We start from the raw sequence: 72,089 nt of genomic DNA, 5'->3' as shown, positions 1-72,089 counted from the left end.
GAACCAGGTGTGCCAGCGCTGCAGGCAGAGGATTAGCCTATTGAGCCATGGCACTGGCGGAAGCCAAGATATTGATAAGGATATTGAAGTTGCATTTTTTCAGGGGCTATAATAAGACCAAAGGCAGATAACTGTTCTCTCATTTCCGTCAAACATTGTATAACCAGAGGTTCCTCAGGATCAGCTATCAAAATATCATCCATATAGTGTGTAATATATAAATTGCTATATATCTCACTAATTTTTTGAAGAGCGACATCAAATTGTTGGCACAAATTAGGACTATTGGCCATTTCCTTAAGTAAAACCCTCTATTGTTAACTTTTCATAGATTTTTAAAATTTTACTGATGGAACACTAAAGGCAAATCAGGGACAATTTTCTGGATGTAAAGGTATTGTATAAAAGCAACCTTTTAGATCCATTACCATAATATAGGAGTCTCTTCTAATAGCAGTAGGCAGTGGTAGACACAGTTGCAAGGCCCCATAAGTTCCATAGTAGCATTAACTGCCCTAAGGTCCTGAAGCAACCACCATCTCCCAGATTTCTTTTTGATAACAAAAATAGGACTACTTCAAGGAGATTTAGAAGGAACTATATGCCCTATTATCAATTGTTTTTTCACCAATATCTGTGTAGCAGCTATGTTTTTCTGTGGTAAAGGCCACTGATCCACCCATATGGGATTATCCGATTTCCATTTTATTTTTTCTGCATGGGACACAGGCTGACCAGTTGCCATCAAGGGAAACCCTAGCCTCTCTGGTCATGACTTACAGTTAAAGTAACTGGAGATGTTATGCCTTGTTGTTGCTTGCCTAAGCCTTTGCCTGGCAAATGACCTTGTCGAAGCACGTTAATGGTAACAATCTCATTTAGACTACACATTAAGGTCCCCATTTGAGTTAGAATATCATGTCCCCATAGATTAACAGGTAACCCAGCTAAAATACAGGGGCAACAGGTTCCAGCATTACCTGCTTTATCCTCCCATTGCATCAATTTGGAACTTTGTTCTAATATCTGACTCTGACCAACAGCTTGTAACTGAGTCATAGTTAACACGTTTTTCCATCTTTAGGCCAATTTTTTGCAGAAATGACAGAAATATCAGCTCCCATATCTAGTAACCCCATGAACAATTTTTCATTTAATTTCAATTGAAATTCCAGTCTGTCCTTTGCTGTAGGCTGGACCCAATAAGCATCTGAGAACCAAAAACCCCCTTCCCCATGGGAATTTGCCAATATGGCTCCAAATAAGACAAGAGGAAGAAGGACCAGCTGAGCAATGTGCTGTCCTGGAGAAAGTGTGACAATAGTATCTTTAGTTTGTGCTATAATTTTAATTTCTCCCATGAACTCTTCATCTATAACTCCAGGGAAAACTTGCAATCTGGCCATAGTAGTACTACTTCTTCCTTACAAAAGCCCAAAAAATCCCTTAGGTAGTGGTACACTGATCTCCGTAGGGAGTGCCTGAGGTCCCATTTTGGGTGGTAGGACTGTGTAGATGGGGATACTGAGGTCCAGTCCTGCACTGCCCCTAGTGGCTTGCTGCAAGGTACTGACTGATTTAAGGTGTTTTGTTGAAGAAGAAACGTCATGGCCCCAAAGATTTGTCAGTCCTCTTGGGCCGGGTCCTGGGGCTGGCTGCACTTCCAGTTTCCCAAACTCTGTTCTTTTAATGAATTACCTTCTTTATTAGTTTTGGAGGGACATTTATTGGCCCAATGCCTTCCACTTTTGCACCAGGAGCAAATCTCAGGAGGAGTTTATTTTGATTTTTAGCTTTTGGACAATTTTTTTCACACATGTCCCTTCTGCCCTCATTCATAGCACCCTCATTTATTGGGCATAACCCTCCTTGCTGATTCTTGTAATGACATATCATGCAGAGTGGCAGGTCCTGAATGTCCTGTTTTTAAGTGAATCCATTTTGTTGATCCATCATCAAAGGGACTGTCACAGAACACCTTAGCCACAGTAGCCAATTGATCCATGTCTGCTCTGTACTTATGTTTTGTAAAATTTACAGTACTGTGGGCATCATTTGGCAATCTTCACACAGCACTGGAAAGGGATCCATACTGAGAATCAAACATCATCAGTAAACAACCCGGGCACATTTAACGTTCAGCTTGACTGTGTGTTGCACCGGGATGAATCAGCAGCAGCAGGGGCTTGCTCCAGCTCCCTCTTAAAGCCCCCAAGGACAAGGGTGGCTCATTGCCACGATTTTAGGCAAGCAGTGTGTCCCATCTTGGATCTTAGCCAGAGAGACAAGACACGAAGCATGCCTACCTGTTTATCAGAAACACTCCTTTATCCTCCTCCCTGTGAACTGGCCAGGCTCCCAAGGAGCAGGAGAAGGTCATCTGGCAGACAAGTTACTTGTCTACCAGAGCCAAACCTAGATACAAGCCTCTACATCCCAAAAATCTGTCCTTACATTTGGTCCTAGGGTTGCATCAAGGTGTAGGCATAATTAACATGGGCTCATTGCATCATAAGAATACAAATTTTTGTACAAGTATACATCCAGTAATCAAACACAATAATATTCAATGTGTTTTAAGGATAAATTGAAACATATCTGAGGGGGAATTAGCCTCTTGGGCACCCATGTGAGGGACATAAAATCATCACCGTTTCAATACAACAACTCAAGCTGCTGCCTACAGCCTCAGAACTGGCTAGACAATCTCATGGCATGGAGATCTGAGGCATTGTTACTTGTTAAACAGACATGTTGAGGTGCAACCTTATAGAGTATGGTTCCTCACATTGTCCCTCGTATTCAGGTCCCTGTTCAGGCGCCACTTGTGTGGGCCTGCTGCACCAGTCAAACAGAACCTAAAGGAGGGAATGGGAATGAAAAGAGGGACATGGGCCAGAGAATGGAGCCAAGACAAAAAGGCTGATCAAGGCTCATTTATTCCAGTGTCAGCAATATTTATACATAACCAGCCACAGCTCAAAGAAGCACAAAAGCTAACAACATATGCAAGCAACTTATTGGGCCTCTGCTAACACAGATAATTTTAACACAGTGTTCTTGATCATCAACCTCCTTCAGGATGGGAGTATGTGACTTTCTTATCCCAGGAATTCCACAAGCCAAGATTGACCTTGACTTGTCCAAACTGCCTACAAGTGATAATTGTGTCGCATATATGTGTTTTCATTATGTTAAGATCTATTCAATTCTGACTTGGCTTCTTTACTTTCCTGTTTTAAAATAAGAGTGTTCATATTTTACGTAGAAACACATAAGCATTTATTTTCCATGTGGAAGCATGATTTACTCCTTTATTGTACAAGATGTAGACATGAGAAATTAAATCAAAAATTAGATATAAAGAAAAATAGATAAACCATAAACAGTCATATTACTCAGAGGCAATCATTATGAAAATGTTATTTCAGAGTATGCTGTATACAAATATGTTTTTCCTGGATCTTCTGGGGTCCTGTAGTATCTCTTACATTGTGTCCTTAGTGTGTTTTACTATGCAAATTAATGATAAAACTAGTATTCAAACAGTACTTTATGCTATGTGTGTCTGTGCTGGTGCAAACTGTTGAAACCTTTACTTAGTATATACTAAGATGATCTTCTGTAAAGATAATTAAAAATGAATCTTAATGAAGAATGAGATGGGAGAGGGAGTAGGAGATGGGATGGTTTTTAGGTGGGAGGTGGTTATGGGGGGGAAACCTGAAAAATCCAAAAGTTGTATTTCATATTTATTAAATAAAAGTTCAAAAAAAATAGAAACCAGGCAAACATTGGTGGCACAGAACCACATTGACATTGTCTGTGCTGTTAAATGATGGTTGGGGTTAGGGAGTCTATTCCTGTTATTCTGCACAAGTCTGGGTTTTTTCAGGGGATCAGGGTTGGCTTTGGACCCTAAGAGTGCACCCATGGCTGATGATGGATTTGAATTTTTCCTCAAGAATTCTCTAAATTCCACCTAGGGATACCTCTGGGCCTCTTCATTAAATTTTTTAGATAACATTTATTTACTTATTTGAGAGGCAGAGAGAAAGAGAGAGATCTTGCATCCACTGGTTCACTCCCTAAATGGCCAATAAGTCTGGAGCTGGCCTGAAGCAAAGCCAGGAGCAAGGATTGTAGGGGTCCAAGCACTTGGCCATCCTGCACTGCTTTCCCAGGTGATATAGCATGGAGCTGAATCAGAAGAGGAGCAGCTGGACATGCATTGGTGCTTGTTTCTGTGGATTCATTCTAAGAGGAGAAGTGCATTGGGGGCAAGAGAGCATGGAGTCATAGCAAAGACCCTGAGAGTCAGGTGATAGTGGGCCTGTGGGGAGCAACACACAGACTCATTAATTTCAGTTGGTGCAGCAGCTTAGCTGAATGCATGTCTTGCTTGCTCACCAGTGCCATCTAGGCACAGCCTTCTCATTCTAGCAAAGGCACTCACATAGGATGCCGGTGCTGCAGGTGCAGGCTTATGTTACTATACCACAATGCCCTACTTGGGGCTCTTCATCGTGACCTCTGGGGTTGCCACATCCCCAGCGTCACTAGAAGTTTGCAGAGACCCTCATGTGGACTACCACTAGCCCCTAACTTGGACCTTCAGTCAAGTCAGGAGCCTAGGCCACACAGGCTCAGGTGAGGCATCTCAGGCAACAGCAGAGGCAGGAGCTTCACCCTGCATGGGAGCCCTCAGGACTTTCAAATCTTACCTGGTATCAGAATTAGCCAGGCAGGTGTATTGATACAGTAGGAGTGCTGGTGGATGCACTCTCTGACTTCACATTCAATAACTCTTTGTGGAGGTCAGAGGATGAGCACCTGCCCTTGGCAGTGATATGGTGCCTCTGCCCAATCCTGCTTCTTCTTGGCTCTGCAGTTCCAAGATGTAAGGCATGTAGCACCATGTGAAGTTTCTTCTCATTAGTCATTTTTTATTACAAAGGCAAGATCACTGGAACTGAAATTCCATATTCTTTGCATGCAACAACTATGTCCTGAGTTAATGTGGCAATGATACCTCTGATTATAACTTTTATCATTAATAGCTAGGTCATAGCTATTAAATTAGTGTATAGTGGATAGTATATTCTTTGCTGACTTGCCTTTCATGAATTGTCTGTTTTAAGATAGGCTTGCTTATTTGATTAAAAAGAAACACATTGGCATTGATTTTTACATTCAATGTGAAATTGACCTGTTCTCAGTTGTTGTTTAATAGTATCATAAGGCAAATAAAGCCAAGTATTTATAAAGGAGAAAGGAAAGCCAACTTCAATCCCGTTGCTCGGAGGCAGCTCCTATCTAAATAGTCTTTCAGACTTCCTGTACACACACACGTTTATTTCTGAAGGACCATCTGGTGTTCCCATGGAGATTGCTTCCATTATGCTTGGACTTTTCAGTTCACCCAGTCTTGACTTGGAGCTGTCTATTGCTCTTATTCCTAGGTCTTTTTCCTTTTTGTCAGGGTCAATACCTCCCTCAGGCACTAGAGGGTGCCTGAGGCAGAGGATGGTTTTGAACTTTCCTGCAAGACTGCAGTGAATGCACCTGAGTGGGTAGGGGATGGTTCCAAGGGCTCTTTCTTGTGGAATCTCTCAGGTCGGCTCCTCCAGAGCAACACCTGAAGTTTGCAGAGATCCACACATCAGCCATCATGAATGCGCCTTCATTGATCTTCAGCCAAAGGCAGGAACCTCAGCATGTTGAGTACAGGTTTCTCATGACAGGACAGAGGCAGGAAGCATGTCCTGTACAGGAATATGGGTCATGAGGCATGGGGAATGAGAAGAGGTCCCACCTTGCCTTGGCTCTTTTGTGCAGACTCTGAAGATAAGAGGCTTTATGAGTGTGGCCTCCAAAAGCTGAGCTGCAGAGGAGAAAAATGTGTTCCTGTCACTGCCCCATCTGCTCCTCATTGCTCTGCAATTTGATGAGCCTCCCAGGCTCTGTACCAGGTTGTGTGACCTGGAGAGGAGCCAGGATAGGTCAATGTGAGGGTTCTCCTGGGGAATTGTGAGGAAGGAGAGTCCTTATGGCTTCTTCCCCACCACTTTGGTGAAACCTAGTAATCCTGTAATGGAAAATAATTCTAATGCACCTTGTCTCTCTTGGGCTGGAAATTTACATCTTACTTGAACAGTATATTATGGATTGTTTTTATTCTGGAATAGGAAGTCTTACCTCACTGAGACTCTAGTGTATGAAGAGAAAGTTATTTTTTTTCTTTCCTTGTTTCTGCAAACCTCAAAATCACCTTGAGAACATTCTTAAACAGGGGGACTGCTGAGATACACTCTGTGATGTCTTATCTGGTAGATCTGGGTGTGGCCAGTGGGGTTCAGCCCCACATGAGGTGAGTAGGAGCCTCTGCCCAATTCTGCAAAATTACTGATTTGAAAGTCCCCTCTCTTTCTTCTCAAAGAAATCATGAGAGTTTCTAACACAAAGCATCAAGCTCTTTCAAACAGTATAATTCTGATTACTTTGTTGAATTTGCTTGAGGAGAAAACCCCAGGAATAAAGGAAGTGGATTGCAAACACTTGAACATCTTCGTATAAACCAAAAACAGACAAAGGCCAAGATTCATCCTAATAGGAAAAGATTTGTGTGTAGGTCTATATCAAACTGAGGCACGTAAATGTGGGAATACCAGATAATCAATGAGTATGGTCAAGAAAATGAAAGCACTCCACATGGGATCATCCTATGTCCAGAAGAAACCAACATGATTCTTAAGTAGAGGAAAAGATCCTCATAAGAATACAGGTACTTAACAGGTGAAAAATCACTAAGAAGGACCTTATAAAGTTGCCTCATTAGACATGTGAAACAAAAATAGACTATTTTTATGACAGCAGAATAAAACAATATTAAATTTACAATAAGTGCTTCAGACACTAAACCCCCAACTGTTAGCTTTCCCAGTGTCAAAATATCTTCTTACTACTTATATCTGTTTGAAGAGATAAAGGCTGGAATTATATATCATATTATTTTGCAAACTGTCAGACAAAGCCTGTTTGGTAGAGATCATACACAGCTTTATGGAGAAGAGGAGGAGGAGGAGATGAAGAGGACAGAGCAATTAGAGAAAAACTGGAAGAATGATAAATAAAGGAATAGGAACAATATAGATCAGAAAATACATTTTTGCTTAGAAGGAGGATTTTCAACTTATCTCCTCAAAAAGCAACATACATAATATAAAGATACTTGAAAAGAGTGATATGTTGGAAACATAAAATCCTGTGTCCCAAAATTGAAAGATTCCTCTTCCTCTTAGGCACACAGCAAGCATGAATAAGCCATCAACATGAAGTAGCCAGTACAACATGACTGAATTCATGGGGCTATTGAAATACAAGGGGCACCTGTTCTCTCCTTGAGGAAGTTTTGTGAAAGTGCCTGTAGAAATGCATGATGTTTTTTCTTCACCTGCAAGTCTATCTGCATGCAAGTCTGGAGGAAAGATTCAGAGAATAAGACCTATTTGGAGTTAGAACTTCTACCAGTAGTAATTAGTTATTTTAAGATACTTTTTAAATTTCCATAGAAAACTAGATAGCAGCCATTCAGCTTCACTAGGTGCCATGCCTTTTGATCTACAGTACTTGAAGTACCCCAGAAAGTGATTCTGACATCTTCTAAATGTTCTGCATTTCATGATTCTCCTTCTTACAGGTTCTGAATCTGAGTTAGTTTCCTGATTTAGGATGGGAGCTGATGCTCAGGTTTGATAAGAAACAGGCTTAACAGTTATAGATCCCAAGCCTTGTGCTCCACCATTCTCCTGAATTGGATATCCTGTCTCTGCTGGCTACAGAGCCTTCAGGTGAGTTATTCTTCAATCCTATGACCTTGCACGAAGTTGTATTCATGTTGACACTGTTCAGGGAATCATTTAATGATGTGCTATTTTAAATAACCATTTTGGCCCATGAATGGAACATGTGCAAAAACTTAACAAGAGTGATTTGCATTTAATTTATTATGGTTTCCTTTGAAAATCAGTTTCTCTTCTTCATGGTGCAGGCAATTTAGACAGAATATTCAGAGCCTGTTCTGATATTTGCTCAAATACAAAATCCAAGGACCTGAGAGAGTCAGCTGTTGACTCAAATAAAATTAATTAGTGTTCATATTAATTTGATTGTTGTGTTAGTCACCTAGATTTTCAATATAACAACATACCATGACTTTCTTACTTAACATCAGGAATTTATTTTTCAGAATTCTTGAGGCCAGAGATGAGGATACTGGGTGTGTGAGGTGACCCCCTCCTCTTTTGTCCTCTGTGGAGTCTGATGCTGGAATGCTCTTGGCTAAGTGCTGACTGAGACTGTCCCTTCCATGTTCTCACCTGACAGCTCCCATTGCACCCTGTGAGGCAGTCTATTTGTGTCATATTAAACAGCAAAGTTTTTGGATTAAATCTAAGAGCAGTTTGTCTCTAGGATCTTGCTAACCATAGACTTTGATATCATCAAAGCACCTGGGTGTAGAAAAGATGTGCCAAAAATAGGTTTTCTGGGGGGCAGAGCCAAGATGGTGGAATAGTGAGGGCGCACACTGATAGTCCGGGAAAAGATAGTTTAATAAAAGTGGAGTTACTGTAGCCTCAGTAAAAGGCTCAGGAAATAATTGCAGAGGAAACTCTTCTGGATCTAGTAGATGTGACACGGAGGACATACGGGGAGAGCAAAGTCGCCCACCATATGGAAGCCGAGCCACGGACGCCGAGCTGCCGCAGAAACCGAGCTGCAGAGTCTGCGCACCAGCGCTGGAAGGGGAGGTGAGACAAAAACCCCGGTAGCCCAAGACATTGGCAGGGAAAGGCAGAAAGAGCCTACAGGGAATGAGGCCTGAAGCCCCACAGGGGGAAAGATCACCAGGCTGACTGGAGGAGAGAAAAAAATGAATAAATAAGGGGAACTGGCATGGACATTAGCCTCTCTCTGCACTCACCTTACAAAGCCAAGCAAGACAAAGAGCAGGCACCATTTTACATATGTAAAGCAGCGCCCACCATAGCCAAGCAGAAAAACCTGATGCTGGTAGGGAGAAATAACAGGAGGATAAGACCTAGTGAAAGTGTGGAGCTAATGAACTGAGACTGAAAATCTGATGGGGGTGAGAGAACTCATTGAGTACACAAACTTGGTTACATGGGCAACCTGGTGAGAGACTGCAGAGAAATTTGACCACACTGAGGGCTGCATAAACTCTTTGTGTGGTCCCAGGGGTAAGCAGATGAATACCCACAGGAGCCAGTTTCATACATCAACTACCCTCAATTCCACTCAGCTGTGTGCAATTACTTCCCAACTGAGTCAAAGAGAGAGAGAGAGACAGAGAGAGAGAGAGAGCGTGCAAGTGAGAGAACAATCTGGGTGAGTCACCTTTGGCACACCCTTAACCCTGAAGAACCAAACAGAGCTCTCTGGCCACACATATCACAGCTCTAAGGATCCATCAAAAGCAGACAGTCCACTTAACCTAGAGTCACAGTATAATGAGAAAAAACACCACACTGAAGAAACCAAAGAATATCTCCAATATGCCAAATAACAAATGCAAAAACCGAGGTAATAAAAACAAGGAAGTCACTATGATGTCCCCAAATGAAAAAGACACCCCAATTCAAGATTATGAAGATGATGACATAGAAGAAATGCAAGAAGCAGATCTCAAAAAATTGATAAGAACATTAAGAAGTTCTCAAAAACAAATTCTTGAACTACAGAAATCCTTAATGGACAAGATAGAAAATCTCTCTCATGAAAATGAAATATTAAGGAGGAATCAAAATGAAATGAAACAACTAGTAGAACAGGAAACTGTGATAGTGATGAGAAATCATAATGAAGTGAAGAATTCAATAGATCAAATGACAAACACATTAGAGAGCCTTAAAAAGAGAATGGGTGAAGCAGAAGAGAGAATATCGGACTTAGAAGACAGAACACAGGAAAATATACAGTTAGACAAAAGAAAAGAAGAGGAAATTAGAAATCTAAAACATATTGTCTGGAATCTTCAGGATACTATTAAAAAAACCAAAATTTGGGTTCTAGCAGTTCCTGAAGGCATGGAGAGAGAGAAAGGATTAGAAGGCCTTTTAAGGGAGATACTAGCAGAAAATTTCCCAGGTTTGGAGGACAGAGACATACTAGTACAGGAAGCTCATAGAACCCCTAATAAACATGACCAAAAGAGATCCTCACCACGACACGTTGTAATTAAACTCTCCACAGTGAAGATAAAGAAAAGATCCTAAAATGTGTAAGAGAGAAATGTCAGATTACTCTCAGAGGATCTCCAATCAGACTCACAGCTGACTTCTCATCAGAAACTCTACAAGCTAGGAGGGAATGGCGAGATATAGCCCAGGTACTAAGAGAGAAAAATTGCCAGCCCAGAATATTATATCCTGCTAAGCTCTCATTTGTGAATGAAGGTGAGATAAAGACCTTTCACAACAAACAGAAATTGAAAGAATTTGTTGCCACACGTCCAGCCCTGCGAAAGATGTTTAAAGATGTGTTACACACAGAAACACAGAAACACGGTCATCAATATGAAAGAAGATAAAGGAAGGAAACATCACACCAAAAGATCACAGGAAGTTCAAAACATATATCAGAAAATATCTTTGGCAAATGGCAGGGTAAAGCTACTACTTATCAATAGTCACATTGAACGTTAATGGCCTGAACTGTCCCGGTAAAAGACACAGATTGGCTGATTGGGTTAAGGAACAAAACCCATCTATTTGTTACTTACAAGAAACACATCTTTCCAGTAAAGATCCATACAGACTGAAAGTGAAAGGCTGGAAAAAGTTATACCATGCCAACAGAAATGAAAAAAGAGCAGGTGCAGCCATCTTAATATCAGACAACATAAACTTTACCACAAAAACTGTTAAGAGAGACAAAGAGGGGCACTATATAATGATTAATGGATCAATTCAACAGGAAGATATAACAATTATCAATGTATATGCACCTAATTACATGGCACCGGTTTATCTAAAAGATTTATTAAGGGACTTAAAGGGAGACTTAGACCCCAATACAATAGTACTGGGGGACTTCAATACCCCACTCTCAGAAATAGACAGATCAACAGGACAGAAGATCAACAAGGAAACAGTAGATTTAAATGACACTATAGCCCAAATGGATCTAACAGATATCTACAGAACTTTTCATCCTACAGCTAAAGATTTTACATTCTTCTCAGCAGTACATGGAACCTTCTCTAGGATTGACCACATACTAGGCCATAAAGCAAGTCTCAGCAAATTCAAAAGAATTAGAATCATACCATGCAGCTTCTCAGACCATAAAGGAATGAAGTTGGAAATTAGCAACTCAGGAATCCCTAGAGATAAGCAAATGCATGGAGATTGAACAACATGCTCCTGAATGCACAATGGGTCATAGAAGAAATTAAAAGAGAAATCAAAAATTTTCTGCAAGTAAATGGGGATAACAGCACAACATACCAAAACTTATGTGATACAGGAAAAGCAGTGTTAAGAGGAAAGTTTATATCAATAGGTACCTACATCAAGAAATTGGAAAGGCACCAAATAGAGGAGCTTTCACTGCATCTCAAGGATCTAGGAAACCTACAGCAAACAAGACCCAAATCTAGTAGGAGAAGAGAAATAATTAAAATCAAAGAAATCAACAGGATTGAATCCAAAAAAAATTACAAAAAATCAGCCAAACGAGGAGCTGGTTTTTTGAAAAAATAAACAAAATTGACACCCCATTGGCCCAACTAACTAAAAAAAGAAGAGAAAAGACCCAAATCAATAAAATCAGAGATGAAAAAGCAAATGTAACAACAGACACCACAGAAATAAAAAGAATCATCAGAAATTACTACAAGGACTTGTATGCCAGCAAACAGGGAAACCTATCAGAAATGGATAGATTCTTGCACACATGCAACCTAGCTAAATTAAACCATGAAGACATAGAAAACCTAAACAGACCCATAACTGAGACAGAAATTGAAACAGTAATAAAGGCCCTCCCAACAAAGAAAAGCCCAGGACCAGATAAATTCACTGCTGAATTCACCAGACATTTAAAGAAGAACTGACTCCAATTCTTCTCAAACTATTCAGAACAATCAAAAAAGAGGGAGTCCTCCCAAATTCTTTCCATGAAGCCAGCATCACCTAAATTCCTAAGCCGGAAAAAGATGCAGCATTGAAAGAGAATTACAGACCAATATCCCTGATGAACATAGATGCAAAAATCCTCAATAAAATTCTCACCAATAGAATGCAACAACACATCAGAAAGATCATCCACCCAGACCAAGTGGGATTTATCCCTGGTATGCAGGGATGGTTTAATGTGCGCAAATCAATCAATGTGATACACCACATTAACAGACTGCAGAAGAAAAACCATATGATTATCTCAATAGATGCCGAAAAATCATTTGATAAAATACACCACCCTTTCATGATGAAAACTCTAAGCAAACTGGGTTTGGAAGGAACATTCCTCAATACAATCAAAGCAATCTATGGAAAACCCACAGCCAATATCCTATTGAATGGGGAAAAGTTGGAAGCATTTCCACTGAGATCTGGTACCTGACAGGGATGCCCATTCTCACCACTGCTATTCAATATAGTTCTGCAAGTTCTAGCCAGAACTATTAGGCAAGAAAAAGAAATTAAAGGGATACAAATTGGGAAGGAAGAACTCAAACTATCCCTCTTTGCAGATAATATGATTCTAAAGAATTTAGAATAAAGAATTTAGGGGACCCAAAGAACTCTACTAAGAGACTATTGGAACTCATAGAAGATTTTGGCAAAGTAGCAGGGTATAAAATCAATGCACAAAATTCAACAGCCTTTGTATACACATGCAATGCCATTGCTGGGGAAGAACTTCTAAGATCAATCCCATTCACAATAGCTACAAATACAATCAAATACCTTGGAATAAACTTAACCAAGGACGTTAAAGATCTCTACGATGAAAATTACAAAACCTTAAAGAAAGAAATAGAAGAGGATACCAAGAAATGGAAAAATCTTCCATGCTCATGGATTGGAAGAATCAATATCATCAAAATGTCCATTCTCCCAAAAGCAATTTATAGATTCAATCCAATACCAATCAAGATACCGAAGACCTTCTTCTCAGATCTGGAAAAAATGGTGCTGAAATTTATATGGAGACACAGGAGACCTCGAATAGCTAAAGCAATCTTGTACAACAAAAACAAAGCCGGAGGCATCACAATACCAGACTTCAGGACATACGACAGGGCAGTTGTAATCAAAACGGCATGGTACTGGTAAAGAAACAGATGGATAGACCACTGGAACAGAATTGAAACACCAGAAATCAATTCAAACATCTACAGCCAACTCATATTTGATCAAGGATCCAAAACCAATCCCTGGAGTAAGGACAGCCTATTCAATAAATGCTGCTGGGGAAATTGGATTTCCACATGCAGAATCATGAAGCTAGACCCCTACCTTTCACCTTACACAAAAATCCACTCAACATGGATTAAAGACTTAAATCTATGACCTGACACCATCAAATTATTAGAGAGCATTGGAAAAACCCTGCAAGATATAGGTATCGGAAATGACTTCTTTGTAAACACCCCAGAAGCACAGGCAGTCAAAGCCAAAATCAACTATTAGGATTGCATCAAATTGAGAAGTTTCTGTGCTGCAAAAGAAACAGTCAGGAAAGTGAAGAGACAACCGACTGAATGGGAAACACATTTGCAAACTGTGCAACAGATAAAGGGTTGATCACCAGAATCTACAAAGAAATCAAGAAATTCCACAAGTTCAAAACAAACAACCCACTTAAGAGAAGGGCCAACAGACACATGAAAAAATTTTCAAGATCACTAGAAATCAGGGAAATGCAAATCAAAACCACAATGTTTCACCTCACCCTGGTTAGAATGGCTCACATTCAGAAATCTACCAACAATAGATGCTTGTGAGGATGTGGGGAAAAAGGGACACTAACCCACTGTTGGTGGGAATGCAAATTGGTTAAGCCACTATGGAAGTCAGTCTGGAGAGTTCTCAGAAACCTCAATATAACCCTACCATTCAACCCAGCCATCTCACTCCTTGGAATTTACCCAAAGGAAATGAAATTGGCAAACAAACAAGCTGTCTGCACATTAATGTTTATTGCAGCTCAATTCACAATAGCTAAGACCTGGAACCAACCCAAATGCCCATCAATGGTAGACTGGATAAAGAATTTATGGGACATGTACTCTATAGAATACTATACAGCAGTCAAAAACAAAGAAACCCGGTCATTTGCAGCAAGATGGAGGAATTTGGAAAACATCATGCTGAGTAAATTGAGCCAGTCCCAAAGGGACAAATATCATATGTTCGCCCTGATCAATGACAACTAACTGACCACCAAGAGGGAAAATTGTTTAAATGAAATGGACACTATGAGAAACAGTGACTTGATCAGCTCTTGTCCTGACGGTTGAGGTACAATGTAATACTGTATCCATTTTAGTGTTTTTTGTTGTTGTTGTTGTTCTAGTACCGTTGGTTGAATTCTGTAATTAACACACAATTATTCTTAGGTGTTTAAATTTTAACTGAGAAGTGATCATGCTTAGGAATTTGGAAAACATTATGCTGAGTGAAATAAGCCAATCACAAAGGGACAAATACCACTTGTTCTCCTTGATAGGTGACAACTAACTGAGCACCAAAAAGGAAACCTGTTAAAGTGAAATGAACACTATGAGAAACGGTGACTTGATCAGCGCTCATCCTGACTGTTGATGAGCACTGGATATGTGATCCCACTTAGTATTTTTTTGTTTGTTCTACTTAATACTTTTGGTTGAATACTGCAATCAATACACAATTCTTCTTAAGTGCTGAAACTTAAATGAAAAGTGATCACTGTTAAATATAAGAGTGGGAATAAGAGAGGGAAGAGATGTGCAATTCGGGACATGCTCAAGCTGACTTACCTCAACTGGTAGAGTTAGAAACATACCAGGGCATTGAAATTCAATCCCATCAAGGTGGCAAGTACCAATGCCATCTCACTAGTCCCAGGGATCAATTTCTGTTCACAATTGATCATAATGATAGGACTATGAACCAAAGGGATCACATAAGCAAGACTAGTGTTTGCAAATACTAGCTGATAGAATCAAAAAGGGAGAGAATGATCCAACATGGGAAGTGAGATACACAGCAGATCCATAGAATGGCAGATATCCTAAACAGCACTCTGGCCTCAGAATCAGCCCTTAAGGCATGCGGATCCGGCTGAAAAGCCCATGAGAGTATTTCAGGCATGGAAAGCCAAGACACTCTGAAAAAAAAAAAAAAAAAACCTACATGAAATTTCTCCGTGAGTGAGATCCCAGTGGAAAGAATGGGTCATCAAAGAAGGAAGTACCTTTCTCTGAAGGGAGGAAAGAACTTCCACTTGACCATGACCTTGTCTAAAAATTATCAGAGTCAGTGAACTCAGGGGTGTTCCATAGCCTTGGCAGCTCATGACAAGAGCCTAGGTTGATTACTGATGCCATAAACAAGAGTGTCAATTTGTTAAGTCAAGAACAGGAGTCACTGTGCACTTACTCCTCATGTAGGATCTTTGTCCTTAATGTGCTGTACATTGAAATTTAATGCTGTAACTAGTACTCAAAGAGTATTTTTCACTTTATGTTTCTGTGTGGGAACAAACTTTTGAAATCTTTACTTAATGTATGCTAAACTGATCTTCTATATATAAAGAGAAACAAAAATGAATCTTGATGTGAATGGAAGGGGAGAGGGAGTAGGAAATAGGAGGGTTGCGGGTGGGAGGGACGTTATGAGGGGAAGCCATTGTAATCCATATTCTGTATTTTGGAAATTTATATTCATTAAATAAAAGTTTTTTTTTTAAAAAAAGAATATCTAAGATCAATGCCATTCACAATAGCTACAAAAAAGTAAATACCTTGGAAAAAATTTAACCAAGGGAAAAAAGATCTCTATGATGAGAATTACAAAACTCTAAAAAGAGAAATAAAAGATGGCATTTAAAAATGGAAAAAATTTCCATGTTCACAGATCAGAAAAATCATCATCACCAAAATGTCCATTCTTCTGAAAATAATTACAGATTCAATGCAATACCATTCAAAATAGCAAATACATTCTTCTCAGATGTAGAATAGATGATGTTGAAATTCGTTTGGAAACCCAAGAGGTCTAGGATAAGTAAACAATCTTAGACAACACAAATACAACCAGAGGCATCACAATACCAGATTTAAAGACATACTACAAAGCAGTTAATATCAAAACAGCATGGTATTGGTACAAAAACAGATGCATAGACCAATGGAACAGAATAGAAATGCAGAAATCAATCCAAAAATCTATAACAGCCAACTTATATTCATTCAAGTAGATAAAACCACTCCCTAGAGCAAGGACAGGGATTTCCACATGCAGAAATATGAAGCAAGGCCCCTTCCTTACACCTTACACAAAAAATCCATTCAAAATGGATTAAAGACCTAAATCTATGACCCAATACCATCAAAGTACTAGAGAGCATTGGGGAAACCCTGCAAGACATCAGCCTAGGCACAGTGTTCCTTGAAAAGACCCCAGAGGCACAGGCAATAAAAACCAAGATTAACAAGTGGGATTACATCAAATTGCAAAGCTTCTGTATGGAAAACAAACAGTAAAGTAAAGAAGCAACAAGTAGAATGGGATAAATTATTTGCAAACCACACAAGTGATAAAGGATTAATAACCAGAATATATAAAGCGATCAAACAACTCAACAATAGCCAAGGAAACAACCTAGTCAAGAAGTGGGCAAAGCATGTAGGCATTTCTCAAAAAACAAAATGCAAGTGGCCTACAGACACATGAAAAAATGCTCAGGATCACTAGCCATTAGGGAGATGCAAATGAAAACCACAATGAGGTTTCACCACACTCCAGTTAGAATGGCTCTCATACTGAAATCAACAAACAAAAATGCCAATGAGGATGTGGGGAATAAGGTACCCTAATTCACTGCTGCTGGGAATGCAAACTGGTAAAGCCACCATGGAAAACAGTTTTGAGATACCTCAGAAATCTGAATATAGCCCTACCCTAGGATCCATCCATCCCACTCCTTGGAATGTACCCAAAGGAAATGAAGTCAGCAAATAAAAGAGATATCTGCACCTGTATGTTTATTGTAGCTCAATTCACAATAGCCAAGATATGGAATCAACCTAAATGCCCATTAACCAAAGACTAGATAAACTATGGAGCCGGTGCCACAGCTCACTAGGCTAATCCTCCACCTGCGGTGCCAACACCCTGGGTTCTAGTCCCACTCAGGGCACTGGATTCTGTCCTGGTTGCTCCTCTTCCAGTCCAGTTCTCTGCTGTGGCCCAGGAGTACAGTGGAGGATGGCCTAAGTGCTTGGGCCCTGCAACCACATGGGAGACCAGGAGAAGCACCTGGCTCCTAGCTTCAGAACAGCCTGGAGCACCAGCCACACTGCTCCAGGTGCATCGGACATTGGGGGGGGTGAACCAATGGAAAAGGAAGACCTTTCTCTCTGTGTCACTCACTGTACATTCTGCCTGTCAAAAAAAGAAAGAAAGAAACTATGGGATATGTACTATATGGAAAACTATCAGCTGTTTAAAAGAATGAAATTTGGTCATTTACAACAAATGGATGAATCTGGAAAATATCATACTTAGTGAAAGAAGCCAGTCCCAAAGGGACAAATGTCATATCTTCTCTCTGATTTGTGACAACCAACAGAGCACCTAAAAGGAAACCTGTAGAAGCGAAATAAACACTATGAGAAGCAATTACTTGAACAGCCCGTGGCCTTGGTTTGACTGTCGAGGAGCACTTTATTATTTCACTTTATCTAGTTCTTCATTCTTTTTTTCTTCTCTACTTAATACCATTAGCTAAACTCCTTACTTAACCTAGAATTAATCATAAATGTATTATCAATTGAAAATAGATTCCAGTTCAAAATAAGAATGGGAATGGAAGAGGGAGGAGCTGTACAGATCAGCACACATTCACACAAACCTACCCCTAATGGTGAAGCTAAAAATGTTCCATGGACTCCAAATCCCATTTAGCTGGGTGGCTCTGTTCCCATCTTATGTGTAAAATTGATCATATTAAGTATGGACTTGATCATATACATAGGAACATCAGGCAAAGGGATCACATAAATAAGACCAAGTGCCTGATAATAACAATAGACAGAATTACAAAGAAGGGAAAGTTCCAACATGGGAAGCAGTCAACACAACAGACTCATAGAATGACAAACACCCTAAACAGCACTCTGACCTCAGAATCAGCCCCTGAGGCCTGACTGAAAACATGATGAGAGAATTTCAGGCATGGAAAGACAAGACATAGTGGCAAAAATGGTTCTGCATGAAGTATCTCTGTGAGTGAGACCCCAGTGGAAAGAAAAAGCCATCAAAGAAGGATGTACTTTATGCTGAAGGGAGCATAGAACTTCCACTTCACATATGCCCCTGAATAAAAAACTGACAGAGTTTGTGAATTCAAAAGGCTTCCATAACCTTAGCAGCTCATGTCAAGAGCCTCAGGTGATCACTGACATCATAGCTAAGAGTGTCAGTTGTTAAATCAACAACAGGAGTCACTGTGCACTTGCTCCCCATGCTGGACCTCTGTCCTTAATGTGTTGTACTACAAGAGTTTCAGGACAATGCATTATACACATTAAAATGATTTAACATGTCTAATATTTACACTGAAATATTGCAACTCTATTATAAAGCTGACATTAATAGTAAATGAATAATGAATGAATAAATACACTAATGAATGAATAAAAGCAGCAAACAGGGGCAGACGCTGTGGTACAGCAGGTTAGCGCCCTGGCCTGAAGCCCCGCCATTCCATATGGGGGCCAGTTTGAGAACTGGTGCTCCATTTCTCATCCAGCTCTCTGCTATGGCCTGGGAAAGCAGCAGAAAATGGCCCAAGTCTCTGGGACCCTGCACCAGGAAACCCTGGCTCCTTTCTTCAGGTCAGTGCAGCTCTATCCAATGCGGCTAATAGGAAGTGAACTGAACAGATGGAAGACCTCTCTTCCTCTGCCTCTCCTCTCTCTGTGTAAACTCTTTCAAATAAATGAATAAATCTTAGAAAACAGCAAACGTGTAACTCATTTTATTAAAATAAGTATATTACCATGTCCACCAGGTGACAATGAAAACACAGAAATGAAAAGCAATGAAAAGTTTCAAGGAGAGACTTTATCTGAGATCAGTTTGTGTTTGTGAACATGAAACTCAGACTAAGAAATTTATACACAGTATTATTTTTGAAGAAAGGAGGATTGGGACCAGCATGAGGGTGTAGTGGATATAACCACCACTTGTAACTATGACATCCAATGTGGGTGCCAGTTCCTATCCTGGCTGTTCCACTTGGAATGCAGCTCCCTGTTAATGATCCAGAAAAAGCAGTAGAAGATGGCATAAGATGCTGACACTCAAATGGACAACTGAAATAATCTTCGTTTGGCAAGAACCAGCACTGGGCCACAGCAGATATCTTCAGCGTCTATCACCAGATGGAAGGTTTTTCCTACTCTCCCTTTCTTTTCTATGAGTTGGTGCTTCAGAACAAATACATTTTAAGAGAAGCATAAAACATTCATAATATGGTTACATTGTGTAATTTTTTTATAACATCACAATGCAAAATTGGTTTTATAAATCTTAGTTTCTAACCATTGAAAACTGCGAGAGACTTAAGAGCTATTCTTCAGAACATCTGTTTCCTTGGAAACTATTCTATCCCTTAATCCTTTCAAAGCATTCTTCTCAGGTCTGAAGAGAATAATGTAGCACTTTGGAACAAAGATGCAGCCCAGGAGCCCTGCACTGGAGCACAAGATGGAGAAGACCTCCACAGCCACCATGACCTTCCCTTTGGTGCTGTGGTAGACAGGCAGGAAGGTCACCCAGACACTGCAAAACACCAGCATGCTGAACGTCAGGAATTTGGCTTCATTGAAGGTGTCAGGCAGATTCCTGGCTAGGAAAGCCACAGTGAAGCTCACCAGGGCCAAGGAACCCAGGTAGCCCAGGACACAGTAGAAGGCAGTGACTGAGCCCTTGTTGCACACCAGGATGATGTGGCCATGCTCAGAGTGTGCATCTGTGTCAATAAAGGGAGGAGAAGTCCCAATCCAGATGGCACAGAGAGCCAGTTGGATCAGGGAGCAGATGGGAATAATGGAGTTAGGTACCCCTGATAGCAGCCAGTGTCTCATTCTTTTCCCTGGGGCAGTGACCTTGAAGGCCAGAAGCACAGTGATAGTTTTGGCCAGGATGGTGGAAACAGCTGCGGTGAATGCCACTCCAAACATGGTCTGCTGGAGGACACAGGTGGTTGTGTTGGGATGACCAATGAACAATAAGGAGCAGAGGAAGCAGAAGGTGAGGGCAATGAGCAGGATATAGCTGAGACAACGATTGTTGGCCTTGACTATGGGAGTGTCTCGGTGCTTCACAAAGATACCAAGAAAAACAACTGCGAGGATAGAAAAGCACAGAGCTGTGCAGACCAGGGTCATCCCCAGGGGATCTTCAAACGACAGAAAGGTCACTTTTTTGTGGAAGCACTGGTCTCGCTCTGTGTTGGCATACTGAAGATCTGGACAGTTCACACATTGGTCCATATCTGGTGAGAAATGTAATAAACATCATCCCAAGTTCAGTTATTCTTGATTCACAAGTACCTTCAAGAATACCCATTGTAGCTAGTTTAGGCAAATAGTCCTTATTTGATGTGAAAGACAGCATATAAGATGACATATAAAATTATTGGCAATTATTTATGTCCATCTTCCTCATGTTAGCCAGTTAATACTTCATCTTCCTCAGTACCTTACATAATGATGAGTACATTCTCTTTTTCTGCTAACGAAGCCATAAGGGCTATTCTCTGAAACTATTCATGGTGCTTTAAAACATACCTTAACCTGTGTTATTTTAACACCACAAATTCCTTCTTCATTGTTTCTTCAGATAGGGAACTGATGATCAAGATGCCAGGGGGTTCCATGTGTGGTGAGGGCTACTCTGCCCTTATACAGGGCATATTCTGCTGCATGCTCACTTGGAACAAGAGCAAGCAGCAGCCTTTGATTGTTAAGTTTTTATTTAATGATTGCATTTTTCATACATTCACCTTTAGGAATATAGGGGTTCTTTTCACTATACCCACCCTCCCACTCCCACACCCATCACACCTCCTTCTTCCTCTTCCTCTACCATCTACTTCTTCATTATGGTTCATTTTTAGTTTGATTTCAAATACAGAGGACCAACTCCATGTTAAGCATAGATTTCAACAGTTGGTATCCACACACACAGACCACATATACAGCACAGTTTAGGAACAAAATTTGCAGTCGATTCTCATAGTACAACTCATTAGGGACAGAGGTCCTACATGGGGACTAAGTACACAGTGACCTCTGTTGTTACTTTAATGATTAACATGTTTATGTATGTATGATGTCAGTGATCACCTGAGGCTCTTGCCATGATCTGCCAAGGCTATGGGAGCCTTTTGTGACCAGAGACTCCGTCAGTATTTGGACAGGGCCATACGCAAAGTGGTTGCTCTCTCCTCACTTCAGAGAAGAGTACATCCCTTTTTGATGACCTTTTCTTTCAACAGAGGTCTCACAGAGATCCTCCATGTAGTCTATTTTTTACTGCAGAGTCATGGCTTTCCATGCCTGAAATGAGCCCTTCTTTTAATGGTGTTATTCCCTCTGTACTCTCATGGCCTATTCAACCACCCAATGGTTGCAGTCTTTGTTTTAGTGAGTATTCATTTATTCATAATTTACATGAAAGTCAGAGTTTCAGAAGGAGGAGGAGAAGCAGAATGGAGAGAGAGGGAAAGAAGGAGAGGAGGACAGGGAGAAAGAGACAGGGAGAAAGGGAAAGAGGTAAAAAGAGGACGGGAATGATCTTCCCCCAGTGATTCACACCCCAAAAGACATTAATAGCTGGACCTCATCTGTTTTGAAGCCAGTAACTGGGAGCTTCTTCTGGGCTTCCTGTATTGGTGTGAGCTCTGAAACTTGGGCCATCTTCTGCTGCTTTCCCAAGCATCAGGAGAGAGCTGCATTAGAAGTGAAGCAGCTGGGACTGAAACTGCTGACCAACTGGGATGCTAGAATCCCAGCCAGAGGCTTAACCTACTATACCACAGCACCGGCCCCAGGTTCCCACTCTTAAAATCATGGACTGGAAGATATACTTTGTGAATTTGGGTTGCACAGAAATCACCTAGTGATCTCACTAAAACATATCTCTTTAAGGTAGAATCTGGATTATGTCATGATAGGGGAAAGCACTGATTGACAAACCACCATTAGAAGGCAAATGGTCAGGTTCTAGAGAGACACAGAACAGCTGTACACTTGATACCAGCTGGATTAGCTTTCACCCTTGACTGTTTTCATCAAAGAACACACTAGGATGCTGCCTGTAATCAGAGTCAGTCTGTAGACCAGCTTGAAACTTACTCCATATTTCCACTTTCCTGTCTTTTTATCTTTGAACATGAATTTTCTCTGCAGCTCTATCTGTACCCTCCTATTTTCAAAATATTGCTCCATTGATGACTGATGTCTCAACTTGCAGATTTCTTCCAATATTTAGTTAGTCTTACCTTTGTATATTTCATACTTTTGAGACATTACAAGTGCCATCTTTTGGAGCTTTGGTTTCCAGAATTGGTAAGGAAAAGTAACTCCTTTGTACAATTTTGTACACCAGCACTACTTAATTCAATTATCAATTCACTGATTTCATTACACCATCCCAATATCACTTTAAATGATGCCACTTTTATATCTTCCTTTTTAGTAAGTTGAATGTCATTCTTTTTTGAAAATATGCATGGAGCCAAACCTCCTGTGTAATTTTCTGTAGAAGTTGCGTTCTTTCGTCAACTTTGTATCCAATCTTCAGCCATAATTTCCATGTTTTGTAGCATTCTAAAATACTCTTTAGGATTGAAAGCTAATCCTTCTTTTTGTCATGTTTCAGTGGTTTTGTTCTTTGTTTACAATTCATAGATCACTTAGATTTTATTACCTATTTTTCTTCAGTTATGCTAATTAATATTACAATTTTCATGTACTATAAACTGAATTAGATTTTATGAAACTCTTTGGGCATGATGTAGCCTATTTAAAAAATACTGTTAGTTTTACATTGTTTGAGATTTCAAATGTATGAATTTATTTCAACAACAGTGTCTTACAATTTCATTTTGCTGAAATATCTGGCAGTATTTGATCATCAACTTGAGATGTTCCCATAGAAGAAACAGAATTTTTCCATTTTTCCTGTTCTCCATAGGAGTTGAGAAAGGAGTTCATCTGAAAATTGTTTATCATAACTCAAGTATTGGGAATTATTTTAATAACTGTGAGGATATTTGGATTTTTCAAATATTGCTCAACATATTTCATAATATTTCTATCTGAGAATATCTGAATTTATTTTATATTTTTCAATGTATCAGAATTAAATGATTAATAAGCTCTAATATTAGTATTTTTACATCTAAATAGACCCCTTCAGTGCTCTCTGTGTATACACACACACACACACACACAGATAGAGTAATCTTACTGTTCACACTGTTCCATCTTGCTGAGGTTCATAAATCTTGTTTATGATCACCAACTTTAAATTCTTCCAATTTTTACTTACTTCAATTTCCTTATAATGTCCACATTTTACCTTTAAGGGCTTGTGCTGAACTTGCAGTCATTGACCTACCTTGGTATGCATACTTATTTTTTTAAAGACAGAGTTACAGAGGGAGGTAGAGACAGAGTGAGGTCTTCCATCTACTGGTTCACTCCTCAGATGGCTGCAGCAGCCAGAGCTGTGCTGATCTGAAGACAGCTTCAGAGTCTCTCATGTGTGTGTATTGGCCCAAGGACTTGGGCCATCTTCTACTGCTATCCCAGCCACAGCAGAGAACTGGATCAGAAGATGAGCAGTTGGGACTAGAACCGGCGCCCATATGGGGTGCTGGTGCTTCAGGCCAGGGCTTAAACCCACTGTGCCACAGTGCCAGGTCCACTATGCATACTTATTACCGTGTATGTCAGCTTGAGTTCTTTTGATATGAATTTTATAAATGTGTGTACATATGTAAGCATAAGAAGGTTCTTAAAGATTTATATTTTGAGCAGCAATGACTTTTGTCAAAGGCTAAGATTAGCCCCATTTATGATATTTGCTGAGTATTATCCCCAGGATGAGATACTCTATGATTTCTAAGACAGTTTTTCATATAACACACAGTTTGTTTAGAGTTGTGCTTTCTCACTCCAAGCATGGTGCACTTGAATTTGGTGAAAGTATTTTTACCTATACATGCACAAGGAACTCAGATATGAGTTTTCCTATACTGAATTAGCACATACACCACACTACTCCCATGGACTGTACTCTGGTGCCAGAACCTTACATTATCAACAATAGGTTTCAAAAAATTAGAATGATACTAAATATATGGTACAAATAACTATTCATACAACAGAAGCAAAAACTGGAAAATCTTTATGATACATGTGATAGCATAGTTCTGATTCATGCAATAAATCTTAGAAATGCCACACTGTTTTATGGGGTGAATATTCTCCAATCTTGGTTTCTATTCATTTTTTACCATAGGTATATCAGCCTGAACTCCAACATGGTCAGCATTCCAGAGACATTCAGTCTTTTGTATGCTTTCCTAAATAATACAGAATGTATTGCGGAAAGTTTTATTCTTGTGTGGATTATTATTGATTGTAAGGGTTAATTGCTACCTGAGGGGGGAAAGACTGTTCTCAGCAGTCATATTCCACAGATTTTCTTTCCATGGATCAGTTGATAATTTAAGAAACAGGTGGCAACTTCTCCAAGAGGCAGGCACCGACTTACCTGTCTGATTGGAAATCTCATTCCCAGGACAAGGTGTGCAATCAAAACAACAGGCAGGCTTTCCCTCCAGAGGGGTTTTCCTGAATCCAGGGCTGCAACTCACACTGCATACTGAGTGTGGAATCTGAGCGAAAATCAGATGAGTGTTGGTCGTAATTCAGACTATTACATAAGTTCCAAGTAGAGGGTTTTCAAGTCCTGCAAACCTGTTCACTGAAACTGTAAACATCTGTTTCTGACACAATGACAACATTCTATTTGATTTTCTTAAATAGATTCAAAAGATTTGCACGAACAAATGTGTGTACTGTCCTTCCTCAGACACTAAAAACATAAGAAAGTATTTGGATTGGAAGTGGAGTGGTTTAATGTCTCTAAGTGTCTTTCTAATAAGCCATACTGCACATACTCCCTTAGCAGTTGGGGGGTAACAATGTGTCATGTGAAACTTATGATCAGTCCTACTTACCTCTGTAATTCCTGTGGCCCACTCTATCAAATTCTCAGAGAGAGACAACTGTTCACTCTGTGAAACGTATGGGGAAAACCGTCCTACTTTAACCTTACGTCCAAAACCATATGGAAAATTCCAAAAGTTGAGAATGTCATATTCAGCTTCCAAATTTCTCTTCTGATTCAAATTTACTAGGTCACCAGCTGGATTGGTAAATTGGATATTCTTCAGAAATGGGTGCAACTGAAAAAATGCATCATATTCTCATGAAGACTGCCCAAGTAATAACACATGAAACCCAGGTTAGAGAAAACCTCTCTTTGTCTGTAATCACAAATAAACAATTGAACCTGTTTAGGGCCACCCAATGAATTGAAGTAAAAAAAAAAAAAAAAAAAAAAAAAAAACCTGATGAGAACTACATCAAGGTAAGTATGATTTCACTCATTTTTCTACAAAAACAAGGGGAATCAAAAATATCTAGCTGTGAGTTTCAGACTATTTCCTTTTTTTTTTTTTTGACAGGCAGAGTGGACAGTGAGAGAGAGAGGGACAGAGAGAAAGGTCTTCCTTTGCCGATGGTTCACCATCCAATGGCCACCGTGGCTGGCACGCTGCTGCTGGTGCACTGCGCTGATCTGAAGGCAGGAGCCAGGTACTTGTCCTGGTCTCCCATGGGGTGCAGGGCCCAAGCACTTGGGCCATCCTCCACTGCACTCCCTGGCCACAGCAGAGAGCTGGCCTGGAAGAAGGGCAATCGGGACAGAATCCGGTGCCCTGACCGGGACTAGAACCTGGTGTGCTGGCACCACAAGGTGGAAGATTAGCCTACTGAGCTGCAGCACTGGCCAGATTCAGACCATTTCCAATAGTACATTCCAAGCTGCCAATACTCATTTTCTCAGTGTACCTAGGAGAACTAGCTGTGATAAAGTTACTAGAATAAAGAACTGTGCAAATTATATGAGATTCCTTATGTTCATTGTAGATGAACATCCTCAGTGACATTTGAACCTGAAAATAATTACTGTACTGCTGAAGTTGAAAATGGAATAACACAGTCTAGGTATTTCACATGTCAAAATTAAATTGACAAAATTGGAGAGTATTTTAAGTCACAGCATTGATGCTTATCCAAATTACCTTCCCACTTTTCCTTGGAGCCCTTTTGCTAATGACAAATTACAGGCAGAGGCTCATTTTTATCTTCTGTTTTGCAGAAAGGTTCCCAAGCTACTTGGATTGAACACCTGCAGAAGCTCTTAAGGGGATCACTTCAGGAGTACCTGTCAACAATGGAAACCAAGTTACCTGCCAGGGAGAAAATGCCACCTTTGCCCCATTGTTCACTGGCTGCATTTCTACCTCTTGTAGAAGCATCTCATGTATACTATGGGCCACAGCATATACAGCATTGTATATGTTGTAACTCCCATCACTCATGGTCATATCAAAATGATGCGGAGGCAATGATTCCAAGGAGGCATTCAGTGGACAGTTCTGCAAAGTTTTACAGGATGTCCCAGTAACTGAGCAATTAAAAGCCAGCGACCAGAATCTGGAGAGGTAAGAGTCTTCTGGGTACTTGGAAGGGTTAGCTGTCCGAAGAAAGTTTTTGAAACCAGAGATCTCACTATGGTGGTCTGAAAAAATGAGGGTCCCATGGAATGAGTGGAACAGGAAAGGTACCTCAGAACTGGCAAAATCCCATTGTGAGGTGGTGACCCAGACTTTCCACATCATTAACTCCCTCCATGAATGAAAGCTGGTGCCTATGAGTGACTCAGTGACACAGAAAAGAATCACCACATTTGCTGATGATTTTAGGATCTGTATATGAAACATACTTTGGAATGAAGAAAGTGCCTCTACAGTGGCTGGGATCAATTCCACAAAGTCTACACAGATGCCATTCTTCTGCAACTCTACTTTCAAATCAGTCATAAACTTAATACCTTTTGGGAGGTCTGAGATGGCCAAACCCACCCAGGTCCACCCAAAGTGGAGCATCAAGGAGACCATGCCATGGGCCAGAGAAGTGTCTTTGGGTGCCATCTGATAGAGGGAAGGGAACTGACCACTGTCACTCAGAAGAGGTTCAAAAGGCCCAAGAGTCAGCTAAGGGAAAAGGCAAGAAATCTGTGTAAGGTTATTGTTGTAGTGTAAAATATTATTCCTGAAAAAATTTAAGCAGATAATGGAAATGTCAGATTTTAGAATATTTCATTTTTCTCATCTCCCACTACATGAGATCTTCCTAGTTCATGAATCATTAGACTCACAGGTTGAGAAAAACATTTCTCCTTTTCACTCACCCACACCGCTGCTTCAGAAGAAATGTAGCTAATCCACAAAAGCTCTGTGCGCATTCTCTTTAGATCACATACTGTGTCAAATGTATAAGGTCTCTGTCACTTTAATTTTTGGTTCTAAGTAAGGCACCTAAGATGATGTACTTTATCCCACTTTTTCACTACACACTCACCTGTGGAATTTTGTAGAGTTCCAGCAGTGTCCCCATTTGGACAGCAATGCTGCTTTCTGATATTACAGCAACAGACTTGCTCTGTTTCCTACATGTGTAATTAGGAATGTGCTTTTCCAGTCCCGCAAGCCAAATGAAGGGGTTCTCCATCACAGTCATATGACTGTGCATGACATTGTAGAGACCAAATCCCAAGGTCATGTTGGGTAAAAGATAGGGGTTTTTGTTGATCTCCTCAATAGCGAAAACCAAGGCCAGAACATACTGGTAGTTTTTGGACTGAAACCTGCATGAAATGCACAAGGATCTTTAAGGGAAAAGCCTCCAATCCAGATTATCTTCAATTCTGTGATTACTGTGAGAGATGGACTGGTCATGGCCAAAATTCATATGTTCTAATCCGTATGTGCAGATTTGCTGAGTACAGAGTGTGAACTGTTGTATTTGCAGGACACATGTCCTCACCAGAACCAAAGCTGCTACCAACTTTTACTGGTTTCCAAGCCTAAATGATTCTGAAAAATTAGATCTGCTTTTACATCATAATGTCTTGGGCATGTTATCACATGGTTGTCCATGTAGCCAAAGAGCATGATCTTATTTTTGGATGCAAACCTCATCAATTTTAATCATCGCTGGCAACAGCTACCTCTTCTAAGTTTTTATATTTGATATCTAAAGTAAATACTACAACAGGCTCTGGAATGCCCTCTCTAAAGTTCATGCACACCTAGGAGTACACTCCAGTTGTCAAAGAAAGCATGACAAGGAAACGCGTATCATCTTTAGCACTGCCTCTAAATGTTTCCTACATCCACAAACTACAATGATTCTTCATCTTACCACATCATTAAGTGCTTCTTGAAATAGCAGTCATACGATCATAAGGTTGCAGGTTGTAAAGGGAAAAGAGAGTAACTCAATTGAAGGCTATGTGTTCAAAAAGAGGGATGATGTCACAGTACTGAGAATGGTAGATAGGAGTCTGTAATTGATCCTGAAAAATCTCTTCCCCATCATACTTACCCATCAACCAGCATCACAAGTCAAGAAAATAAAATCGAATTCAGAGATTGAAAGAAGGGAAATAGTGAAAAGGGAGGAGTACTTTAGAGAAGCTGGAAACACTCCCTGGCTGAACATGAATCACTGGGCTATGAGGCACCTGATGCTTTACAATTAAGCCAGTCATGCATTTAGAACACTAAACATATGTGAAAGTAAATCATTATGAGTAGTATCAGTATTTACTCCAAACCGGCCTTCTTCACTCACGTTTTCCTACAATATTGAATATAAATAGCCTTACATGTGAAGGAAATGATGCATTTCTACTTTTCATTATGAGTGATATCAGTATTTACTGCAAACAGGCCTTCTTCACTCAACTTTTCCTACAATATTGAATATAAATAGCCTTCCATGCAAAGAAAATGATGCATTTCTACTTTCTAGGATCTGACATTTCACAAAAAATGCAAATGAGGAGCCCCTTGTATTTATTTCTGATGTCCTGTGTGTTAATTCCTTATGAATAGACCAGGCCACAAACACTGCTTGTTAAGGGTCACTGTGTGCTCCAGAGGAAGTGACCGTTTTTCAGTTCTTGGTCCTTGCTGTAACATAATATGGATATATGTACGCATATTATATATGTATTCTCTCTATATATCTATACATAGGTATACTATAACCATGCACACAGTAGCTATATATATAGTTTTTTATGTATATATAATTTGCATACATATTTGCTATCCAAATATGTCATTCATACTTTGTAGAATGAGGAAATTTGAAAATCATTATTATGAATCAAATAAAATTCAGTTTTGTATTTCATATATCTGTTTCTCTCCTCATTACTATGACACTTCCATTGTTCCGCATCCTCTCATTTCTTTCTCCAGCTGCTGCCTTGTACCAAAATGTCTAGATGGCCCTTTGACACACTGGAATTTGTAAGAGTTTATCTCTTTTATGCTGTGCTCTTTATCTCTAAAAACAGTTTATCAGTAACTGTTGTATATTCTAAAGTTAGTGAAGCTAACATTGGAAGGTATAACACCTACAGTTAAGTATTTCTTGTTTTTCCAAGTATCATCAACACAGATATTTTTCCTGGGTTTATTAAGATTTGATTACGATCACCAGTTTGCATGGCATACATCTTGGAGAAACTTGGGCTCTATTCATAGCCTCTTTTCCTACTACTGGAAAGTCACTATTTCCTCATCTCCATCATTAAGGGTACACTTAAATGATGTGCTGCATGCATAACCATGGGGAATACTACTACTAATGAATAAATATTTCATGAATTGGACCCCATGGACACATATTAAGTTAGGTAAATTTATAAAAATCAATGTGAAGTGAGTAATATTGCTACACCAAGCTAGTATCCATTAGATTTTTTTCTGCAGAGATATTTGGACAAATGCCTAAAATACTGAATCAGTTTCATCACCTTGGTGGCAACAACTATACTTCTCAAATCCATTTGCTTTAATGATACTGAAATGATCTATGTCCTAATAGCTACCTTCTACCAAAGTTCTATGCAGAGGCAACCTACTTCCTGTAGCCTTACAGTAGAAAACAATTAGAAAATTGGCACCCTCATAAACAGGTTTGAAGAAAACAATTCCGCTGTCCTACAAGATACTATATTCTGCATGCATGAAATTTATATATTCTATATATGTATATGAAATATTTATATTTAGTTATAAATAAAGGATCTTCAAGAGGGGCAAAAACAGAATAATCCCCCTTAAGAAATCTATTTTGCCGAGAAAAGGCAGAATCAGGGAAACACTATAAATGTAGTAAATTACAACCATTGAAATTCTTATGGGTATATTCATCAGTAAAATATAATTATTATATTTGTGCAAAGCTGTTGCCCTGAGATTACTTTTACATAGAAAAAAATTTTGAATCTTTTCTCCTTTACAACTGTAGAAGAAATGAAGTGTTCTCATGGCCCCAAATCTAGTACGTAGCAGAAAAGAGTGTGAGCACATGTGGAAGAGCTCATGTAATTCAGTTCATTCATTTCAGTGCATGGGTTCTGTAAGAATCTACTACTGAGGCACAATAGTCCCCTGAGCTGATGAAAGTGGACAGGGAAGGATAGGAGGATACTGACCAGACTCTGGTTCCCCCTCTGATGAGACAACATTTCCCTGAGCCATCCACGGTGCCAGGCAGAAAGAAATGTCTTCCTCATGCCCCAAATCAATTACCAGCAGTTTTTAGGAGGGACAGAAGATGGACATGGCAGGGATACAGAACATATTTGCCTATCCATTTGCAGACCCAATAACAAGTAGCTAATATGTAAATAAATGGAAAATGGTTATGGCAAGGAGAACTTACCATCTGAATCTGCGATATTTGATGAAACTTCTCTCGATTCTGGGAACATCATATGTGTAAATGTGCAAAAAAGCAGTGATCTCAATATCTCCATCCTTGTAAAAACTCTGTTCCATCTGGGAATAGCAGTCGTGACCATCCTGACATGTCACAAGGAGATACAGCTGCAGAAAGAGCAAGAGAAAAATCAAAGAAAACATCTGTGAAAAACCCTATGAGACAAGAGCAGTGGAACATGCAGGGTCATGCAGGTGGATACATAGTGTGTGTGTGTGTGTGTGTGTGTGTGTGACTGCTTGAAACAAGTCACTTTAATACTGCTCCATCTGACCTCTTTCCACCAGCTGTCCACTCGTCCATGGGGGAATCTGATACTTTTCTGCCCCGAGGCTCTGTAGTTCAGGTCTTCTGTCCTGGTGAAAAACACGAGTAGAAAAACATGTTTGTGAATCATCCTCTTCACCTAGGTGCCAGGATTTCCTCCAAGTCCATGGAGACAAAGATTCAAGGAAGAAACCCCTGATAGTTACATTTGTTGCAAGGGTTTGTAAATAAACCACTCCATGAACTTTTGAAAATTATGTACCAGGATTGCATCAGAGGGCATGAAGGGAGGCATCAGGTGAGGCTTTCAGTAAGCTTTCAGACCAGAAATCTCCAGTATCACACACTACAATGACTCAAAGTGCAACAGGGCAGCCTCCCTCAACCAGTGTTCTGGGCAGCCACAGATCACTTTGATAGCACATAGACCCCAAACCAATCCTGTTTACAAAGATACCCACTAGGACATGTGGTTTTCAATCACTGTGAAACCAGTAATCAGCCTGAATTCAGATATGTCCATTCTGCATTTCTAATCACTTCATCTTTAGTTGTAAAACATAAAAAACTTCCATGTTGCTGTTAACCATGGTAATCCCATGATGATCTGCTTTTGCACCTACAACCTTGGTTGGTGCTCACATGAGAACCTGGGACTATTTGAGTACTTATACCTTTTTTACTCTAAGCAGACAATACCAGCTGGAAGTCACCTCTTTATTCCCACCACCACAAACACCAAGGTCAGGATCATGCCTGCAGACACCTATACTTCTTGAATGCAAGTGACTTTCAGGATGCTTATGTAGGACACCATCAGGGCAGCTAGGTACCATTAAACCTTTGCCAAACCACAGACTGTACAAGACGAGAGTGAACAAAATGGATATCATGTCCTATAGGCAATAATGAGGATCAACACTGACTAATCATTTGTGCTTGTATACCTGTGTGAGGTATTGCCAATAGAATAAATCTAATAAGGGGGGTAAGAAGGGCATATATGTGAACTCTATTTTTCCACTCAAAAGTTTTTTAAACTGAAATTACTGTAAATGTGGTGGCTAATATGTTAAGTAAAACACATTTTTCATTGCTTAGCCACTTCTCTGATGCCATTAGGGAGATTTTGATTAGGGGTACACGCAAAGTGAGATGCAGTATAGGAACAAAATACACAACAGAATTCAGTGACTTGCCTAAAATTGAAAATATAATTTCTTGATGAGTTAAACTTATTACTGGTACATTGATGAAGCTTGTTGTCTATTCAGTTAAACAAGAAACATAAATCTAAATCAGAGAGCAAGCATCCACTGTTCTCTCTAATGTGTAGGAAATAAAAATAGAGTCAATCTTAATGCACTCCATTCACTGAAAATAAATTGGGAATGGAGAGGATGAATTCCATGCAATGAGGAGGCTTCAGAAAATTCATGGAAAATATGTGTTATGAAACAGTTATGGACGAATTTTTTTAAAAATTAGCACCCAGATTTATTCAATATTTTTGCTTAAGTGTTTCTTTTATATTTAACATTTTCATCTTCTATATCCTTAATGCTGCATTTGACATTTTTTATAGTATGTGATGAATGCTTCAATTATAGAACTTCAGACTTAATTCAGGGAAATATATATTCTAATTACATAAACTTATATGGAATCTGAAATCATACATTTATGTCAAGTTGAACTTTAGCAACAACATCATAAAAGTTGATAATATTTTTTCTATTTGAGACTTATAATTTATATTGAAGTCCAATATCATGTAGGTTATTGCAAAGCAATTTCCAAAAATAAAAATACGTGGACATTTGAATGGGTAGGTACAGAGTTCTCTGTGTGTACAGGGAACACACACATGAACTTACACTCATTCTACATCGAGAACACTGTCTCCAATGGACTATCCTGGACTATCTTCTCAGGCTCAATACACTTCAAATCAAAAGTAGAAATTGTCCCTTTTTCCCCACATCCTCGCCAGCATCTGTTGTTGGTAGATTTCTGTATGTGAGCCATTCTAACCGGGGTGAGGTGAAACCTCATTGTGGTTTTGATTTGCATTTCCCTGATTGATAGTGACCTTGAACATTTTTTCATGTGCCTGTTGGCCATTTGAATTTCCTCTTTTGAAAAATATCTATTGAGGTCCTTGGCCCATCTCTTAAGTGGGTTGTTGGTTTTGTTTTTGTGGAGTTTCTTGATCTCTTTGTAGATTCTGGTTATTAACCCTTTATCTGTTACATACTTTGCAAATATTTTTTCCCATTCTGTCGGTTGTCTCTTCACTCTCCTGACTGTTTCTTTTGCAGTACAGAAACTTCTCAATTTGATGCAATCCCAATAGTTGATTTTGGCTTTGACTGCCTGTGCCTCCCGGGTCTTTTCCAGAAATTATTTGCCTGTGCCAATATCTTGAAGGGTTTCTGTTGGTGGGAATGCAAACTGGTCAAGCCACTATGGAAGTCAGTCTGGAGATTCCTCAGAAACCTGAAGATAACCCCACCATTCGACCCAGCCATCCACTCCTTGGAATTTATCCAAAGGAATTTAAATTGGCACCCTAAATGTTTATCGCAGCACAATTCACAATAGCCAAGACCTGGAACCAACCTACATGCCCATCAACGGTAGACTGGATAAAGAAATTATGGGATATGTACTCTTTAGAATACTATACCGCAGTAAGAAACAACGAAATCCAGTCATTTGTCCCCAAAGGGACAAATACCATATGTTCACCCTGATCGGTGACAACTGACTGAACACCAAAAAGGAAACCTGTTGAAGTGAAGTGGACACTATGAGAAACGGTGACTTGATCAGCATAGCCCTGACTGTTAATGAACAACTTAATACATTATGCCTCTTAGTAGTTTTTTTTTGGTCTGTTCTACTTAATATGACTGGTTTAATTCTGTAATTAATACACAGTTATTCTTAAGTGTTGAAAAAAAAGTAGAAATTGCTATAAGTACATGGTAACATTAATGTCATAGCAAGCAGTAAAGGAAACTAAGAAAATTAGGAATGCAGAGGTGAGCTGGCATGTAAGAACTCACTGTATCAATTCTCAGTAACTCCAAATTAGCTATGCTGGTATGCAAAGTCTACAACATGGCATTTTTAACCATTCTGAATTATGTCCCAGACAAAAATCCCCAATTCCTCCAACTTCCAGCCATACTTAATCTGATGCAGCTCCTCTGCATATAACAGAACATGACACTTTGCTAGTGTTGCCATTTCTGGTAATCCATCAGGAATCTGTTTCTACCATCATCCATCTAACCTAGGAATAATACTGCTGATTACTGAAGAGAGACCAAGATGGCTGAATGAGAAGGACATACTGTTATAATCTAGGAGGAGATATAAAAGTAAAAGTGGAAGAAATACATTCTCCTGGGATAGTTAGAGAGAAAACCACAGTGGGAATTCTATGGAAGGAAGAAGAATGCTGTGGATCAGTGTGGAAGGTACAGACATGGAATATGTTCAAGGACACAACAGACAATCCCAGCAGCCAAGAGCCAGAGAAAGCAACAGTGTTGGAGAGGGAGGGGAGATCAGACTGCAGTGCCTGAGCCACTGGTTATGTAATTGGAGGGAGAGATTTCAAGAGTCAACCACCTGAGAGAAAATTGGAGAATATGGCTACATATCCTTCCAGATACATGTTTCCAACATACAAATTAAAAAAACAGAAGGGACAGTACAAATATCATCGAAACTGCATAGAGGAATTGAACATACATTGCTGCACAAATAGAAGAGCCAAAGGCCTTACCAAGGGTGCTAAACATTAGTAAACTTGTAATACTATTCAAAATCACACTGAGATATCACCTCACATCTGCTCGATTGGCTACAATAACTTTTGTTTTAAAGATTTTGTTTGAATGGAAGATTGAGAGAGTGAATGTGAGTGATACAGTCAGAAAGAGAGAGAGAGAAAATATCTTCCATCCCATGGTTCACTCTCCAAATGATCACAACAGCTGGAGCTGAGCTGATCCAAAGATAGGAGCCAGGGGCTTCTTCAGGTCTTCCAAATAGCTGCAAAGGACCAAAGACTTGGGCCATCTTCCACTGCTTTCCCTGGCCATGAAAGGGACTTGGATCCTTAGGGATCTTTGGTAAATGTCTCCAACCATGATTATTATCAACTCCAAACTTAGAACTACTAGAGAAGGAATGTTTTGTGCAAATATGGGGAGGTTGAAATACTGCTCTGTAGCATGATTATAGTTGGTGAGGTCTTTGGGTGGTAATAGCAAATTTTTATGGCTTACCTAGTTGCTTTCTTGCAATTTTCAATATGAGACTGCACGGAGAGTTTGTTACATCTCTCTAACAGGTGAAGACTGTAAGAAGAGGAAAGGAAAACTATCTTTAGTGGAGGCAGGAAACGTGTCCTGGACAAACACCAACCTCATGTATATTGATCCTAGTCTTACCAGCCTCAGCAATTCTGAAAAATAAATTTCTGTTCTTAGGTCAAAAAGTCATGGTATGTTATGACTAACAAAACAAGTAAATTGGGATGAACACTAGTTACTCTCATTTGTGTCAACAGACAGCTCTCCCAAGTCCTTGGATTTTGTATTTGTAGCAAATGCCAGAACAGGCTCTGGAATGTTCTATCTAAATTACATGTTCCACAAGGAAGAGAAACTGATTTTCAAAGGAAAGCAAAATGAATTAAATACAAATCAGTCTTGCTGAATTTTGCACATGTGCCATCATGGAACAAAAATGGTTATTTATATTAGCACATCATTAAATGACTCCTTGAACAGCATCATCATGAACATGACTTTTTGCAAGGTCTTGGGAAAGAATAATTCATCTGAGGGCTATGTGGCTAGCAGAGGCAGGATATCTAAGTGTGGAGAATGGTGGAGTACAAGGCTTGGCATTTATAACTGTTAAGCCTCCTCCTTTTCAAAACTGGGCATCAGCTCCCACCCCAAATCAGGAAACTAATTCAGATTCAAAGCCTGAATGAAGGAGAATCTTAAATGCAGAACATTTAGAAGATGTCAGAATCACTGGGGGGACTTCAAGTACTGTAGATCAAAAGGCACTGCACCTAGTGAAGCTGAATGGCTTCCATCTAGTTTTCTATGGAAATCTGAAAAGTATGTTCATATAAATAATGACTATTGGTAGCAGTTCTAACTGCAAATAGGTCTTATTCTCTGAATCTTAACTCCAGACATGCATGCAGTTTGACTTGCAGGTAAAGAAACACATCGTGCGTTTCTACAGCCACTGACACAAAACTTCCCCAAGGTTAGAACACAGGTGCCCTTTGTGTTTCAAGTGTCCTGAGTATTCAGTCATGATGAACAGTGTATTTCATGTTGACGGCTTATACATGCTCGTATGTTCTGACCAGAAGAGGTATCTTTCAATTGTTGGGCATAGGATTTTATATGTTTCCAACATGACAAATTGTAAACTTGACTTTTCAAGTATCTCTTTATTATCTATGTTGCTTTCTGGGTGAGATAAGTGGAAAATTGCCATTCTAAGCAAAAATATATTTTCTGATCTGTATTTAGTCTTTCTCTTCTCTTCTTTGTCATTCTTCCAGGTTACCTGTAATTGCTCTGTCCCTTTCATTTCCTCCTCCTCCTCTTCTCTATAAAGCTGTATATGATGACTGCCAAAGAGGCTTTATGGGAGTTTGCAAGTGGATACGCTATATCATTCCATCCTTTATCTCTTCAAACAGGTCATCAGTGGTAAGAAGAGATTCTGACACTGGGAAATCTAACAGTTGGGGATTTAGTGGCTAAAGCATTTATTGTAAATTTAATATTCTTTTATTCTGCTGTCATCAACAAACATCTATTTTTCCTTCACGTGTTTAATGAGGTTACTTTATAAGGTGCTTCTTGCATGACTTTTCACTTGTGAGATACCTGTGTCCTTATGACAATCTTTTCCTCCACTTAGGAACCATGAGAGGCTGGTACTGTGGCTCGATAGGCTAATCTTCTGCCTTGCAGTGCCGGCACACCAGGTTCTAGTCCTGGTCTGGGTGCCGGATTATGTCCTGGTTGCCACTCTTCCAATCCTACTCTCTGCTTTGCCCAGGAGTGCAGTGGAGGATGGCCCAAGTGCTTGGGCCCTGCACCCCCATGGGAGACCAGGAGAAGCACCTGGCTCCTGGCTTTGGATCAGCTCGATGCACTGGCTGCAGCATGCTGGCCGTGGAGACCATTGGAAGCTAAAACAATGGCAAAAGGAAGATCTTTCTCTCTGTTTATCTCTCTCTCACTGTCCACTCTGCCCATGAAAAAATTTAAAAAAAAGAACCATGAGAGTTTCTCCTGGTCATGGGATAATCCCATGTTGAGTGAATTCATTTTCCTCTCTTGTCTCAGAGTTTATCTGGGATTCCCACATTAATTTGCCCCAGATGCATAGTGAAATACACATAAATCTTTTCCTTTTAGGATGGCTCTTAGCCTTTGTCTGTTGTTTTGTCTGCAAAAACATTCAACTGTTTGCAATCCATTTCTTTCTTCCTGGGGTTTTCTCATCTAGCAAATTTAGGGAAATAATCCAAATCATACTCTTTGAAAGACCTTGATTTGTGTTAAATGAAGAAGGGAAATCTAAAAACACAAGGAAGTAGAATTGGGCAGAGTCTCCTACTTACCACAGGATTCCTGCCTCTGTCTTCTGATGAGAAAACTGTGTGCACATAGCTGAGGCTCCAGACTTTGGCTGAAGATCAATTTGGGGGCATTCATTGTGGCAGATGTGTGGATCTCTGCAAACTTCAGGTGTCGCTCTTGAGGAGCTGACCTGAGAGATTCCACAAGAAGGAGCCCATAAAACCATCCCCTACCCCTTCAGGTGCATTTACTGCAGTCTTGCAGGCAAGGTCAAATCCATACTCTGCCTCAGGCACCCTCTAGTGCCTGAGGGCGGTATTGACCCTGACTGAAAGGAAGGGAGACATGGGCATAAGAGCAGTAGACAGCTCCAAATCAAGACTGGGTCAACTGAAACATCCAAGTATAATGGAAAGGATCTCCATGGGAACATCAGATGGCTGTGCAGAAATAAACATGTATGTGTACAGGAAGTCTGAAAGACTATTTAGATAGGAGCTGCCTGTGAGCAATGGGATTGTAGTTGGTTTCCTTTTCTCTTTATAAATACTTAGATTCATTTGCATAAGGATACTATTGAACAATAAATGATAACCGGCCAATTTCACATTGAATTTAAAAATGAATGCCAATGTGTTTCCTTTTTAATGAAATAAACAAGCCTATAATAAAACAGACAAGTCATGAAAAGTAAGTCATCATAGAATATACTATTCAGATAATACATAAACATATGATCTAACTATGATTGATAGAAATTATAATCAGATATATTATTGGCACATTAACTCAGGACTTAGTTTTTGCATGCAAAAATGTAGAATTTCAGTTCCAGTGATCTTGCCTTTACAAACACACATACATACACAACAAAATTGTTTTGAAACTCAAGGACTCAGATACCAATTGACTTGGGTATTAGAAGACACACATGCTAATGGCTATTCATACACAATTGAGTATGAATCAGGAAGTATTGCTATGTTCTGAGACAGCCACATAAAGTTATGATACCTCCCACCCAAGTGCTTCTCAGGCTATAGCTGCTGAAGACACTGTTGGAGGGTTTGGGGAGAAAGAAGTAATTCTATGAGGAACTGATGACTCTGCTGGAGATGATGGGGACATTTAATTTAAGATGCCTCAGTTAGGGAAAAGGCTCTCAAAAGGTAGTTGGAATCTGCATGATCTGGTGCTTCACCACTTATCTTTGAGAATAATGGAAACTGGAGCTGGGCAGTGGTGCAGTATGTTAAGTTTCCACCTTGAGTGCACACACTTTATAACCTCTGCTGGAGAGCACTAGGGAGAAAGGTACCCTAATCCACAGTTGGTGGGGATGTCAAATGATGCAGCACTGTGGAATACAGTATGGAAATGTCTGTGAAAGAAAACAGATTTGCCATATGACCCAGTCAGCTGACTCCTAGGAATTTACCCGAACAAAATGAAATCAGCATGAAAAGGGGTCATCTGTACCCCCATGTTCATTGAAGATCAATTCAAAATAGCTAAGTATGCAATCAACCCAGATACCCATCAACTGATGACTGGATAAAGAAACCATGGTTTATACTCTAAGAATATTGATCAGCAGTAAAAAAAAAAAAAAAAAAAAAAAAAAAAAAAAAAAAAAAAAGGAATACTGTCTTTTGCAATAACATTGATACAACTGGAAACCATGATACTTAGAGAAATAAGCCAGTATCAGAAAAGACATGTACTGTATGTGTTCTCCTATCTGTCATAACAAGTGCCTAAAAAGTAATGTATTTGGAGTGAAATTGACAATTGGAGATTCCATGTTTGTTTATAGCCTTTGTCTCTATTTTTGAGGAATACTATTGGTTTCTTCCTACCATTGTAGAACACTTTACATATGGTAGGGTTAATCTCATGGGTACAAAGTAAACTAGAAAATAGTTCTTTGCAAAAATAAAGAATGGGGGCCGGCGCCGTGGCTCAATAGGCTAATCCTCCACCTTGCGGCGCTGGCACACCGGGTTCTAGTCCCGGTCAGGGTGCCAGATTCTGTCCTGGTTGCCCCCCTTCTGGGCCAGCTCTCTGCTATGGCCAGGGAGTGCAGTGGAGGATGGCCCAGGTGCTTGGGCCCTGCACCCCATGGGAGACCAGGAAAAGCACCTGGATCCTGGCTCCTGCCATCGGATCAGCGTGGTACGCCGGCTGCAGCGGCGGCCATTGGAGGGTGAACCAACGGCAAAGGAAGACCTTTCTCTCTCTGTCTCTCTCTCTCACTGTCCACGCTGCCTGTCAAAAAAAAAAAATAAAGAATGGAAATAGGAGAGGGAGGGGAAGAAGCATAACAATGTTGACAGGAGGGAGGATTAGGTGGGAAGTATCACCACATTCCTAATCTGTATATATGAAATTCATGAAATTTGTATACCTGAACTAAAATTTGAAATATAAGCCCATTGAGTAACTTACAAACAATAAAAAAAATTAAAAAAGGCAGAAGTAACAACAAAATACAAGTAATTCATGAACAATGGGAATAGGATACGATGGACATTTCTGCACAGTTAAATATATGACCAGAGGTCATTACAAAGGATCCTAATCAGCAATAAGTATGGAGAAACCATTCTATACCAGAAGGAGCCTCCACCTCACATCCACTACATGGGTACAATAAATTGAGAATTTTTTCAAGTGATGTAGATAACATAGGGAATTTGGAATCTTCGAATGTGATAGAAAGTAACAGCATATATGGTATGGAAGGCAGTTGTCATCTCCTTAGCAAATTCAACACAAAATTAATTTATAACCAAAACATTCCACACCTGAGAGTACACTCAAAAATTAGAAAATATGCAAAAATCTCTTCTAATCCGTGTTTGTATCCAAACAGCCAAAGTTGAAAATAGCACACAAATCAGTCTATAGTTAATTGGAGACACAAAACTCAAAAAATTACAGCAAGGATTTATCAGTTTGTCATCTAAAATGTAGACACTTGCAATAATGTGGATGCCCCTTGAAAGCACCATGAAAAATGAAAGGTCAACTAAATCCACAGAGTCCAATATTTAATTTATGCAAAACACTGAGTACCATGAAATCCACAGAAACATAAACATATTGATGGTTGTGCAAATTCAGTTTTTCAATCTTAGTTTTTAACCATTGAAAACTGAGATTGCCTTAAGACTTACAACTGAGAACATCTGTTTCCTTGGAAACTATCCTATCCCTTAATCCTTTCAAAGCATTCTTCTCAGGTCTGAAAAGTATAATGTAGCACTTTGGAACAAAGATGCAGCCCAGGAGCCCCATGCTGGAGGCCAAGATGGAGAAGACCTCCACAGCCACCATGACCTTCCCTTTGGTGCTGTGGTAGACAGGCAGGAAGGTCACCCAGACACTGCAGAACACCAGCATGCTGAACATCAGGAACTTGGCTTCACTGAAGGTGTCAGGCAGATTCCTGGCTAGGAAAGCCACAGTGAAGCTCAGCAGGGCCAAAGAGACCAGGTAGCCCAGGACACAGTAGAAAGCAGTCACTGAGCCCTTGTTGCATACCAGGATGATGTGGCTATGCTCAGAGTGTGCATCTGTGTCAATAAAGGGAGGAGAAGACCCAACCCAGATAGAACAGAGAGCCAGTTGGATCAGGGAGCAGATGGGAATAATGGAGTTAAGTACCCCTGATAGCAGCCACTGTCTCATACTTCTCCCTGGGGCAGTGACCTTGAAGGCCAGAAGCACAGTGATAGTTTTGGCCAGGACAGTGGAAACAGCCATGGTAAACTCTTGGGAGCCACTGTGCTGGTTTCCCTGTATAGGCCTTTGTTTAGATTAACCTTCAACTGTATTCCCATAAGGATTCACTAGAAAATTCCATTTGTACAGCTCGCTGATATGGTTAGTGCTTGGCCACCTGGCTTCAGTGCTCTTTCTTGTACCTTGATAAGCACATCTGGTAGCTGTAAAACCTTGCTGTAACTCCCTTTGTCAAATTGATACTGATTCCTGTGAAATTATTCCTTTGAACTATGTTGTAAGATGGCCCCTGCTTACCCTTGACTGTTACAATCCTTGCCTTGTACTATATAAGCTACCTCTTTCTCCAATAAAGTGAGACCTTGATCAGAATATTGTCTTGGTCTCCCTTCTTGTGTCTGGTTTGTCTCTCCATTCAGGTCTGCCCTCCTCGTGTCCTAGTTGATTACCCTGCGGGCCGGGGCAAGTGGCACACAATGTGGGGCTCAAGGAACAGGAATTGAGCTGAAGGTTGCTGGAAGAGATGGCCATTTCATTTAGGTCACAGCCTTGTCTCATAGCAGCCACCATGGACAATTCGTCTGTGATACGGGCCCGAAGAAGGCAAGTGAAGACTTGCATAGTGGCCACCGTGTCCTGACCCATCCACGACACAGGCCACAAAGGTAAGAAGAGCAACACAATTATGGGACAAACACTTACTAAGCAAGAAATGTTTGTAGAAGGGCTAAAAGCCTCACTCACGGCACGAGGAGCAAGGGTTTAAAAAGGTGAGCCATAGAACAGTTCATTAATGCTATAGGAATAGTCAGTCCTTGGTTTGCAAAAGGAGTCGTGAATGAACAACATTGGGATTTGCTTGGAAAATATTTAAATGTGCATTTAAAGAAGCAAAGCAAGCTGTGACAAAGGCTGTGAAAGCTTTATTGCAGATGCAGAGAATAGGGTTAAAGAAACAAACCGTAGAGCGATTTATCAGTGCTGTTGAAAAAATTAGTCCCTGGTTTGCAGAAGAGGGTGTTGAGGATAAGAAACACTGGGAGTAAAAAATATAGATCAGTGTACACTGGACAGCCCTCACCCTGCATTTAAATATTTCATTTGAAGTAAACGTTACCTGTTGTGAAGTTAATATTACTATGTGAAATGAGGAATTGTGGTGACAAAGTGTCCGCACTACCTATTCTGTTTTTGTATTATGTATTAACTCTACCCCTATTATCGATAGGAATGCTTGGACAGATTAGGCTTGGTTTGCTTCACAAAAAATGTAAATCAAAATATGCCACAAATAGTTAAGATTCCACAAACCTGCAAAAATATAACAATTACAGATAATAAGAGGCTAATTCCCCCTCAGATATGTTTCAATTTATCCTTAAAACACATTGAATATTATTGTGTTTGATTGCTGAATGTATACTTATATGAGAAATTTTTATTGTATTCTTACAATGTGTTAATTATTCCTATACCTTGGTGCAACTCTAGGGCCAAATGTAAGGACAGATTTTTGGGATGGAGAGGCTTTTATCTAGGCTTGGCTCTGATAAACAAGTAACTTGTCTGCCAGATGACCTTCTCCTGCTCCTTGGGAGCCTGGCCAGTTCCCAGGGAGGAGGATAAAAGAATGTTTCTGATAAACAGGTAGGCATGCTTCGTGTCTCAGCTCTCTGGCCAAGATCCAGGATGGGACGCACTGCTCACCTAAAATCGTGGCAATGAGCCACCCTTGTCTTTGGGGGCTTTAAGAGGGAGCTGGAGCAAGCCTCTGCTGCTGCTATTTCATCCCAGGAGAACACACAGTCAAGCTGAACTTTAAATGTGCCCGTAATGATTACTGATGATGTTTGATTCTCAGTATGGATCCATTTCTGGTGCTGTGTGATGACTGCCTAGTAATGCCCACAGTACTGTAAATTCTACAAAACATAAGTACAACGCAGATATGGATCTATTGGCTATTGTGGCTGAGGTGTTCTGTGACAGTCCCTTTGATGAGCGATTAACAAAATGGATTAATTTAAAAACAAGATATTCAGGACCTGCCACTCTGCTTGGTATGTCATTACAAAAATCAACAAGGAGGGCTATGCCCGATAAATGAGGGTGCTATAAATGTGGGCAGCATGTACCTTTGCGAAAAAATTGTCCAAAAGTTAAAGATCAAAATAAGACTCCTCCTGGAATTTGCCCCCAGTGCAAAAGAGGAAGGCATTGGGCCAATGAATGTCACTCCAAAACTGATTAAAAGAAAGATAATTCATTAAAAGAATAAAGTTCAAAAAACTAGAAGCGGGGCTGGCTCTTGGCCCCATTCCAAGAAAACCAACAAACTTTTGGGGCCATGACATTTGTTCCTCAACAGAACACCCTAAATCCATCAATTCCCTCCACAGAGCCACAGAGGGTAGTGCAGGACTGGACCTCAGTGCCAGGTCCTATATGGTATTGACCCCTGAGATGGGCCCACAAGCCCTCCCTACTGGGATTTTTGGTCCTTTGCCAACTGGGTTTTTTGGTCTCCTACTGGGCAGAAGTAGTACAACTATGAAAGGGTTACAGGGTTTTCCTGGAGTTATAGACACTGACTTTACTGGTGAAATAAAAATTATGGCTCAAGCCAATAATGTAACTTTAACTACAGCACAATGCATTGCTCAACTGATTCTGCTCCCCTTCTCTTCAATTGGTAAGTCTTTTTTAAATAAAAGAGGAAATAAAGGTTTTGGATCTTCTGATGCTTATTGCATACAACCCATAACTAAGGACTGACCCAAATTTTTCTTAAAATTAAATAAAAAGTTATTCAGTGGTCTTTTAGATACTGGAGCTGATGTCTCTGTTATTTCAGTAGCAAGCTGGCCCACAAATTGGAGAAAGGAAATTACCATGACTCAATTGCGAAGTATTGGTCAGAGTCAGATTAGCACAAAGTTCCAAATTGCTGCAATGGGAGGATGAAGCAGGTAATACTGGAGCCTCTCGCTCCTATATTTTGGCTGCATTACTTGTTAATCTATGGAGACATAATATTCTAACTCAAATGGGGGCCTTAATGCATAGTCCAAAAAAGATTGTTACCATTAACATGCTTCAATAAGGTCATTTGCCAGGTAAGGGTTTAGGCAAACAACAACAAAGCATCACATCTCCAGTTACTTTAACTGTCAATCATGACCAGAGAGGCTTGGGTTTCCCCTGATGGCTACTGGTCAGCCTGTGCCCCATGCAAAATAAAATAAAATAAAATAAAAATCAGAAAATCGCGTGTGGGTTGGATCGGTGGCCTTTACTGCAGGAAAAGATAAATGCTGCACAGATATTGGTGGAAGAACAATTAACAACAGAACATATAGTTCCTTCTGATTCTCATTGGAATAGTCCTATTTTTGTTATCAGAAAGAAATCTGGGAGATAGCAATTGCTTCAAGACCTTAGGGCTGTTAATGCTACTGTGGAAATTATGGGGGCTTAACAACCAGGTTTACCATTGCCTACTGCAATTCCAAAGGACTCTTATACTGCAATGATAGATTTAAAAGATTATTTTTATACTATACCTTTACATCCAGAAGATTGTCCCTGATTTGCTTTCAGTGTTCCATCAGTAAATTTTTAACTTTTATTTAATGAATATAAATTTCCAAAGTACAGCTTATAGATTACAATGGCCCTCCCCATAACTTCCCTCCCACCCACAACCCTCCCCTTTTCCCACTCCCTCTCCCCTTCCATTCACATCAGGATTCATTTTCTATTCTCTTTATATACAGAAAATCTGATTAGTATATATTAAGTAAAGATTTCAACAGTTTGCACCCACATAGAAACAAAGTGAAAAATACTATTTGAGTACTAGTTATAGCATTAAATCACAATGTACAGCACATTAAGGACAGAGGTCCTACATGTGGAGTAAGTGCACAGTGACCCCTGTTGTTGACTTTACAAATTAACACTCTTGTTTATGACATCAGTAATCTCCCTATGCTCCCGTCATGAATTTCCAAGGCTATGGAAGCCTTTTGAGTTCACTGACTCTTTTCTTATTTAGACAAGGTCATAGTCAAAGTGGAAGTTCTCTCCTCCCTTCAGAGAAATGTACCTCCTTCTTTGAAGACCTGTTCTTTCCACTGGGATCTCACTCACAGAGATCTTTCATTTAGGTTTTTATTTTGCCAGAGTGTCTTGTCTTTCCATGTATGGCATCATATTTTTAAAATATAAGTTGTAATGCAAACTGGTTAAGCCACTGTCTAAGTCAGTCTGGAGATTCCTCAGAAACCTGAAGATAACCCTACCATACAACCCAGCCACCACACTCCTTGGAATTTACCCAAAGGAAATGAAATTGGCAAACAAAAAAGCTGTCTGCACATTAATGTTTACTGCAGCTCAATTCACAATAGCTAAGACCTGGAACCAACCCAAATGCCCATCAACAGTAGACTGGATAAAGAAATTATAGGACATGTACTCTATAGAATACTATAGAGCAGTCAAAAACAATGAAACCCTGTCATTTTCAACGGATGGAGGAATCTGGAAAACATCATGCTGAGTGAACTAAGCCAGTGCCAAAGGGACAAATATCATATGTTCTCCCTGATCAGTGACAACTAACTGAGCACCAAAGGGGAAACTTGTTGAAGTGAAATGGACACTGTGAGAAACAGTGACTTGATCAGCTCTTGTCCTGACGGTTGATGTACAATGTAATACTTTATACCTTTAAGTATTTTTTTGTTCTAGTACTACTTGTTGAACTCTGTAATAAACACACAATTATTCTTAGGTGTTTAAATTTTAACTGAAAAGTGATCCCTGTTAGGAATTTGGAAAACATTATGCTGAGTGAAATAAGCAAGTCCAAAAGGGACAAATATTATATGTTCTCCCTGATCGGTGACAACTAACTGAGCACCAAAAAGGAAACTTGTTAAAGTGAAATGAACACTATGAGAAACAGTGGCTTGATCAGCCCTTGCCCTTACTGTTGATGAACAACTTAATATGTTATCCCTCATAGTAATTTTTGTTTGTTCTACTTAATACTTTTGGTTGAATACTGTAATCAATACACAGTTATTCTTAAGTGTTGAAACTTAACTGAAAAGTGATCACTGTTAAATATAAGAGTGTGAATAAGAGAGGGAAGAGATGTGCAATTTGGGACATGCTCAAGCTGCCTTGCCCCAAATGGTAGAGTTAGAAACATACCAGGGGATTCCAATTCAATCCCATCAAGGTGGCATGTACCAATGCCATCTCACTAGTCCCAGTGATCAATTTCTGTTCACAATTGATCATAATGAAAGGACTAAGAGTGAAAGGGAGCACATAAACAAGTCTAGTACCTGCTAATACTAACTGATAGAATAAATAAAGGGGAGAATGATCCAACATGGGAAGCGAGATACTCAGGAGACCCATAGAATGGCAGATGTCCTAAACAGCACTCTGGCCTCAGAATCAGCCCTAAAGGCATTCCGATCTGGCTGAAAAGCCTATGAGAGTATTTCAGGCATGGAAAGCCAAGACACTCTGGAAAAAAAAAAAAAAAAAAAAAAACCTAAATGAAAGATCTCCACGAGTGAGATCCCAGTGGAAAGAACAGGTCTTCAAAGAAGGAGGTACTTTCTCTGAAGGGAGGAGAGAACTTCCACTTTGAATATGACCTTGTCTAAACAAGATAAGAGTTGGTGAACTCAAAAGGCTTCCATAGCCTTGGAAACTCATGACTGGTGCATAGGGAGATTACTGATGCCATAAACAGGAGTGTCAATTTGTAAAGTCAACAACAGGAGTCACTGTGCACTTACTCCTCATGTAGGATCTCTGTCCTTAATGTGCTGTACATTGAAACTTAATGCTATAATGAGTACTCAAACAGTATATTTCACTTTGTGTTTCTATGGGGGTGCAAACTGTTGAAATCTTTACTTAATGTATACTAAACTGATCTTCTGTAAAAAAAAAAAAAGAAGAAGAAGAAGAAGAAGAAGAAGAAGAAGAAGAAGAAGAAGAAGAAATTATGAATTCCCAACTTGACTCTCACTGGGATTAAACATGACAATAGGTCTGATCTAATTTCATCATCATTTAAAAAATCATCTATTATTTTTAACTTTATATTTGTGTGGGAGCAAACTGTTGAAATCTTTACTTAATGTTTGCTAAACTGATCTTCTGTATATAAAGTGAATCAAAAATGAAAAACAAAGATATAACTTCTGCTATTGTTGATTTTCACTAGACTGGTGAGACATTAAAGGTTCTGCAGAAAATGTGTGATAAAAATTAAAAAAAAATTAAACACACAGAACAGTTGTTTTGCTTATGAATTCTGGATAATGAAGATTCTTAAAAAAGGTTTATTTGTTTATTTCAAATCAGAGTTACACATAGACTGGAGATGCAATGAGAGTGGAAGAGTTCTTTCATCCAATAGTTCACTCCCCAATTGGCTGCAATGCCCAGGATCTGCACTGATCTGAAGCCAGAAGCCAGGAGCTTCTTGCCAGTCTCCCACGTGGTTGCAGGGGCATCTTCTACTGCTTTCCCAGGCATAGCAGAGAGCTGGATAAGAAGTGGAGCACTGCCTTCTACTGTGTCCTGGGCTTCCTGGGCTCCTTGGCCTGCTGAGCTTCACTGTGGCTTTCCCAGCCAGGAATCTGCCTGACACGTTCAATGAAGCCAAGTTCCTGATGTTCAGCAAGCTGATGTTTTGCAGTGTCTGGGTGACCTTCCTGCCTGTCTACCACAGCACCAAGGGGAAGGTCATGGTGGCTGTGGAGGTCTTCTCCATCTTGGCCTCCAGCGTGGGGCTCCTGGGCTGCATCTTTGTCCCCAAGTGCTACATTATTCTCTTCAGACCTGAGAAGAATGCTTTGAGATGATTAAGGGATAGAATAGTTTCCAAGGAAACAGACGTTCTAAAGAGTAGCTCTTAAGGCTCTCACAGTTTTCAATGGAGAGTAAGATTTATGAAACCGATTTTGCATTCTGATGTTATAAAACAACTTGCACAATGTAACCTCCTCATGAACAATTTATACTTCTCTTAAAATGTTGTTTTTCTGGAGAACCAATTCACAGAAAAGGAAGGGATAATCAGAGAAACCTTCCATCTGGTGAGAGACTCTGAGGATATCTGCAGTGTTCCAGCACTGTTTCATGCCAATGCAAGGAGCTTAACTCAAGTGTCCATGTCAGTGTCAGGGATGGAAAGAATAGGCCATCTTCCCCTGCTTTTTCTGGGTCAGTAACCTGGAGGTGATCTGCAAATAGAGAAACCATAACAGGAAATGGCACCCACATGGGATGTTGGGGTTTCAGGTGGTGGTTATATCCACTGTACCCCCACACTGGCCCCAAGAGTCCTCTTTTCAAAATAATACTGTGTACAAATTGCTTAGCCTGGGTTTTATGCTCACAAACAGAAATCCATCTAAGATAAATGCTCTCCTTAAATTTTTCATTTCTGTATTTTCATTTTCAACTCATCAACCTTGTAATATTCATATTTTAATAAAAGAGTTACACATTTGTTGACTTTTTTCATTCATTTTTTAACTTTTATTTAATAAATATAAATTTCCAAAGTACAGCTTTTGGATTACAATGGCTTCCCCCCCATAACTTCCCTCCAACTCGCAACCCTCCCATCTCCCGCTCCCTCTCCCCTTCCATTCACATCAAGATTCATTTTCAATTCTCTTTACATACAGAAGATCACTTTAGAATACATTAAGTAAAGATTTCAACAGTTTGCTCCCACACAGAAACATAAAGTGAAAAATACTATTTGAGTACTACTTATAGCATTAAATCACAATGTACAGCACATTAAAGACAGAGATCCTACATGAGGAGTAAGTGACTCCTGTTGTTGACTTAACAATTTGACACTCTTGTTTATGGCATCAGTAATCACCCTAGGCTCTTGTCATGAGTTGCTAAAGCTATGGAAGCCTTTTGCATTCGCCAACTCCGATTTTATTTAGACAAGGCCATAGTCAATGTGGAAGCTCTCTCCTCCCTTCAGAGAAAGGTACCTCCTTTTGGATGGCTTGTTCTTTCCACTGGGATCTCACTCACAGAGATCTTTCATTTAGGTCATTTTTTAGCACAGTGTCTTGGCTTTCCATGCCTGAAATACTCTCATGAGCTTTTTAGGCAGATCCGAATGCCTTAAGGATTGATTCTGAGGCCAGAGCGCTGTTTAGGACATCATTAAGTCTATATTAATTTCAGCTTTATAATATAGTAGGAATATTTTCAGTGCACTCATTAGACATGTTAAATCATCTTAACCTGTATAATGCAATTTTCAGAAGCTCCTTAATTATATATCATTTCATAAAGGTATAATCATATCCAAGCTTTCATTATACATAGAAGTGATTCTGCAAACTTCTTTTCCGTCTGTTCATTTCTCTTTATTATCAATATGACTTTAGATTTTCTTTTGCTTGTTCCAGACATTAGAAAGTGACTTTTATATCTTGAGCAGAAAACAATTCAACAAAATTAACAATTTTAAAGTGCAGTAATGGCATTTGGGCCATTCACACCATTGTGCAACAATTATCTCTATGTATTTTAAAATATTTTAATCACTTGAAATCAAGTTCCTTATCCATTAATGGTCACTCTTAGTCCCTTCTCTTGCTGGTCACACAAGCACCAATCTGTTTCTGTTTCCATGGATTTAACGGTCCTGAATGTTTATATAAATCAAATATTGGACTCATGGATTTAGGTGACCTGTCATTTTAAATGGCATTTTCACGGGTCATCTACATTATTGCAAGGGTCTACATTTTTCATGACAAACTGATAATTGTGTCTCCAGTTAACCATATACTGACTTGTGTGTTGTTTCCATCTTTGGCTGTTTGGAGACAAACACTGATGTACAAGAGATTTTTGATATTTTCTGATTTTTGTGTGTACTATTAGGTGTGGAATGTTTTGGTCATAAGTGAATTTTATGTTGAATTAGTTAAGGAGGTGACAACTGTCTTCCATACATTATGTGTTGTAGCTTTCTCACTATCATGGTTTTAATGTTCCAAGTTACCTATGGCATCTCCATCACTTGAAAAATTTCATAATTTATTGTAGCCATGGAGTGGATGTGATGTGGAGTCTCCTTCTGGTGTGGAATGTTTTCTCCATACTTATTGCTGATTAGGATCCTTTGTAATGCCCTTAGTCATATATTTACCTGTGAAGAAATGTTCATCATATCCTATTCCCGTTTTTCATGAATTATTTATATTTTGCTGTTAAATCTGCTTTTTAAAACATATATTTTGTTGTTTGTAAGTTGGTCAATGTGTTTATATTTCCAATTTTAGTTGAGGTATACAAGTCTCATAAATTTCATATATACAGATTTAGGAAGATAGTGATACTCCCCTCCTAACCCTCCCTCCTGTCCACACTGTCAGGCATTTTCGTCCTCCCTCTCCTATTCCCATGCTTAATTTTTTAAAGAACTCTTTTCTAGTTTACTTTATGCTCATGAGATTAACCCTACCGTATGTAAAGTGTTCGACAAACTGTAGGAAGAAACCAACACTATTCCTCAGAAATAGAGACAAAGACTAAAACATGGATTCTCAAAGTGTCAATTTCACTCCAATACATTACATTGTAAGCACTTGCTAGGTAAGGGGACACATATGGTACATGTCTTTTCTGATACTGGCTTATTTCTTTAAGTATCATGATTTCTAGTTGCATCAATGTTGTTGCTAAAGAAAGGATTTCTTGTTTTTAAACCTCTGCTTAATATTTTTAGAGTGTATATAGCATGGTTTCTTTATCCAGTCATCAGTAGATGGATGTCTGGGTTGATTTCATATCGTAGCTATTTTGAATTGAGCTTCAATGAACATGAAAAAGGTGACCCTTTTTCATGCTGACTTCATTTTTTGGGTAAATTCCTAGGAGTCAGTTGAATGGGTCTTATGGCAGATCTACTTGCAGCTCTTGGAGATTTCTATACTGTCTTCCACAGTGCTGCATCAGTTTACATTCTCAGCATCTGTGGATTAGGGTACCTTCTTCCCCAAATCCTCTACAACATAGGTTGTTTGCAGATTTCTGTATGAGAGCCATTCTGACGGATGAGGTGGACCTGATTATGGTTTCATTTCCCTGATGGCTAGTGGTCCTGAGCATTTTTTCAAGTGTCTTTGGCCACTTCAGTTTCTTTTTAATAAATGCATGTCAAAGTCCTTTCCCATTAATTAACTGGATGTTTGGATTTTTGTTGTTGAGTTCCTTTCACTCTTACAGGGAACTGGATCAGATGTGAAGCAGCCTGGACTAGATCCATTGATATATGGGTTGCCAGCACTCAAGGTGGAAACTTAACATACTACACCACAACACAGCTCCAGTTTCCATTATTCTTTTTTTTAAAGATTTATTTTATTTATTTGAAAGACAGAGTTACAGAGAGAGGTAGAGCCAGAGAGAGAGCTCTTCCATCCATTGGTTCACTCCCCAGATGGCTGCAATGGCTAGAGCTGTGCCAATCCAAATCCAGGAGCCAGGAGCTTCTCCAGGGTCTCCCACATGGGTGCAGGGGCCCTAGGACTTGAGCCATCTTCCACTGCTATCTCAGGCCACAGCAAAGAGCTAGAATGGAAGAGGAGCAGCCAGGGCTAGAACCGGTGCCCATATGGGATGCCGGCACTTCAGGCCACAGCTTTAATCCAATGTGCCACAGTGCTGGTCCCCAGTTTCTGTTATTCTTAAAAGATAAGTGGAGAAGCACAAGATTAGGCTAATTTCAACCACTTTTTGAAAGCCATTTCCCCAATTGAAGCATCTTTTTTTAACTTGTATTTAATGAATATAAATTTCCAAAGTACAGCTTATGGATTACAATGTCTCCCCCCCCCCACATAACTTCCCTCCCACCCACAAATTGCCAATGTTCCCTGCCTGACTCTAGGTCTAGAAGGTCCAGGGGTTCCTGAAGGAGTGGAAGGTGTCAGCCTAGGGAGAAATGAGAGACACACTCACAGCAAGGCTGATGGTATGGCTCTTGTTCTCAAGCACCAGACTTCATTTTCATATCATGTCACATAATGATTCTTTCTTTTACAATAAAAAGTCTGATGTTCATTGACCTTTCATATTGTGCTGCCTCTAGATTCTATGTCTACATCTAGTTACAATTTCTTTGACTTTCTGGGGCATATTCAGAGCACAGGTTACAAACAGATGTGAGAAAATGGGCTGCCCACAGAAGCCAAGGCCTGAGTGCTTCAAGCTATGCAGAAATTAATTACAGAAGCTAGAGTATTACCTTCCTAATCTAATCTTTACTAGAATTCCAAATGTTCAAAGCAGGCCCTTTTTTAAAATGTATCCCCTCTTTTGCAGTTCTTTCTATAACACTTTAATTCTTTACTGTACTTACCTAAAGGTTCACTTAGACCTATTCCACAGTTTTGACATCCTAACCATTGTTGTATTTGTAGAACATATTGAATTAAAGCTTTAATAACATTTATCTTTATTTAGTGGGATGTATATGCCGGGGAGCCTATTGCCTTTTAATTCTTTTCCACAAACACACCAACTTTGCATAAAGCATTAACCCCTTCTCCTACACTAACTAATTCTGCTTGATTAAAATTCTACAAAGCAAAGGACATTTTGGGGATTATGAGACTAAGCATTATTCCCTAAAATTAGGAATACAGTAATGATTAGCAGGAACACCAGGAAGCTCCAGCTTTCTCATGCAGAGTGTAATTCCCAACAAACCTAAAACTATCAAGAGGACCACAGCTGTCATTCTCATGCCTTGCTGAGACAGACCTTCTGCTGTGACCTCTTTAGCCAGCTGAAGTTGCCTTGGCCTTGCGAGTCCCCATTGACTCCAATACAGTAGACAGTTCCTAACAGAATTATTTCTTTCTCCCCAAAGCCTCCAACAGAGTCTTCATCTCCTATAGCCTAAGAGGCATTTGGGTGGGAGATATCATAACTTTATGTGGTTGTCTCAGAACATAGGAACACTTGCTGAGTCACACTCAATTGTGTATGAGTAGCCATTAGCAGGTGTGCATCTTCTAATATACAAGTCAGTTGATGTCTAAGATTGCTTGCATTTTAAAATTGTGTGCATGTGTGTATGTGTGTGTGTAAATGTATATTATCATTTTGATTACATTATGGAGATACAGAATAATCATTTCCTCCATGATATCGGTAGATGATAATCAATTCACATGTTTCCAGGTTCTTAAGTTATTTTATAGTTATGACTAACACTTACTAGTACTGTGATATTTTAGTCTATGTATGCAACATATCCAGAGTACATTCATAGAAAATTGAAGGAACTTAGACAATTGAACTGTTTTAATTCAGATGCTTAATAAAGGCAATTGAACTGTCTCAATTCAGATGCTTAATAAAGACAAAGCACCAGTGGTGACTGGATGAAAAATCTCAAATTATTAGACTTTCTGTTTTACAACAGGTGAAATTTACAAAATATATGAGCAGAATACTAGAACTGTCTTATATGTTTCCAACTCCTTTAGCTACCCTCCATTGATAACAACTCATGATAATAGGATAGTAGGATAAAATGAAGAGTTGATGAGCCACTTGGGACGCATCACTTTGCCTAAAGTTCCGAGTTCACCTTGGGGTTGCTTTTTTTGTTGCACAATCCACAGGTTTTGACAGTGAAGTAATGATACGTATTCTCCATGATGGTATCCTACAGAGGAGTCCTGAAAGTCACTTGCACTCCAGAAACATGGATATCTGTAGGGTGTTCTCCTGCCCTTGGTAGTTGTAGTGGTGAGAATAGAGATGATTTCCAGCTGATTTCTCTGCTTTCAGGTGAAAATGGGGACTTGCTCACTTAGGTCCCATGTCCTCATAAGGGCATAAATGAGAAATACCCATGGTTGTAGGTGTAAATCTTCATGGAATTAGTGTGGATATTAGAACATTGGGGAAAGGTGTCACATAGATACATGTACATCAAGATACATTGAAGTTCATGTATTGATTAGTAATCTCTGAATTGAAAGTGATGACTGGTTCCACAGTACTTGGGGAACATGTATCTGTGGGTGTCTGTGTGCACAGGATTGCTATGAGATCTTTGTGGGAAACAAGGAAAAGTCCGATGGCTGCCCTGGATACTGGGTGTGTGGGGCTACCCCTTCCTCTTTTGTCCTTTGGGGAGTCTGATGCTTGAAGGCTCTTGGCTAACTCCTGACTGAGAATGGCCCTTCCAGATTCTCACCCATTGCACACTGTGATGCAATCCAATTGCATCATCCCAAATGGCAAAGTTTTTGGATCAAATCTAACAGAAGTTCCTCAGGGTTCTAGCTAACCATAAACTTTGATGACATCAAGGCACCTGGCTATGGAAAGGAAGGGATAAAAATGTTCTCCATCTTGTATTTTTCACCTGGACATAAGACCTCAGCTGCAGAGCCCTAGGGAAGAAAAGCTTCCAAACTCCAGGAAAGGATAGGAGGCTTGACAGAAAGGAGTCAGAAGGAAGACCAGTAGAATATCCACTCCAGTCCAGCAGAAACTCACACAGATTTGCATACACACATGAAGAGAAACACAGTATGAGTATGTAGCTGCCTGACAGTGAAGGTTCCACAACAACTGAGTTCTAGGGTTTTGCACAAATTTCTTTTTCTTTAACTTTTATTTAATGAATATAAATTTCCAAAGTACAGCTTATGGATTATAATGGCTTCCCCCCCCATAACTTCCCTCCCATCTGCAACCCTCCCCTTTCACGCTCCCTCTCCCCTTCCATTCACATCAAGATTCATTTTCAATTCTCTTTACATACAGAAGATCACTTTAGAATACATTAAGTAAAGATTTCAACAGTTTGCTCCCACACAGAAACATAAAGTGAAAAATACTATTTGAGTACTAGTTATAGCATTAAATCACAATGTATAGCACATTAAAGACAGAGATCCTACATGAGGAGTAAGTGACTCCTGTTGTTGTCTTTACAAATTGACACTCTTGTTTATGACCTCAGTAATCACCCAAGGTTCTTGTCATGAGTTGCCAAGGCTATGGAAGCCTTTTGAGTTCACTGACTCTGATCATATTTAGGCAAGGTTGTAGTCAGAGTGGAGGTTCTCTCCTCCCTTCAGAGAAAGGTAACTCCGTCTTTGATGACCTGTTCTTTCCACTGGGATCTCACTCGCGGAGATCTTTCATTTAGTTCTTTTTGGTTTTGTTTTGCCAGAGTGTTTTGGCTTTTCATGCCTGAAATACTCTCATGGGCTTTTCAGCCAGATCCGCGTGACTTAAGGGCTGATTCTGAGGCCAGAGTGCTGTTTAGGACATCTGCCATTCTATGGGTCTGCTGTGTAACCCACTTCCCATGTTGGATCGTTCTCTCCCTTTTTTATTCTATCAGCTAGTATTTGCAGACACTAGTCTTGTTTATGTGCTCCCTTTGGCTCTTAGTCCTTTCATTATGATCAATTGTGAATAGAAATTGATCACTGGGACTAGTGAGATGGCATTGGTACATGCCACCTTGATAGGATTGAATTGGAATCCCCTGGTATGTTTCTAACTCTACCATTTGGGGCAAGTCAGCTTGAGCATGTCCCAAATTGCACATCTCTTCCCTCTCTTATTCCCACTCTTATATTTAACAGTGATCGCTTTTCCGTTACGTTTCAACACTTAAGAATAACTGTGTATTGATTACAGTATTCAACCAAAAGTATTAAGTAGAACAAACAAACAAAATACTAAGAAGGATAACATATTAAGTTGTTCATCAATAGTTAGGGCAAGGGCTGGTCAAGCCACCATTTCTCATAGTGTTCATTTCACTTTAACAGGTTTTCTTTTTGGTGCTCAGTTAGTTGTCACCGATCAGGGAGAACATATGATATTTGTCCCTTTTGGACTTGCTTATTTCACTCAGCATAATATTTTCCAATTCCTAATAGGGATCACTTTTCAGTTAAAATTTAAGCACCTAAGAATAATTGTGTGTTAATTACAGAGTTCAACCAATAGTACTAGAACAAAAAAATTACTAAAAGGTATAAAGTATTACATTGTACATCAACCATCAGGACAAGAGCTGATCAAGTCACTGTTTCTCATAGTGTCCTTTTCACTTCAACAAGTTTCCCCTTTGGTGCTCAGTAGTGGCCGATCAGGGAGAACATATGATATTTGTCCTTTGGGACTGGCTTAGTTAACTCAGCATGATGTTTTCCAGATTACTCCATCTTGTTGCAAATGACCGAGTTTCAGTGTTTTTGATGGCTGTATACTATTCTATAGAGTACATGTCCCATAAATTCTTTATCCAGTCTACTGTTGATGTGCATTTGGGTTGGTTCCAGGTCTTAGCTATTGTGAATTGAGCTGCAATAAACATTAATGTGCAGACAGCTTGTTTCTTTGCCAATTTCATTTCCTTTGGGTAAATTCCAAGGAGTGGGATGGCTGGGTTGAATGGTAGTTATATTCAGGTTTCTGAGGAATCTCCAGACTGACTTCCATAGTGGCTTAACCAGTTTGCATTCCCACCAACAGTGGGTTAGTGTCCCTTTTTCCCCATATCCTCTCCAGCATCTGTTGTTGGTAGATTTCTGCATGTGAGCCATTCTAACTGGGGTGAGGTGAAACCTCATTGTGCTTTTGATTTGCATTTCCCTGATTTCTAGTGATCTTGAACATTTTTTCATGTGTCTGTTGGCCATTTGGATTTCCTCTTTTGAAAAATGTCTATTGAGGTCCTTGGCCCATCTCTTAAGTGGTTGTTTGTTTTGGTGTTATGGAGTTTCTTGATTTCTTTGTAGATTCTGGTTATCAACCCTTTATCTGTTGCATAGTTTGCAAATATTTTTTTCCCATTCTGTTGGTTGCCTCTTCACTTTCCTGACTGTTTCTTTTGAAGTACAGAAACTTCTCAATTTGATGCGATCCCAAATTTCAATTTTGGCTTTGACTGCCTGTGCTTCTGGGGTATTTTCCAAGAAGTCTTTGCCGGTACCTATATCTTGCAGGGTTTTTCCAATGCTCTCTAATAATTTGGTGGTGTCGGGTCATAGATTTAGATCTTTAATATTTTGGTTGAACTTTTGTGTATGGTGAAAGGTAGGGGTCTTGATTCATGATTCTGCACGTGGAAATCCAATTTTCCCAGCACCATTTATTGAATAGACTGTCCTTATTCCAGGGATTGGTTTTGGATCCTTGATCAAATATGAGTTGGCTGTAGATGTTTGGATTGATTTCTGGTGTTTCAATTCTGTTCCATTGGTCTATCCATCTGTTTCTGTACTAGTACCTTGCTGTTTTGATTACAACTGCCCTGTAGTATGTCCTGAAGTCTGGTATTGTGATGCCTCCAGCTTTGTTTTTTATTTTTTATTTTTTTTCTTTCTTTCTTTTCTTTTTTTTCTTTTTTTCTTTTTTTTTAACTTTTATTTAATGAATATAAATTTCCAAAGTATGACTTATGAATTACAATGGCTTCCCCCCCCATACCGTCCCTCCCACCCACAACCCTCCCCTTTCCCACTCCCTCTCCCCTTCCATTCACACGAAGATTCATTTTCGATTATCTTAATATACAGAAGATCAGCTTACTATACATTAAGTAAGGATTTCAACAGTTTGCTCCCACACAGAAACATAAAGTGAAAAATAATAGATGATTTTTTTTAAATGATGATGAAATCAGATCAGACCTATTGTCATGTTTAATCCCAGTGAGAGTCAAGTTGGGTATTGATAATTTCTTTCTTTCTTTTTTTTTTTTTTACAGAAGATCAGTTTAGTATGCATTAAGTAAAGATTTCAAGTTTTCACCCCCATAGAAACACAAAGTGAAATATATTGTTTGAGTACTCGTCTCCAGCTTTGTTTTTGTTGCACAATGCAGGCGTACACCTTCCGGATAGGTTAACGCCGGCAAGACCTCGGAGACACCAGACGCGTTTATCGGCTTTTCAGCTTCCACTTTATTTTTCAGCAGACTCGTGTTACATGTCGCGAAAGCCCGCCGTCTTCGCCTCCTCCAACCCTCTTATATCTCCTGCCCACCGTCCACCTGTTTATATATGATTCACGGAAAACATGTTACCAACTCAGCAGGAGTAAGTGTGGGAAACATGCAGTAACAGGATGCTTAAAGTCAAAACAGGATCTTGCAATTAGCTACGGGCAGGGTGGAAAAAGCCCAGCACTAAACTTCTTGTCAGGAGGGGCACAGCTGGCCAGGCTGTCCCGTTACCCGACATCTCCCCCTTATTTCTTTGCAAAATGGAGTGGTACTGTGCCTGTCTTAGGTGACCAAAAGCATCTATCGGGTTTACCCATCATTGGCACATGAACATGAGGTGTGGAGGGAGCGTTCATGCCCTGTCTTAGGTTGCCTTGAAGACCTCTCAGAACTTACCCATCTTTGACTACCATTCCAGCAGATTCAGCCACACCTAAATCTGTCCATTTTGCATGGGGTACTGGTTATTGAATGCTAGCTGGCTTGTTTAACCACCATTTGCGTATTAACAGCCCTTGCAAGATCCGAACAATAATTGATCCTGTTGTAAGCACAATAAGAGCCAACCCTATAATAGCGGCCCATTGTTTAATTGGATTCCAACTACCATTTAACATGCTACCCAAAAGACGGGACTGATTAGCGGCAAATGAAAAGTGGTTGTAGGGGTAGGTGGTAACACAAACTGCAGTAGATTGAATAACACAGGGTATGCCAACCAGGCCTAATCTTACAATAAATCCGTTCATTAACAGCTGAATAGCAGTATATCATCAAGTGCCTGGGCGGTAGATCTTGTGATGCTATCAAGTGTGGACAGTGTGGAGGTTTGGCTCATGGCCAAGCCAATAGCGGCCTAACCAGCTGATAATGCCGCAATTACTGCAACGACGACCACGGTGACTCCAAAGTCTCTCCTGTGTCGAACAGCCATAGAGAAGTCCTTCTCAGACACCACAACTGGTACAGGAACCCAAATAGGAATCCGCACAACCACCAGTGTTTCTGCTTCACTTAATTTTCCTTTAACACATGAGGAAATAACTCCTGTAGTGCAAGTATTATTAGTAGCATTACAGCGATACCAAAAGAAGGGAGGCTGAAGAAAAACAGGGGATGATCGTTGGGTGACGAAAAGGCAAATCATGACTGCTGGAGAATTGGGGGTGCCTGGGGAGTGCAAGAAGGAAGTGGATTGGTAGGAGGGTAAGGAACAAGTGGTCTGTGACACTCCTGGCACCTGAGAGGTAGCGACTCAGATCGAAAGGCTATAAGTTTCCCTGTAATATTGGCTGTGTAAGAACTACCTGAGTCATTCCAGTTGATAACATCTCCCATGGAATAAGTGGCCAAATTAATACATGGCGTAGGAAAGCCGGTATAATTATAACCACAAAGATCTGCACCAAACTTAGGCTTATGGAAGCATAGCGCTCCCGAAAGGTGGGTGGATAAGTTAACCTGGCCCTGATGGGAAGAATTGACAAGACTGTTGTAAGGCACTCCGAATCTTTCACCTATGGTAGAGTTATGAAGGTTAGAAGAGTTAGAAACAGGGAGAGGGAGAGGTAGGGCTCTCAAGAGACCCCAATACTCATCCAGTTTGGCCATTGTCGGTGACAGTGGTATCATTATTAGTAGGAGTAGGATCACGATCATCTTGCCACTCTATTGTTCTTGTCCGTCTTTCTGGAATCCAGATTGGATTTTTTTCTTCCTGTGGGAGAAAACAAACAGCGCCTCGTACCCTTCTTATTAATGGGTATGGGCCTTTCCATTTGTTATCTTGTGGGTCTTTCCACATAATCATTTTTCTAACGTGTGGCTGAGCTTCTGTCAGTTCACGGGGTTTATTACTATTGGGGGTCTGTTCCAAGATTACATGACGTTCTGCCGGGGTGAGACCATCAGCTTTTTTATTTAAAAAATTTATGGTAAGTAAGGCGAGGTTGAGAATGTCTTTAGGGGAATGGGATAGTGCCCCTATTCCCCCTTTTTGTTTTAATACAAAGTTTTTCAGATACAGATTAGTGCGTTCCACAACAGCTTGTCCAGTAGGGTTATATGGGATGCCGGTTAAATGAGAGATATGAAAAGTTGCTAAAAACTCAGCAAAAGCCTTAGAAGTATAAGCAGGTCCATTATCAGTTTTTATTATATTAGGAATTCCCCAAGAAGCAAAACATTGTAACATATGTTGCATTACAGGGGAGGTGGACTCTTTGGCGGCGGTGGTAGCCATAACTACTCCTGAGTAAGTATCCACCGTAACACAGACACAGGATAGCTTGCCAAAGGCAGGGATATGCGTTACATCCATTTGCCAAATGTGACATGGATAAAGGCCCCAGGGATTAGCTCCAGTGGGCATAGTAACAGGCTGATGAATAACACATTTTTTGCAATTTTGGACAATAGATTTAGCTTTATGAATAGGGATATTAAACCTCATACTTAAGGTCTTACTATTAACATGCCAAAGTTTGTGATATTCTGTTTCCTGTTCCATGGCAGTGCAAGCTAAAAGGAAGCGGGAATGTTGATCGGCAAGGGTGTTTCCCGTGGTGAGAGGACCTGGCAGGGAGGTATGTGCTCTAATATGGGTGATAAAAATGGGATCTGATCTCCTAAATAAAGCGTGCTGAACAAGCTCAAATTAAGGAAACACTGTAGATCTTTTGGATATTAACGAAGGGGAGCCTAGCCTCTTAACAGCATTAACAACATATAAGCTATCAGAAATGATATTAAGAGGACCCTCAACCATATTTAATAACTTAGCCACTACAGCTAGCTCTGCATGTTGAGGTGAGGGAGATGCAGTAACTGCATGATGCACCTGACCTTGTAAAATAGCCACCCCGGTACCTCCTTTTGCTCCATCAGTAAAAGCTATGGGTGCTTTGGGAATGGGATTAGAATAAACTCTTTTAAAATAGTGTAAGGGTACCGTGTCACAAAATCTAATAAAGGGATGATTGGGATAATGGTTATCTACACTTATGTCAAGGGTGATGGTGATGTGGGACCATTGCCAAGTTTCCTTAGCCCACTCCTGAATGACTACAGACTCTAACGGAAGAATGCAGGACTGTGGTCTTCTCCCTGCAATTTCTACGACTCGGTGGATGGCTTGTAAAACTAAATTTCCCATAGCCTCCGCATAGGAGGTAATAGATCTGGGCATATGGTTATGTGGGTATATAAACAACAATGGTCCTTCTTGCCAGAGTAAAGCATAGGGATAATGACTTTGTATGAACACCAAAATACTTAGGGGCATAGTGGGGTCACACTGCTGCATAGCGGTGCTCTTAAGGTGCTGTTCAAAAATTTTTAGTACTGCTTTTGCCTCCTTTGTAAGTTGTCTGGGTGAATTTAGGCATGCATCACCTTCCAGAAGTCGGAACAAAGGGTGCATTTCTTCAGTAGTCATTTTACAATAAGGCCGAATCCAGTTTAAATTTCCACACAATTTTTGTAAGTCATTTAAGGTTTTAACATGATGAGTGGAGATATTAAAATCAAGAGGCTTTACTGTGGTAGGGGTAATCCGTAGTCCTAAATATTGTACTGCAGGAACTCGTTGAATCTTTTCAGGAGATAAGATAAGATTATAATTGTTTAGGGATTGCTCTAATGCAAAGAAGGCTTTATCTAATTCTTCCTGGTTAAGAGCAGCCAATAGAATATCATCCATGTAGTGTACTATTGTCATTTGTGGAAATAATTTTCTTACAGGTGCAATAGCCTTAGCAACATATATTTGACATAATGTGGGACTATTAGTCATTCCTTGTGGCAATACCGTCCATTCAAAATGAGCATTGGGTCCTATATGATTTATAGAGGGAATTGTAAAGGCAAAACGTTGTCTATCTTCCTTGGCTAGGGGGATAGAGAAAAAACAATCCTTTATATCAACTACTATTAGTTTCCATTCTCTAGGTAGCATGGTTAAAACGGGGAGGCTGGGTTGAGTGGCCCCCATAGGTTGCATTTGTTTATTTATAGCTCTTAAATCATGAAGTAGGCAATATTTACCTGATTTCTTTTTAATCACAAAGATAGGAGTATTCCAAGGAGAAGTAGATGGCTGAAGATGTCCTGCCCCTAATTGTTCCTATACTAAGGTTTTTACAGCAGCCAATTTTTCTTCTGTAAGGGGCCACTGCAAAATCCACACTGGCTTAGAGGAGAGCCAAGTTATAGGGATTGGCTGCCGTGCGGTGGCCCCTCCTGGAAACCCAGTCCATGCCTGTCCTTTTCTCCTTTTGGACTAATGGGCGTTGTAATACCCTGTTCCCTAGCTCCCAGGCCTCCACCTTTATATCCCATTCGCGTCATGATGTTCCACGCAGCCTGTGATCCTTGTTGTTTTCCCTTTTCATTAGTCAAGGTAAGTCTTAGTTCCTGTAGGGCGTCTCATCCCCACAGGGTAACTGGCAGCTTACAGATATATGGTTGGAACTGTCCAGAATGGCCTTCATTGTCGGTCCAAGTGAGGATGCTGGCACTCCTAGGTGGAGCATTGGTAGTACCCAACCCTACCAGTGTATTCTCTGACTCTTGTGTTGGCCAGGAGGGAGGCCAGTCATCTGCGGCTATAATACTTACATCAGCCCCAGTATCTAACAAGCCTTGTATTGTTTTTCCCTGAATGACAAGAGGCCAAAGTGGTCTGTTTTCCAATGATAAGGAGAGTGCTGCAAAATTACTTCCTTGTTTAGCTCTCTGATCTCTAATTTTTTCCCAGCATAGTAGTTGTGCTAGGGGTCTGTCACTATCTACGATAGCTGCACCTAAGGTGGCTTGAACGATAACTTTAGGTTTGCATGTGAGGAAAGTTACTATTGCTGGCTGAATTTGGAGTCCGCGCTGAAAACTGGTGGCTCGTCCAATCACTAGTCCGAAGCCAGTATTGGGAAGAGAATTTTTAGTAGGGACTACATCAATGATTTGAGGACCCATAGCTGGAGTTAATATTTGAGACTCCGTTGGCCGCAATTCGAAACAGCTTACTGTTCCTGATCCCCCTTTTTTGATTGCTGGCGCACCCAATTTTGCTTCGGGCCCCGGTGTGCTGGGGCCCCTCTCCCGTTTTTTGACTCTTGGGGAATGGGGTTTCCTGCTCTATCAATCTTAGAATAACAATCACTGGCCCAATGATTACCTTTCCCACATTTAGGGCATAATCCTGGCTGTCGTTTGTTGGGTTTATGTTGTCTACATTCCTTTTTTACATGCCCGGGTTGGCTGCAAGCGAAACATTTGCGGTCACTCGCTCTATTGGCCTTAGTCATTGCCATAGCAGCATGAGCCCCAGAGGCAACATCATCCATGACGTCTCTGCAAATTTTCAAAAAGGTAGGGATGTCCTTATGTTGCCAAGGCCTTAGCACGGAGCGACATGTCTTATTAGCATTTTCATATGCCAGTCATCTCAGCAAGGGTGCGGCCTCTTCAGGAGACTCAAACAGATTGCCTGAAGCTTCATAAAGGTGGTTAATAAAATCTGCATAAGGCTCTGTTGGTCCTTGTATTATCTTAGTCAGACTGTGTTTAACTTCCCCTTTTTTTGGCACTACCTTCCAGGCCCTCAAGGCTATATCTCTTATTTGTTGTAATACCTCCCGGGGACACCGAGCTTGCACTGCTTCTGCATGGAATGCTCCCTCTCCATTTAACATATCCTCATTCCAGGCAGGTTGCCCATCAGCTCGGTTTTGTGCCGCCTGAGTACAAGCTAGTTCCCTATAAGCGGCTGACCATAAGAGATAATCTCCCCCTGAAAAGACTGCCTTGCAGACATTTCTCCAATCTTCAGGGACTAGGCCCTGAGTGCCTAAGGTTCCTAGGATAGCTTTGGTGAAGTTAGCATGTGGCCCGTAGAGAGTCACTGCCTTTTGCAACTCTTTTAATGCTGTGAAGTTGACCGGAGTCCTCCCGCGATTTCCTTGGCAGTCTTTGGTCACTGGAAAGATCTGATGGGGGTTAAAGAACTCTGCCCAATTTGGTTTCAGGCACCGTGGTGGGTGGGGAGTTGAATCCCCAGTATTTATAAAAAAAGGGGCTTCATCGTCATTACGAGCACTTTCGTTTTCAAGTATTTGCCTTCTAGTCTGTTTCTCCGGCCCAGACTCTAAAACTATGGGCCTCATCTCGCTGGAAGCATTGCCGACAAAACAGCAACAGCGCATAGGATGATGGGGTGGTTCATACGGAGGAGCGGAGGGCATTAAGGGCAACTCTGGGTATAGTGGAAGCGATCCCAGCATCTGTGGATGTTTCGCTTTTGGTCGGGCTCCTCCAATTGCTTCCATCCTTTGTTCCTCTATATTATCTCCTTTTTCGCTACTATCATGGGAGTCTTCGCTCAGCTCCTCCAGTAGTTCGGAGCCTTCATCTAAGAGTTCCCCAATCTGGTCATCCTCCGACCGTAAAGCAGTATCTATCAGATACCACAAGCGGATCACTCCCTCCTTGACTCCAGCGTTTCGCAATTCACGTCCCACCCGTCTCCACCGAACCTGTGATAAATCTCCTTCTTCAACAAACCAAGGACAAGTTTTATATAGTATCCTCGTAAAATTGCACACAGCTAAACTCTTTACGGGCATCCCCGTTGCCTTTAAAAGGTGGCTAATCAATAGGTGCATTTTCGTGGTGGACTGTGTGTTCCCCATTGTACCTCGGTATTCCTAAGCTTTTTCCCCTAGACTCCCGTCTATAGACATTTTTTTTTTCTTACCTTCTTTCTGCGTCGCAGCGATCCGAGTCACGACACCAGTTTCAGGTGTACACCTTCCGGATAGGTTAATGCCGGCGACACCTTGGAGACACCAGACGCGCTTATCGGCTTTTCAGCTTCCACTTTATTTTTCAGCAAACTCGCGTTACATGTCGCGAAAGCCCGCCGTCTTCGCCTCCTCCAACCCTCTTATATATCCCGCCCACTGTCCACCTGTTTATATATGATTCACGGAAAACATGTTACCAACTCAGCAAGAATAAGTGTGGGAAACATGCAATAACAGGATGCTTAAAGTCAAAACAGGATCTTGCAATTAGCTACGGCAGGGTGGAAAAAGCCCAGCACTAAACTTCTTGTGCTTGTACATGTTGGGAGGGGCACAGCTGGCCAGGCTGTCCCGTTCCCTGACAAGTCAGGAGCTTCTTCTGTCTCACACTTGGTTGTAGGGTCCCAAACATTGGCCATCCCGCATTGCTTTCCCATGTGAAATAGCAGGGAGCTGAATTGGAAGTGGAGAAGCTGGACATAAATCAGCACTCATCTAGGATGTTGCACCACAGGTGCATTCTTAAGCTCCCGCACCACAGTACCTCTCCCAGAGCAGGTTTTTGGGCAGCTCTGGGGTTGCCACCTCCCCACCATCACCGCGAGCTTGAGGAGGCCCTTGCCCAGACGGCTACTAGCCCCTAGCTTGAGATTTCAGCTGATTCAGGATCCTGTGCACCACTGGTTCAGTGAGGCTTTTCAGGCAACACAGAGGCAGGACCTCCACCTTGCATTGGAGCCCTCAGTGCTTTCTGTCAGGGAACGGGACAGCCTGGCCAGCTGTGCCCCTCCCAACATGTACAAGCACAAGAAGTTTAGTGCTGGGCTTTTTCCACCCTGCCCGTAGCTAATTGCAAGATCCTGTTTTGACTTTAAGCATCCTGTTATTGCATGTTTCCCACACTTACTCTTGCTGAGTTGGTAACATGTTTTCCGTGAATCATATATAAACAGGTGGACGGTGGGCAGGAGATATAAGAGGGTTGGAGGAGGCGAAGACGGCGGGCTTTCGCGACATGTAACACGAGTCTGCTGAAAAATAAAGTGGAAGCTGAAAAGCCGATAAGCGGGTCTGGTGTCTCCGAGGTGTCGCCGGCGTTAACCTATCCGGAAGGTGTACGCCTGCACTGACTCCTGGCTCCTGGCTTCAGATCAGCCTAGCTCTGGTCTTATTGTCCATTTAGAGAGTGAAACTGTGGATGTAAGATATCTCTCTCTCTCTCTCTCTCTCTCTCTCTCTTTCTCTCTCCCTCTCTCTCTCTTTCCACCTCTCAAATAAGTAAATAAATATAATCTAAAAAAAAGAGGCAGTAAGGTCTCCCTACATGGTATTTAGCACAGACCTGGGGAAAAATTCCAATCCATTGTCATATATGTGTGCACTCTTAGGGTCTGAGGGTGGCCCTGATCCCCTAAAGGAACCCAGACTTGTGCAGAAGAGCAAGAACAGACTCCCCAACCCCCACTATTGTTGGAAGGCAAAGACAACGTGAATGTGGTTCTGCAGCTCCAATGTTTGTCTAGTTTCAATGTAAGGGGTTCCAACTGACTCCAGAAGACCCAAGACAGAGATATTTGTGTAGAGCATACTCTGAAATAACAGTTAAATAATTATTGCCTCTGAGGAATGATTGTGCATGGCTATATATTTTTTATTTCTAATTTTTGATTTAATTTCTCATGTCTACACATTGTGCAATAAAGGGATAAATGATGCTTCCACATGGAAAATAAATGCCTATGCATTTCTAATTAAAGTATGAGCAGTCCTAGTTTAAAACAAAATAAGGAAACAAGCCAAGGCAGAATAGAATACATTCTTCACAGAATGAATACACATATGTGTGACTCAATTATTACTTGCTCATTCTTCTACATTTCCCCTGATTCCTCTTTATTCCTCAACATATCTTCCTACTTTTCCTCTTCTTCTTCCTTTCTCTAAAGGTCTCCAAAGCTGTTGGAATTCAAGTGGAACTTGTAACAGGATCAACTTTATAATTCCAACTTTGACTCTAAAAGCAGTTGGTTATTAGTTATTTTAAATTTTGAAATTGTCAGTTCTAATTATTGAGAGCTATAAGTCAAAATAAATTGTTTTCACTTTAATATTGCTTTTTTTTGAACAGTCATCAACTATATCATGATTCTCATGTGTTTGGACAGATGGGCTGTGAGCACCAGTGTATGATTTAAACCCGTGGAGAACTTGTACTCTTTATCTAGGATTGTCTCCTACAACAAGAACTTCATGAGCTCTACTCCCCACCGTGTCAGGTTGGACCCAGTTGAGGAACTTCATTTTCTTTTCCATAACTCTGTTCATTTGTATTATCATATTCATTTACCTAAGGGAATCATTTCTTTCAGGGAGGCTACTGGCTTCTGCCCAATGGTTTTGCCTCCATAATGTTCTAGTGCTTGAAATGTTACTACATTGCTCTTGGGTTTTCTCTCCCTAAAATGTCAGGAATTCAATCAAATTAACCAGCTGAGGATATTCCTTAGTGGGGAAAATCCTTCAAGGACCTAGGTCACAGTTCCAACTCAGGACATCTCCCTTTTGGTTTCTGTCTTGGAATCTACATTTTTGAGTGTGAAGGAAATGGAATTTTAAATGCAATCAGCTTGTATTGACTTAAAGGAGAAAAAATAAGGGGAAGAAACTTCACACAGTGCCACAAGACCTGCACCACCTGAGAAATGCAGAAAGAGGAAGCAGCAGGGTTAGGCAGAGACACCTGTCACCACTACAAGGAGGTGCTGATCCTTGACCCCCACACATACCAACTGAGGCTGAAATCAGAGCATGTGCCCAGCAGTCCCAGGGTATTCAGAAGCCATACTGACTATTCTAATGCAGTATCAAATTGGAAAGCCTTGTTTAAGCAGAAGTCAGAGCATCAGTGAAACCAAAGCAAACACAGACACAGCCTCTGTCCAAACCATCTGTGCTCACATGGCCCCCAGAAAACATAAAATACAAATGGTGGCAAAGCCGCATTTCTAAATCTAATACCAACAAGGTTCAAGTTGTATGATGAGACTCAGTATGAGCAAGATTCAAATTGCCAGATTGTACCCAGGCAAACTGGCTTGGCAGAATAACAAGGGTAAAGTTAACTCTCATCTAACATTGGGGTGCGGTGTGAAACAACGAGGCTGTATTCCCTAATGGAGGGTAGAGATGTGAGGTAATTTTCCAAGTCAGAGGAGACAAAAGAAAGAAGAAAGATTATTTTACATTCTAGGAAAACTGGGCTTCTCCACAGCGAGGTGCTGGCAGGCCTCACTGGGCCCAGGAACATCCCTGGAAGGTCCACATCTCACCACAGAACGTGGCAGGGATTCTTGCATTCCCCTCAATGAGGCACTGAGAGACAGCTATGAGGGGAATGCAGCGCCCTCCCTAAGGCTGGGACAGCGTGACTCTTACCAAGGTCTCAGTGACCCAGCATAGGGACCAGAAGAGGCCACATTGGGCCATGAAGGGCACCTGTGTAGCATGCAGTTCTCACCTCTCTTCTCTCATGAAAAGCCTTAGGTGCCTCCCTTGGCTTCCGGCATCCACTTAAGACTCAAAGCAGGGGCTAGAGATGGCTGGTGTGTGGGTCTCTGCAAATTCCCAGAGTGGCAGGGAGGGGACAACCTGACAGGCTAAATTTCAAAGAGCCCCTGGGGGGCAACTTCAGGTGCATTCAGGCAGTCTCTGGGCCGGGTTCCAACCCAGCACCATGGGTGCCCTCTGGGGGCAGCAGACGGCGCTGACCCCGATAGAAAGGTAGAAAGGCAGGAACAGGCCTGACTTAGGTAGAGGTCAAAACTGCAGGAATGTCGCACTCCAACAGCACATTTGTCCCATTTCAATCAGATGACTCCACCACACCGCTAAGGGTCCCTGACACAGACATGATTCTGAGCAGGACACGTCTGACAGAAGACTGTGGTGGGAGCTGCCTCAGCAGTAGGATTGTGGTGGTTTTCCTTTATAAATGCATCAAAACTGGATTTATTTCCCCTGTGCCTACTACTTGCACCTTAAAGGCGGGAATGTGACTTCCACATGGAAAATAAATTTCTGTGTTTCTTTTAAAGATAGATACAGGCCTGTGGTAATAGAGAAAATGGATGGAAAGCAATGCATTCAAGAATATATTCTTCAGATAATGCACAAACACCATCAACCCAACTAATAATACTAAATAATATATCATACTAAATAATATATCATCAAGAAGATATCATTATCACATATAAAGCCAGAACATTGTTTTTAAAGAGGTCGATGTGAAAGGTATAGAATCTATTAGTGTAATTCCAGACAATTCTTTGGACATTACAATTAAAATCGTTGTCACATGCATTGCCATATATGTACACATCATATTTCTCAGGATCTATCTCAGCTGCTCCACTTCTGATCCAGCTGTGCTAATGGCCTGGGAAAAGCAGTGAGGATGGCCCAAGGGTTTGAGTTCTGTACTCACATCTGAATGAGTCAGATGATGCTCATTCCTTCAGTCTGGTCCAGCTCTGGCCATTGCAGACAGGAGTCAACTAAAAGATAGTAGATCTCTCCTTCTTTGTCTCTCCCTCATTCTCCAAAACTCTTTCAAATAAATTCTACAAACTTGGATTAGCCAAGTGAGCCATGGTGCCAGGCCCATAGAACATCTTACTCCAACTGATTTAACTGTTGCCAGAATCTAACTATTACCAATCTGTTTCCAAGAAAACTGGAATGATACCAAGTATATGGTTAAAGTATCTACTCATCCATCACAAGCTAAAGCTGGAAAATCTTCCTGATATATGCGATGATCATATCTTACTGCCTAATGGAAAAATACGAGAAATTCTACATAGTTTTCAGGAGTAAAAATTCTCCATTATTGATTTCTGTTCATTTTTTACAACACATGTAATCCCACAGATCAGTTGGTCAGAGTGCCAGTGACACTGAATCTTTCTTATGTTTTCTTGAGTAGAAAATAATGTTTAGTGTAGTTGAAAATCTTTATCCTTCTGAAGATCATTATGTATTAAAATATGATAATTACTACCTGAAGGTAGGCAGAATTTTCTCATCAGTCACATTCCACTTCTTTTTTTCTGTCAAAGATGAAGACTTTTGAGACAGGTGTTAACTTCACCATGAAACAGGCACTGAATTACCTGTCTGATTGGAAATCTCATTTTCTAAACAAGGTGTGCAATCAAAACAACAGGTAGGCTTTCCCTCCAGAGCATTTTTACTGAGTCCAGGGCTACAACTCTCACTGCACTGAGCTTGGCATCTGAGAAAACTCAGATGGATGTAGGTCATAGTTGGGACTGTTATCTAAACTCCAAGTGGGGTATTTAGTCCTGGAGAATCTATGCTCTTAAATTGTAAGTACCTGTTTCTAATACACTGATTGCATGCCATATTGACTCTGTGCCATGAAATAGACTCAAAACATATGGAAGAACAAGTGTCTTTGTTATCCTTCCTCAGATGCCACAAACACAAGAAACATATATAGATTGGAAGGGGAGTGGATTAATGTCTGTAAAGGTCTTTTTATTAAGCCAAGTGACACAAAATACCATACCAACTGTGGGTAACAATGTGTAGTGTGAATCTTAAAATTAGGAACAGATTACCCCTTTAATTTCTGTGGCCCACTCTATTACATCCTCAAAGAGAGACAACTGTTGCTCATGGGGAAGAAACACTATTTTCACCTTACATCCAACAGCTTTTGGAAAATTACAGAAGTTGAGAATGTCATACTCAACATCCAATTTTCTCTTTTGATTCAAATTCACTAGGTCACCAGCAGGATTGGCAAATTGGAGGTGCTTGAGAAACAGGTGCAGCTAAAAAAATGTGCCATCCTCTCAAGTGACTGCTCAAAAATTTGTACAACAAATTCAAATTAGAGAACGTATCTCTTGGTCTGTAATCACAGCTACACAAAGGAAAAGTTTTGTAGCAACCCTATGAATTCAAAGAAACCAGATACAGAACTAAATCACAGTAAGTGAGATTTCAATCATTTTCATTAAGAAACATGAGCAAACAAAATCACTAGGTGTGAG

General features: G+C 40.4%; 2 protein-coding genes across 2 annotated transcripts; both read right to left on the bottom strand.

Annotated features, from left to right (window-relative positions):
- Window positions 1-19,858: 19,858 nt before the first annotated feature.
- On the bottom strand, window positions 19,859-60,353 carry LOC138847791 (vomeronasal type-2 receptor 116-like). The gene is made up of 7 exons (XM_089316337.1): window positions 60,090-60,353; window positions 31,409-31,572; window positions 28,025-28,310; window positions 26,851-27,657; window positions 25,555-25,782; window positions 25,086-25,209; window positions 19,859-20,793 (listed from the first exon to the last, which is right to left on the bottom strand). Exons 1-7 carry the CDS (start codon window positions 60,351-60,353, stop codon window positions 19,859-19,861), a joined length of 2,808 nt encoding a protein of 935 aa, XP_089172463.1.
- Window positions 60,354-64,644: 4,291 nt separating this feature from the next.
- LOC149121444 (endogenous retrovirus group K member 10 Gag polyprotein-like) lies at window positions 64,645-65,826 on the bottom strand. The gene has a single exon (XM_089316336.1). The coding sequence runs from the start codon at window positions 65,824-65,826 to the stop codon at window positions 64,645-64,647; it is 1,182 nt and encodes a 393-aa protein (XP_089172462.1).
- Window positions 65,827-72,089: the final 6,263 nt, after the last annotated feature.

The sequence above is a fragment of the Oryctolagus cuniculus genome, chromosome 16 (genome assembly GCF_051225735.1).
Source record: "Oryctolagus cuniculus isolate XC-2025 breed Fujian yellow rabbit chromosome 16, ASM5122573v1, whole genome shotgun sequence".
Lineage (NCBI taxonomy): Eukaryota > Metazoa > Chordata > Mammalia > Lagomorpha > Leporidae > Oryctolagus > Oryctolagus cuniculus.
The sequence above is the reverse complement of the archived record's forward strand: the minus strand, read 5'-3'. Positions and strand labels throughout refer to the sequence as shown.

Excerpts from the sequence above, each read along its gene's own strand:
- LOC138847791 (XM_089316337.1), bottom strand. The coding sequence starts at position 60,353 with ATGATTTGCCTTTTCGTCACCCAACGATCATCCCCTGTTTTTCTTCAG. Across the intron at positions 25,783-26,850 it reads TGGCATTTTCTCCCTGGCAG|TTGCACCCATTTCTGAAGAA; the intron begins GTAACTTGGTTT and ends GCATTTTTTCAG. Across the intron at positions 25,210-25,554 it reads GGGCCACAGGAATTACAGAG|ATTCCACACTCAGTATGCAG; the intron begins GTAAGTAGGACT and ends ATTTTCGCTCAG.
- LOC149121444 (XM_089316336.1), bottom strand. The coding sequence starts at position 65,826 with ATGCCCGTAAAGAGTTTAGCTGTGTGCAATTTTACGAGGATACTATAT.